Below are 72,089 nucleotides of genomic sequence, written 5' to 3' on the forward strand. Positions count from 1 at the left end.
GCCTTGTGAAAATCTTGATAGAAAAACAATTGAAAGAAAAGAAAGACACATGGGAGCAATTTCTAGTCAGAAATTTCTTTCAAGATCCACAAGAGGCCCCTGAAAGCAGTACATCAAGAAGAAGCAGAAGAAAAAGAACAAGTGATAAAATTCAAAGTGCTCCTACTAACATAGTTGAACAAACTAGTAGAGAAGAAAGACTGTCTAAAAGGAGGAAGGAAAAGACTAAGGGTAAAAAGCCAACAAAATCAAAAGAGAAAAGAAGCATTGAGGTTGTGCATCAAACCCCAGAACCTTCCTTAGAAGAAGACCATCAAGTATTGTCTGAAAGACTAGTTCACCTTCAGGAACAGTCAGCTGTAACCAAAAAGAAAGGAAAAGAAAAACAGAGTAGGGAGGAAAAAGACACTAGTCCACAGCATGTGAGAAGAAGCTCCAGGCTAAAAGGGAAATTAAGGACAGTGCAAACCAAAGGACCCCACTTTATTGACTTGGGAGGGGAAACACCGGAGCAGCCTCCAGCAACCTCTCTTGACTATAGCCCACACCATACTTCCATTCCACAACTGGATTTTGACATGAGTCATTCTCGGCCAGATTTGGAAATTAGTCCTTCTCAAAAGGATTTTGGGGTCAGCCCAAGGAAAACTACACCCGAGATAGACCCGAATAATCAAGAGATGTATGATTATCTAGAATCCTTGGAAAAGGTAGCCACAAGCCCAAGCACTTCATCCACTTAGCCTCACATAGCACAAGAAGCTCTAGTCCAATCACTGAAACAAGAAGTCTTTGAATTGGAGGTTTTAAATAGACATATTAAAAATGAAAATGAAGCATTAAAGGAACAAAGAAAATTGTACAAAATCATTCATGACAACACTATGTTACATCTGGGGCTGTGGCAGAAAAAGAACAGGAAATTGAAGAAGAAATGCAAGAGGTTAAGTAAATCACTTATCAACCTCAAATTCAGATGCTTGATGAGGAAGCCTAGGATGGTAGTAGTACCAAGGAAGAGGAGAAGAGGGCTGGATGTGCTGGCAGAGGTGTCATAGCATATGGATTGAAGAAAGGATGGTCAAAATTTTGGTTGCATGGGGACATGCAACACCTTCACAGTGGGGGTATGTTGAGCCCCAAACTTGCATCTTTCCTATACACTTTCCTAGACTCTTTCCATTCACCTGGACCTCCTAAGCTATCAAAATCATTGCATATTAATCATAAAAGAGAATTTAAAGTGGTTTTTAACTATGTTTTGTGTCTGCTATTTGAATTAGATTTTTGTTCATTGAGCTGCGAAATCCTGTCACTTTCCACAACTGCTTCAACTTTCCACAACCGTTTTTGTTAAAGTCTATAGTGCAGGTGTCTTCAGGAAAATCGAGCCACATAGGCAAGTTTGAACTAACATGGACATGGACCGAGTCCTATTGGCTCAGTCGGATTCATCAGAAGAGGTAGTGGTCAACGATGGTCAAGCGGTGGTCAACAGAAGAGTCCTACGGCAACAGGACTCTGTTTCCCAGCACGTGAAAGATTTTCGTGGCCGGTTCTAGATTTCTGGAGGCACACTGACACATGTAGGATGCACATGATGTAAATCCAACAAGCCGCTTTTATTAGATTGCATCATCTTGGCAGCCATGATGCTAGATCCGTGGACGCTGTTGTTCACGTGTCCTTTGTCAGCACACTTTTTAGGAAAACAGTTATGTAAACTTTTGCTATAAATAATGTGTTTCTATACACATAGTAGTTAGTATTTTGGTAATGTAATTTTGCTGTTAAAAAGCCCACTGTGCCGTGACATTGTTTTGTTGTTATGACTGTGTTCTGAATATATGAGAAGACTCCGTTTCTGAGCATAAGTCTTGACTAATAGCTATTGCCCGAGGTTGTGCAGAGGGCCCCTGCACACGTCGAGGTTTTGTTTCATATTGTTGTACAGTTTCACGCTATGTTTTTATGTTTATTATGCCATAGTTATTCACTTATGTATATTGCATTTCCTATGGTACTAACGTTTCATTTTTTTTCATAATTTTACATGCTTTACATTGTTGTTAATGCTGATCAGTGTGTATGTTCCAGATTATAGTAGGCAGCCTGGGCATTTGCATATAGTTTTCACAATGACTAATGACATGGAATCAGTCTTTCTGCTGACTTACTTTTCTTAGCTTTTAATTTCAGTTCTGTTTTGTTTATTTCAGTTTTATTCATTGGCTTTATTAGTTAGCTTAGATATTAAATTGCTCATATCATTGTCAGTTACCTCTGAAAGCCATAGCGAGACTAATGGTGAGGGATTGAAGTATGAGTGTGTAATTTGATATTAGTTTTATTTTTCTGCAAATTAGATATCGGATTGCTCAAGTTGTTGATGATTACCTCCGAAAGCCATAGCGAGACTAACTGGCGAGGGGTCAGACTATGAATTGATGTGATTTGATTTTAAGTTTACTTTTCTGCAATTAGATATCAGATTGCTCAGGTTGTTGATGATTACCTCCGAAAGCCATAGCGAGACTGTTCAAAATATTAACTGATATAATTTGATTTTAGCTTTACTTTGCTTGCAATTTTTGGATTTCTTTGAGTATAGTAGCTTAACTCATTTCTTTTGTATTTAGACAGCAGCAGGGATAATGGTTTCATGATCAATAGTTCACTGTTTGTTTGATTAGAATAGTGGCACATTTTCATTCTCTTTTAGGAATTAATCTCATCATTGCATGTTCTAAGACCTTCTGAAGTTTGAAGTTTTGGAAATCATTTTAAAGGACATAATTGCCTTGAATATTTATATCCATACTTGTCTTTTAGAATTTCCATTTCTCATTAGGAGATAAACGAAGATAAAAACCCCCAAAACAAATAAAAAAATCAAAAACGACAAAAATTAAGAAATAGGCTATCTTGCACATATAGTGCGCCACACTTCAACAGTTTACAACTCTTGGATGGACAATTAATATAGCAATTTAGGACACTATAAATTGACCAAACACCCGCAAGGGTACCTCTGCACTATTAGGTCAAGCATTCCATCGATCTAACCCTGGGCACGCTGCTACCCAATGGACCGATCTATCGACGCTCTGTTTTGGGAAACAATGAGATCAAGAGGAAAATTCAAGAACTATGACAAAAGGGGCACATCAGGCCAAGCTCATCACCTTGTGGGAGCCTGATTGTATTGGTACAGAAGAAGGATGGGATCTGGAGGCTCTGTATTGACTATCAGGCGCTGAACAATATCACTGTCTGGAATAGGTACCTTCTGGACCAGCTCAAGGGGGCCAAATATTTCAGCAAGATTGACTTGAAGTCAGGTTATCAGTAGGTGCCTATTGAACCCTCCAATGTGTGGAAGACAGACTTCAAATCCAAGGAGGGCCTTTTCGAATGGTTGGTCATGTCGTTTGAATTGACAAATGCCCCCGAAACCTTCATGAGACTAATGGACAACATCTTGCAACCCTTCACTAATGCATTCATAGTTTTGTATTTAGATGACATCTTGATCTTCAGCCAGACTTGGGAAGAGCACCTCCACCATATTCGACAGGTCCTTCAAACCCTGCGCCAACACAAGTTGTGTGCTAACTTGGAGAAATGCACCTTTGGCCTAACCTAGGTTCAATATCTGGGGTACATCATTGATGAGCAGGGTGTACATGTGGACCCATCCAAGATACAATTCATTCGAGATTGGCCAACCCCAACCACTCTAACAGAGCTCCGCAACTTTTTGGGTCTTGCCAATTTCTACCGTAGGTTCGTGTTGGGGTTCTCTCATATCACTTGGCCTTTAATTCAAGTCACCAAGGGCAGAGCAAAAGAAAAGTTTTTTTGGTCTGAAACCCACTAACAAGCGTTCTATGAGTTGAAGAACCGCCTATGTTCTGCACCAGTTCTCACATTACCAGACTTGCAACAAGCATTTGAGATTGAGACAGATGCCTCCAACCATGTTATTGGTGCAGTTCTTACTCAGCACTGGCATCCAATGGCTTACAATAGTGAGACACTTTTAAACACAGTCTAAAAGTACCCCACTTATGACAAAGAAATGTATTCCATTGTGCAGGCATGCCATCAATGGAAGCATTACATTCTGGGGAAGGAAATGGTCATCCACGCAGACCACCGACCTCTAAAATTAATACAGACACAAGGAAAGTTGCAGAATGATCACCATTAGAAATGGTCCAACTATTTTCAAGAGTTCCATTTGAACATTAAGTATTAGAAGGGCAACACCAATAATCTTGTTGATTGCCTAAGTAAACCACCATTCATGGCACTGATCACTGTGCTCGAATCCTGTGGGCACAAGACATCGGGGTGGTTACATCTTTACAAGAGCAATCCAGAATTCAGTAGCATATACCAGACACTCCTGGAAGGGAAGCAAGTTCCAAATTTTCACCTTTAGGATGCACTATTATGTCACTTGGGACACATATGTGTTCCTTCAAGTGAGTGTGCCAAGATGATTTGTGAGGCGCACTACAGGCGGGTCACTAGACATTTTGGAGTAGAGAAAATAGTGGCGGTATTGTAGAAGTATTTTTATTGGCCGAAACTTCGTCAAGATGTTGGGAAGTACATTAGATCTTGCACCACTTGCGCAATTTCCAAACCAACCACCAAGAAGCAAGGTATACTCCTCTACCTACTCCTAGCCAATGTTGGGAATCTATCTCCATGGATTACATGTCAGGCCTTCCTTCTAATAAGCACAACAATGATTGCATTTTCGTGGTCGTTGACAAATTCTCAAAGATGGCCATCATGGTGGCCTGCAATAAGAGTATCACAGCAGAGGCCACTACTAATCTCTTCTTTGAGCGAGTATGGGTACACTTTGGGATCCCACAATCCATTGTCTCAGATTGGGACAGAAGATTCCTGAGTTCACTTTGGTCAAGTCTATGGTCGATTCTGGATACAAAACTCACTAAGTCCATGACTTTCCATCCCCAAACTGATGGCCAAACAAAGGTTGTCAACAGGATGATCGTACGCATTATTTGCATGTAAAACTCGAAGCATCCATGCACATGGGATGAAAGTTTCCCCTATGTCCAACACAGCTGCAACAGATATTTCCATATCTCAACAAGCCACAACCCATTTCAGTTAAGGCTGGGATTTCAACCATTATGCCTCATTGATGTGGCCATACCATTTGCAACCACTCAGGTAGATTCGTCTCACGTTCAATCTGAAGCTGAAAGGGCTAAAAAATTCATTGAAAACAATCAACACATCCACCAGTAGGTCCATGATATATTGGACAGAGCCAATTCTAAGTACAAGCAGTGCCATGATCAGCATCGTGTGCCACACAAGTTCCAGGTGGGCAACAAAGTTTGGCTACATTTGCAAAAGGAGTGCCTTGTTGGACCCCACCGCAAGCTTCGCTCACTCTGATATGGGCCGTACACCATCACCAAGACTGTCAGTGACAATGCCTTCGAGCTCAGCATCCCACTGTTCCTTGGTTTGCACCCAATCTTCAATGTAGATCACCTTCAGCCATACTTTCCACCATTGTTGGACACATATGACATTGCAAAACAGCTCACATCAACATAGCTCAATCCGGATTGTATGGAACAGGCCATAATTGATCAGATCATGGACACATAGATCATTTGAAGTAAATTCTCCTCCATTATCTAATCTCAAGCATTTGACTTTTGAATCGGTTTCATTTTCAACAAGTTCCTTGAATATTCTAAATTTTTCAAAAGCTTCTGAATTCTTTTTAAGAAAACAAACACGGGTCATCCTTTTGTCGTCATCAACAAGTAACATCGTAACAACCTAGTCAAAATTCCATGTAATAAAGGAAAAATAATAACCAAGGTCATGGGACACGTATTCCAAGATGAATGTTGGGCAAAAACATCCTAGTGGGTGTTCATTTGGTTTATTATGGCTAAATGAAATTGACAAAGACATTTGAAAAGGCAAGAGACAATAATTGGTATCTTATTTATGAAAATAATGGAAATTAGGAGAAAAGGAAGGTGGAGGGTCACAGGTTGCATGTGAGGACGAAATTGAAGGAAAATAATAGAAAATGAAGAAAATAGAGGCCTCATTAATAAAAAGTCTTATGAGGATCAGTTCACAACCTTTTTTCAGTTCAGTTTTGGAGATCTCTCTCTATTCTCTCTACTCTCTCATACTCTTGGACACTTAGAGTATTCTTGGAGCACTTTAGAATTGGAGGAAAGAAGGCGAAGGAAGGAATAGAAAGTAAGAGGAAGCAAGGATCAAGCAAGGAAGAGCAAGATTCAAATGGCTATAGTGGAATTACTTGCAGGTTTCGAGTTGCATGTAGGATTTCCTTACTAGTTTTGGCATGCATGGTACATGCATGTGTGTTTTTGTTTCTCTTGTTATTAATGACATGGGTCTTTCCAGGTGTGACAATGGTTTTTAGCCTTGCCTTGTCAATTCTGGATAGCCATGGTGTGATGGGGTTCTATTGTCTTGTTTGAGCTAGATTTTCGGATGGTTTTTCGAAACTGAGTGGGGTCATCTTTGGGGAGAAACACAAGGCCTATGAATCCATAGACTGATGAAGGTTTGATTGTGGTAAAGCTTGATTGTGTATGCCCTTGTTGGGCCAAGGAATCCTCTGTTCATAATGCAACAAGATGATGGAGCTTAGTGGAAAGAAGTCGCCTTCACTAAGTGGGCCCGCAGGCTATGTTTGGCGCAAAGTCTATTTTTAGACTATGTCTATTTTTAGACATATGGATCATGGTCTATGAGTTGCAGTACGTTATTTGTGGATGATTGGTCATGTTGGTAAAAATAGATGGACTTCTATTTTTAGACATATGGGCAGGTTTCTATTTTTAGACTGCCGGGATAAAAATAGAACAGTCGAATATTATTGTCTCATAATAATATTTGGACTATAAACTTTATCTTATCCTCTTGGAGAACTGCAGTTTGAGCTACAGATGTGGTACATGTAGTTGTTAGAAGGAAATACACTTTCTTTGTGGGTCAGTTGAGCTATTGCATGCAAGACTTCAGTTAGAACTCAAGCAGTTGAGTTTGGTGGAGTTGGATGTGGAGTTGATGGAGTTGTGTTCAGTTTGACTTGGTTAAACTAGTTGTACTTAGTCTAACTGCAAATAGACTAGTGATGAGTTGTGTGAATTAATTGTTAAAATAATTCACTAATTATTAACTCATAAAGCAACTAAAGAATACATTAGTTAACTCAATTGCATGTCAGTGCATGTACAGTTCAGTGGAGACAAGTGTTAGAGGTTGAGATTGCTATCAGTTGTGACTATAGTTGTGCATGAGATCTTGCACAATCAATGGGATTGAGTTTTTCCAATGAATACGCCAATATCAAGAAATTATAGCCCATGCTCACGTGATTTTTCACTTGGTATTGTGCAGTGGAGGCAGGCAAAGCAGCGGAGGAGATTTGAACCTGTGACTTGTTCGGATCTAAGCTAGTTTTGTGTGTAACAGGTGGAGATAGTACTGAGTACTTGTGAGGAGTATTTTACTATGTATTGTTACATGTTCTCAATCATTATAATATAAAGATAGTGTGGGGTTTTTAGCTGTATGCTTTCCCCGGGTTACATACTGTGTTAATGTGTGCATGCGATTGATGTTTCATTGTTTTTAATGCTGCTAAATTGATGATCAACATAGAGGAGATTATGTATTGTGCATGTATTCCACAATAGTGTATAATCGGGATAATCTCTGTGAATAAGTGTTTATTATTCAAAATTTATACATGGCATCGGAGTTGTTGATCATCAGATCTATTATTCAGAAAGTGTTTACATTCTATTTCTTCAGGCAGAGTGTGTAATCGGGCTAGGTAGCCTCTGGATTCATCCTTACTTTGGAAGGTGAGATATCTGGTAAAAGGCCATACAGTCAATCTCTATACGAGAAATACTTTGTTCTCACAAATTCTAGATCAGAGGCAGTTGAGTTTGGAGCTGGTGGAATTCGAATTTGCAGCAGTGTTTTCTTGGTATCAACGTGGCGATGTCTTTCAACGGATTGTGATTGGAGTGTGCCCTTGAGGGCAGCTCGAACTATATTGCATGGAAGGACAGGGTGGAGGTAGTGGTAGATGATAATGGGCTGAAGGAGTTCATAGAGGCTGAGGTCCCAAAGCCTACTGATACTGCGCAGGTTGATGCTTGGAAAAAGAAGACAGCAAAGTGTCGAAGGATTCTGTTGGAGGGCGTGAAGGATCACATTATGTCCAGCCTGCATGGAAAGGCTTCTCCATACTTGATGTGGAAAGCGTTGATAGATCTATTCCAAAGCAAGAGTGATCAGAGGAAGCTGGCACTTAAGGATAAACTCAAAAACATCAAATGTGAGAAGGGAGACAGTATGCCAAGTATCTCACGAAGCTCACCCAATGCTGGGATGAGCTGGGAAGTGTGGGGGTGACTGTCAATGATGAGGACTTGGTGAGCTTGGCTCTCCTTGGTCTTCCGAAGAGTTGGCATTCCTATCAGGACTTTGTCAATGGTTGGGAGAAATTGCCAAGATGGGAAAGGCTTTGGTCAGATCTTGTGCAGGAGGAGATCAGGCGAAATACCAGGGACGGATCTTCATCAAAGGGAATTGATGAAGAAAATTGCACTTTGGCTGCCAAAGCAAAGAAGGGGAAGAACAAGAAGGCTTCTCAGTCCGGTGCGAAAGGCAAGAAGCAGGATATGTCCAAGGTGAAGTGCTTTCACTGTCACCAGCATGGACACTATGCCACTAATTGTCTGTAGAAGAAGAAGAACAAGCAAGCTGCTGGATCTACAGTAGGAGAGGCTCTAGCCTCGCAGTTTGAGCTTGATTTTTCATTGATCGCATGCTTGGTTTCAAGTGTGATGGGGTCAGTGTGGTTCTTGGACAGTGGTGCGTCTTTTCACATGACAGGAGATCGAGATTTGTTTTCTGATCTGGAGGACAAAGATCTTGGAGTGCACATCGATATGGGCGATGATGGTAGATACAGTGCGACCAATATCGGTACCATTTCCTTTGAGAGAGAGTCTGGTAAACCCTTCGTATTGAAGGAAGTGATGCATGTTCCAGGATTGAAGAAGAATCTTATCTCTGTGGCGATGTTAGAAGACAAGGGATATGATGTTATTTTCAGCGAGGGAAAGGCTTTCCTGCGCAGTAAGACAACTGGAGAAACCCGAAAGATAGGGGTTCTAGTGAGGAACCTTTATCAGTTGCATGTAGATGGTTGCGCAACAATGGCATGCAAGGTAGAAGGATTGGTGAGCCGGGATGATGGCGAGTTGTGGCACAGGAGATTGGGTCACCTTCACCATGGAGCGTTGAAGATACTACAACAGATCACTACAAGGCTTCCTAAAGGCACTCTTGCACAGTCAGATCAATGCAAGGGGGGTACTTTGGGAAAGTTTTTGAAAGCCACCTTTCACGAGAAGGATAGTCGCGCCATGATTATCCTTGAGAGAATTCACACAGAAGTGTGTGGACCTTTCTTAGTAGCTTCGACAACAAAGCACAGGTATTATGTGATTTTTGTTGATGATTTCTCTCGCAAGTTTTGGATCTTCTTCATGCAGAAGAAGAGCGAGACATACTCAAAGTTCTGTGAGTTCAAAGCACTGGTTGAGAAGGAGTTAGGGAAGAAGGTGAAGGCTCTTAGGAGCGATAACGGTGGTGAATACATCTCTGGCGAGTTCAAGGACTTTTGCAGTGCAGAAGGGATTCGAAGAGAGCTCATAGCTCCCCATAAGCCACAGCAGAACGGGGTTGCTGAGTGGAAGAACAGAACGATCGTGGGTGTTGTACGAGCAATGTTGTATGCTCAGGGCCTACCCCTTCACTTGTGGGAGGAAGCATGCAATACAACGGTATATGTGCAGAATCGTTGTCCTCACAGGATACTTGGCATGAGTACACCCGAGGAGGCTTATTCTGGTAAGAAGCCTTATCTTTCTCATTTGAGGATTTTTGGTGCTAACGTTTACATGCATGTGACAAAGGATGCCAGGAAGAAGTTGGAGCCAACCACAGAGGTTGGGATATTTGTGGGGTACACTGATAGGCCTCACAACTATCGTGTGTATTTGCCAAACAGTGGCAAGACTGTTGTGCGACGGGATATAAAATTTCAAGAGGAGAAAGCCATGAAGTGTTCGCTTGAGAGGGAGCCACACTTGCATGCAAATGAGGAGCTATTAGTTCCTAAAGATGAGCTTCAGGACGTGGATCAGCCATAGGATGAAGTTCAAGGAGTGGAAGAGACCACTCATGCAGCGCCAACCATCAGAGGACGAAAGCGCTTGACAGAAGCTGAGCGGCTGGCTCAAGATGCAGAGAAAGTTGTAGGACCACCTACAGCCCAACGCAGGCAGAGACAGTCACCTGATCGGTACACTGGATACATGGCTATTGTGAGCAAATGTGTTGTGACTGAGCCATCCTCTTTTGAGGAAGCTGTGGAGGATCCCGCATAGGTAGACGCCATGGTGGAAGAGTATGATTCGATTGTCAGAAATAGTGCATGGGAGATTGTTCCCAGACTGGAAGGGAGATCAGTGGTGGGTTCGAGATGGATCTACAAAGTTAAGCAGGCAGCTGACGGGAGTGTGGAGAAGTACAAGGCAAGATTTGTTGCTCGAGGCTTTTCACAGATAGAGGGGATCGATTATGAGGAGACCTTTGCACCTGTCGCAAGGTATTCTTCCATACAGACGATTCTTGCTCTCTCAGTGCAGATGGGATGGCACATTCATCAGATGGATGTGAAGACTGTGTTCCTCAACGGAGTCATTGAGGAGGAGGTGTACATAGAATAGCCCGAAGGTTTCGAGATCTTCAGCAGCGAGTCGCATGTGTGCAGGCTCAAGGGAGCGTTGTATGGGTTGAAACAAGCACCACGTACTTGGTACACTCGGATAGACAGTTATTTCACCGGACTTGGATTCTCCAAGAGTGAGGCAGATCCTAACCTATACCAGATTGTGGTGGAGGGTAAGTTGCTTATCATGGTACTTTATGTAGATGATTTGATTCTAACGGGTGATGAGCTGTTGATACTTTCATGCAAGGATGATCTTGCTAAGGAGTTTGAGATGAAGGACTTGGGCATCCTTCATTATTTCCTGGGATTGGACATTTGGCAGCGCAGTGATGGACTATTTATTTCTCAGGGTAAGTATGCTTGGGAGATACTAGAGAAGTTCAACATGCATGGCTGCAAGCCTGTTGATACTCCTCTTCTTGGAGGTTGGAGGAAGGAGGATGCCACTTCAGCAGAAGAAGTGGATGCCACTGTTTATCGACAGTTGGTGGGGTCGCTTATGTATCTGGTCAATACATGACCCGATATATGCTATGATGTTAACCAGCTTTCACAAGCTATGGTTAATCCAACCAAGCTCTTCTGGAAGGCAGGCAAGCATGTATTGCGTTATTTGAGAGGCACATCGAGATATGGATTGTGGTATAGACAGGAGGATGAGGTGAAGCTATGTGGCTTCACGGATGCAAATTAGGCAGGGAACCCAACGGATAGAAAGAGCACATTAGGAGGGGTCTTCAGTATCAAGTCGACAGCAGTTTCTTGGTACAACAGGGAGCAGAGATCCATGGCACTCAGTTCAGCAGAGGCCGAGTATATGGCAGCAAGTTTGGCTGCATGCGAGGCTATATGGATGAGGAAGATCCTGGTCGGTTTGTTCTGTTCTCACTTGGAGCCTACTGTGATTTACTATGATAATCGGAGTTGCATTAAACTCTCGGCTAATCCTTTATTTCATGATAGATCTAAGCACATTGACATCAGGTACCATCATATCAGAGATTGTGTGCAGCGGAGAATCATGTTACTTTCATACATTCCAATGGAGGATTAGGATGCTGATATCTTGACAAAGGTGCTCACCAGGAGCAAATTCGAATACCACCGAGGCAGGATAGGGGTTGCTGATAATCCATATCTTGTTGAGAGGGAATGTTGAGAATGCAACAAGATGATGGAGCTTAGTGGAAAGAAGTCGCCTTCACTAAGTGGGCCCGCAGGCTATTTTTAGCGCAATGTCTATTTTTAGACTATGTCTATTTTTAGACATATGGATCATGGTCTATGAGTTGTAGTATGTTATTTGTGGATGATTGGTCATGTTGGTAAAAATAGATGGACTTCTATTTTTATACATATGGGCAGGTTTCTATTTTTAGACTGCCAGGCTAAAAATAGAACAGTCAAATATTATTGTCTCATAATAATATTTGGACTATAAACTTTATCTTATCCTCTTGGAGCACTTTAGTTTGAGCTACAGATGTGGCACATGCAACTGTCAGAAGGAAATACGCTTTCTTTGTGGGTCAGTTGAGCTATTGCATGCAGGACTTTAGTTAGAACTCAAGCAGTTGAGTTTGGTGGAGTTGGATGTGGAGTTGATGGAGTTGTGTTCAGTTTGACTTGGTTAAACTAGTTGTACTTAGTCTAACTACAACTAGACTAATGATGAGTTATGTGAGTTAATTGTTAAACTAATTCACTAATTATTAACTCATAAATCAACTAAAGAATACATCAATTAACTCAGTTGCATGTCAGTGCATGTACAGTTCAGTGGAGACAGGTGTTAGAGGTTGAGATTGCTATCAGTTGTGACTATAGTTGTGCATGAGATCTTGCACAATCAATGGGATTGAGTTATGCCAATGAAGACTACGCAGTGTGGGCCAATATCAAGAAATTATAGCCTATGCTCACATGATTTTTCACTTGGTATTGTGCAGATGAGGTAGGCAAAGCAGCGAAGGAGATTTGAACCTGTGACTTGTTCAGATCTGAGCTAGTTTTGTGTGTAACAGGTGGAGATAGTACTGAGTACTTGTGAGGAGTATTGTACTATGTATTGTTACATGTTATCAATCATTATAATATACAGATAGTGTGAGGTTTTCAGCTGTATGCTTTCCTCGGGTTACATACTGTGTTAATGTGTGCATGTGATTGATGTTTCATTGTTTTTAATGCTGCTAAATTGATGATCAACGTAGAGGAGATTATGTATTGTGCATGTATTCCGCAATAGTGTATAATTGGGATAATATTTGTGAATAAGTATTTATTATTCAAAATTTCTACATCCTCAACTGGTGAATGGTGGGATATATGATAAATCCTAAAGGGTGGAGCCTTGTTGGGCCTAGGAATCTTCAACAAGTGAATGCCAGGATTATGGTAAAGCCTAGACATGGAGATGGACAAATTCCTCATGGTTTAAGTGGAGAGATCCAGAGTCACCCATGCTTGCTTAGGGCCTAGTGATCTGGTGGGATTACGGTAAAGCCTGGTTGTATTGATGAGGGTTTCAGACCTAGGAATCCTTTGGTGGATATATGGTAAAGTCTGAGGAAAGCTTAATTGGTTATATTGTGAGTCTTAGATTCATGCTTGGAATATGGCACGGGGGTGATTGGTTGAAAGAAAGATTTGGTTCAGCCCAATATATGGTTGAGTGGTACATGGAAGTCCCTAGCTTGTTTGGCTTTTTCATATGTTAATAAGAGCTCTTTTCCTCGTGTTTTATGTGTAAATGTATTGGTTAATATTTGGTTTTTATGGTTGTTTTACTCTTGTTATTCTGTTGGATATATGTTGGTTATATGCATGATTTAATGACATATCTTAGTCATGGATTTCATCATGTTTGGATTAGTAAAAGAATGAATAATGAATATATTACATAATGGATGATATTGTATCTATTGTGATAAGGCATCAATCCTTCTTGATGATTCTCAGATAAGTATGAGACCCCTATGCTCAGATCTGTGGTAATGACATGTAGATTACATGTTGGTGATATGTTTGACAAAATTCCTTTCATGGCTACTAGGGGTCAAGTCAAGTCCTTATACCAATGTTTGCATTAGTAGCTTCAATTCACTGTTATTTATCATTTCTAGAAGTTTCATGAAGTTATGGGTAGAGGCCTGAGACCTAACCCTGAAAACATGGCATATAATTTGGGGTCGATGACTTAGAACTTCCTGAAGAAGGCCACCTTCACATGCATGGCTTTCTATGGGAGAAAATGGATGGTCTCAGTCGCACGCATGGCTTGCCATGGCAGTGGCTGATGGTTTATATCAACAAAATGACAAGTTATCTAAGGGGTTGGGCACCTTGAAGGGTTGGTTGTCTATTGAAGGTTTTGTAGCTCCTGAGAAAGGTTAGATTCATTTTTTTTTTTTTGGTTACACTTAATTGTACACGAGGAGTTGAATAACATCACAGTAACTCTTCATCACATGTTTACCCCAGTGGATTGGTTAGCTTGGGTAAATGTGGGAGGAGGGTGTTACAGAGTGGTATCAGAGTGGGTTCCATTCTCTTTGGGTGATGTCTAGTTTCCGTTCTGTTTAGGTGATGTCTAGTTTTCGTTCTATTTGGGTCATATTTGATACCACAGAGTGGTATCAAAGCATGGTTCAACACTTGGACTAGATGGGCATAATGTCTTTGTCATGCATGCAAGTAGGATGTATATGTGCTTGTTTTGTATGTATGGTGATGGTCATTGTTACTACCATCAAATAGAAAATTGGTACTACCATAGCAATAGATAAATTTTATTGATCCATACTTGTCTTAAAGTGTAGAAAGTTTATCAAATCTTAGCAATTCTTAAAATGCCAACTTTAACATGTTTGGTGATTTCTTTTTCAAAAATATTTAAATTTCTAAGGATTTTATATATTTTTTGAAAATCTTAGATCTTTTCAATATAACATAATTTCACCTTATAGAATTTTCATGAATCAAAGTTTTAGGCAAAAAAAATAAAATTGGTGCACCTTTCTTATGGAAAATATACGGAAAACTATCCCATTGGCAAATTTTTCCCTATCTAAAATTTTATTTTTAAAGGTTAAAATTACCACTTGTTTGAAACCATAGACTTAGCAACCAATGCCATTGTAACCAAAATATTTTCCCCAACTTGAAAATTGATGTTATCAATATCATCTTTTTTCTTTTGACATTATACAACTTGCTCGAAACCAAGGCCTTGACAACTAGTACCATTGCGATCAAAATGTTAAAATCAACTGGACCAAATCAAAAGTGTTGCTACTAAAAGCACTTAAAAAAAAAAGGATTAAAATCAAAACTTATTTAGAGCTATGACATTGATAACTGATGTAGTTGCAATCAAAATCTTAAAATCAACCCCTAAATCAAAAAGTGGTGCTACCTATGACACCCCTTTTTTTGAGGTTAAAGTTACACTTGTTTTAAAACATAGCCATAATAATCAATATTGTTACAACCTAAACCTTAAAATAAACCTCCAAATTGGAAAGAGGTGCTACCATTAACACGGTGCTTATTTTTTGAATTTTGAACATGAAATCATTTGTATGTAATGAATAACAATACTTCCCATTGTTAGGAAGATAATTTTTTATAATATGTGTTTGATTCTTTGACTAAGATATTAGTTTTGCATGACAACTCAAGCATTCTTCCTACTGAAAAACTTTGGTTGGTCCCCTTTTCTATCTCTATTTTGACCCTATTAATGGCCCTTCCGAACTCAGTTTTTGTGAAGGGGATCCTACCCTCGAACAAGGAGTTGAACTTCCATGCTCTAGTCAACTCAATAGGTAAGGTGGCATCCAAACCTATCTAGATTTGTTAAGAAATGGAATTAATACCAAAATTCATTTTTCCTATTACAACTCTATGACACAAAGCTTTAGCACTAACTAAAATAGGATTGATAGGGAAATTCACTAGTTTATGGCCATCCCCAAACTTAATGTATATTTGGATGTAAAACAACTAGATGGCTCTAATAAAAGAAAATTTATTGTTGACACCTAATCATCAGGATTGGGTGAATAAATATAATCAATGTAAATAAATAATAAGAGATATGAACAGTGATCGGGAGATGAAGTGAACAGTCTCCCTCATGTATATAATAAAGACCAACCTAAAGGAATAATATGAATTGAATTTTGTGGAGTTACTACCTAGCCTGACATGGTATCAGAGCCAACTCCATTTTTGGCATAGTCTTGTAACTCCCTTCTGCTAGTTTCTTGTAGTCTGTCCACTGCCCCCTATGGATTATGTCTACTGTGCTCTCTATCCCCTCCATAGTCACTGCCACTGTCTAAATGCTGCATTATCTGTGTGGCTTCTACCATAATCGTCGTCTACCATCTTCTACACATAATCATCATGGCTTCTAGAATTGAATGTGAGTTTTTCTTGCTACCTAAATTTAGAGACCAATCTGCCCTCCAATGGTTCTTCTTGGTGGTCTCGTTGGAATTTCTGGAAATTTAGTGGTATTTTTACTATCTTGATATCAGAGCGCCTCTTTGTTGCTCGGTCCACTCCGGCCTCCACTTCTTGAAACTAAGCTTCCGTACTAGTTATCACTAGCTTTTCAGACTCTGGTCTTCCAATATCTATATTCATATTCATATTTGCGTCTTCCATATTTCTGATTTAGTGAGCTCACTACTAAAAGACCTGGAGAGTTTTTGTTTCGGTTGTTTTTGATATATTTCACATTTGGATCTCAATAAAGGAAAAAGGATAGCGCTGTATATATTTTCATTGTGATACCTTGCTTGAATGATTGACCTGTAATTTAACGTTGTCTCCATCTCATGGTATGAATTTTATTTGCTTAGTTACATACAATTTCCTTTTGTATCCATGGGTAACTGCAATCCCATTACACCATAGGTATGATTTCCTCTATCAAATGTACCTCTGAACATGCAAAGTGGTTAATGGTGTGGCTGCTGGGATACAAGTCCTCCCATGGTGGTGTATTGGTAAAACACTGCGCTGATTCGAGCCCAGGTCTCCATGGCCACAATGTGGAAATCATCATATTGTAGAGGACTTTGCAGTTAGAGGCAAAGAGCCAAATGATGAAGTGTAGATCTACACATGGAGGGACGCTACACTCCGAGAGCTGACGGATCTGGTAAAAGAGGTCGCACCAGCAGTAAGGAGAAGAGATGCAAAACTATCATTTGCATTTGTGTATCCTAACAAAAAAAAAATGTACCTCTGTTGGAGTGTTGTATATACCTCTATTGAATGCGCTATAAAGTTTTGTATTTACACTGTCCAATTCAGAGCGCTGTCCAGTTGAATGCACTATAAATTTTTGTGTATTTACGTTGTCCAATTCAAAGCGCTATCCAGTTGAATGCACTGTACAGTTTTGTGTATTTACAATCTTGCGTACCTGGGGATAAGAATGATGAATCTGAAGTAAGAAGGACAGGGGGAAAGAGGAAGAAAACAAAACCATTGAAGACGAGGGAGTTTGCAGAGGTGGTCCTGGGGATGGATGTGCAGGTTGAGGATGTGCTTGATGTGGCTGAGGTCACGCTTGTGGGCAGAATTAGAGGACGGCCAGTCTCAGGTAAAGCCCTAAGGCAGTGGGCGGAGAGCCAGTGGTCGGGTACTCCGGCGGCCACATTTAAATCAAATGCGCTTGTTAAAGGTTGGTTCATGGCCAGTTTCGACAGCAAGGAGGCTCTGGAGTGGGTCGAAGGGCGGAACTGGGCATATGGGAACAGGCCGGTTTTTTTCAAGAGATGGACGCCACTTTTCGATGCTGAAACAGAGAAGGTGGACGAGTTTCCGGTTTGGGTAAGAGTACCAAATCTTCCCCCGTATCTATGGGCGGACTCGGTATTCAAGTCGATAGGGAACGTGTTGGGTACATATCTGGATGCAGATAGATCTTATTTGCATACTTTTGAGAAAGGAGTGGCAAGGATTCTGGTAAGACTCAATCCCAAGGAGGGCCTAGCAAAATCTATACCTCTGCGATATAAGGATTACAGAATTGAACAGAAGCTTGATTACGAACAGCTTCTGTTTCGTTGTCACCGCTGTCATGATTATGGGCACTTGGCGAGAGACTGTCCGATGGGAAGGCGGAGGAGGAGGATGCAAAAGGATGCTGAGGGATGGGAAGAGCATATGAGGCAGGATGAGTTCCAGGTAGAGGAGCCTATTCGTGCGGGGGCAAACGTGGAGGAGCACTTCCATCAGACAGCGGCAGAATTTCAAAAGGAGGAGGGAGATCCGGTGCGCCTTGCAGATAGTCAGCCGATGGTGGACACCCCTCCTATGGTGCCGCACGCTGAAGCCACTGGCGATCAATCGGGTATGCCGTCAACTGCTTTAAAGAATTCTACTATTATAACTGATTCTTGTATTGGGGGGCTTTCTGTTTTGAACAACTGTAATGACGTAATGAAAAAAATTGATAATCTATCTATTGAGTCAGACTCCATAAATCTGAGTGGTGAGGATTTCCCCCCTCTGGGGAACGGTGCTGGGCCATCCTCTGTAGCCCGGCACTATAACCTGAGATCATTAAGCAAGAAGCCGGTTGTCCCGAAAGAGATTATGGATCTGGTAGGAGGTTTAGGGATTGAGACCCCTAAATGCTATTCTAAGAAGAGTAGAGGGAGAAAATCAATGTTATCAAAAACACAAGCAAAAGCAATTTTTGATGTTGCTGATGGGAAGCAGATGACAATTACTGGGGCGCTTAGAGCAGCAAAACCCCCTGAGACGGTTATCAAATGATCTGTCTCTCATGGAATTGTAGGGGTTTAGCTAGTAAACCTAAAAAACTAGCTCTTAAAGAACTCATCTCTCGTTGTAACCCAGACATAGTTTTCCTTCAGGAGACTTTAGGCAAAAGTATGGAAATTGAAGCATCTCTCTGTTCCCTTTTCCCGGGATGGGTTTTCATGGCTGTGGATGCCTCAGGACACTCGGGAGGTATAGCTACAGGTTTTAAAAAAGGAAAGTTGAAAGTGTTAACCTCATGGGGACTACCGAATGTGTTGGGAATGGAGGTTGTGTCACCTGATTTTGATATCCCTTTGACAATTGTAAATGTCTACGGGCCGTGTCAGGGAAGGGCTATTTTCTGGAATGAGTTCCTCTCAAAAAGTCTGGTAAATGACAAGAATCTCATCATAGGAGGAGATCTTAACTTCTCTATGGGGACATCTGAAGCCTGGGGACCTCTTGCAAGGGAGGATCCCCTGACTGATTTCTTCTCAAATGCTCTTTTGTCTCATCAGCTGATTGATGTAAACATTATAAAAGCCAAACCAACCTGGAGGAACAGAAGGACTGGGGAGCATAGAATTGCTAAAAGGTTGGATAGGTTTCTCATCAGCGAAAGATTGGCGTCACTGGTTCCGTTGTTCCGGCAGTGGGTTGGGGAAGGTGGGAATTCAGATCATTTTCCCATTCTCCTTGACTTCTCAAAGCCTCCCCCTAAGCCGGCAGCGCCTTTCAAATTCAATGCTCATTGGCTTCAGGAAGACTCTTTCATAAAACTTTTCAATGAAACCTGGAGACATCCGGGGCCTGGGTATGTGGGGAGCAAAGCTGGGCGTTTCATGGAAAACTTAAAAAGACTCAAGAAAGCAACCATTGAATGGGCCTCAGATAGAAGGAAAAAACAAACTGAAGACTTAGTAAGCATTGATGACTCTCTGAAGGTTCTTGAAGACCCTGAATCTGATGCCTATGCATCGTTGGATTCAAAAGAGAAAATCCTGGAGTTGGAAAAGAAAAGGGCGAAGATTTTATTGGATAAAGAAGAAGAGTGGAGATTGAAAAGCAGAGCTATCTGGTTGAAAGCAGGGGATGAAAATACAAATTTTTTTCACAATTATGCAAAAGGGAGGAGGAATGCAAATACTATTTGGAAGTTGAGGGACTCGAAAGGCAGGGAGGCCTCCGCGTTTGAAGATCTGTCTGCTATGGGGAAGAACCACTTTTAGGCCCTTTTTTCTGATCCAGGGGGTATTAATTTACCTGAAATCATCAGAACTGCACAGGCTTTCCCTCGGTTTGTGGAGGAGGAGGAGGCTGAAGACCTCTTTAGAGAAGTGACAAAAGAGGAGGTTGAGAGTGTTATAAAGTCCATGGCAAAAGAAAAAAGCCCAGAACCTGATGGTTGGACCATAGAACTATTCACTCACTTTTTTGAGTCCATTGGGTCATAACTTACTGAAGTGGTGGAGGAGTCTAGAATAAAAGGTGAAATCTTTGGACCGTTTAATGCAACTTTCATTGCCCTTATTCCAAAAAAAGAAGATCCTGAATCCTTCGAAGACTTCAGGCCTATTTCTCTGTGCAATACCATTTACAAGATTATAGCAAAGATCATTGTGGTACACCTGAAACCCATTTTATCTTGCTATATTTCAAAGGAACAATTTGGTTTCCTGAATGGGCAGCAGATTCATGAAGCCATCGGGGTAGCACAAGAAACCATACACAGTCTCAGGCAGGCAAACAAGAAAGGGGCAGTGCTCAAAATAGACCTATCCAAAGCTTATGATAGGGTCAGCTGGACATATCTCAAGATGCTCTTGACTCATCTTGGCTTCCAGGTGGGCTTCATAAGATGGATTATGGGATGCATCTCAAATGTAAATTTTGTTGTCCTGATAAATGGAGCTGCTTCTCAATTTTTCAAGAGTCAAAGAGGACTTCGCCAAGGGTGTCCGCTCTCCCCCCTGCTCTTCCTTCTTGCTGCAGAAGGTTTAAGCAGGCTTATCTCAAAGGCAAAAAGTTCAGGTTTGATCAAAGGTTTGGAAGTTGCTGTTAACCTGTTCATTACCCATCTGCTTTTTGTTGATGACATTCTGTTGTTTTCAAATGGGAATATATCTGAAATATTAGAAATAAAGGCTATTCTTGATCAGTTCTTGAAAGCTACAGGGCTTAAAATAAATGACAGAAAGTCTCAACTAATTTTTGAAGGCTTTAGTAGGCAAGAGGAGATTTCAATTGTTGCCCATCTGCCCTTTGGAACATGTAATATGGAGCAGCCCTTTAAATATCTGGGGTTTTGGCTCAAGCCATCCTCTTACAGGAAGCAGGACTGGAACTGGTTAGTAGCAAAGATTGAACAAAAGATTTCCCATTGGAGCTTCAAGTGGCTGTCTAGGGCAGGAAGGCTAACTTTGGTGAATTCAGTGCTGCAGGCTATTCCAGTTTTCTGGGCAGCTTTGACATGGATACCCAAAGGAATCCTCCACAAAATAAAATAGCTATGCAGCAGATTTCTATGGTCAGGGTCCAAGGAGGAGTCTGTACTCCCTTGGGTGGCGTGGGATAAGATCGCAAGGCCAAAAGACTGGGGAGGATGGGGGCTGAAAAGTCCAGTCGATTTTAGTCAGGCTTTAGCAGCTAAATCAGGATGGCGAATCATTACTATGGAGAATCTTTGGACTAAGGTGGTAAAAAGGAAATACATTGACCCCACACCGCTTGAAGATTGGATAAGAAGGCCAAATAAGAAAGGGAGAAACTGCTCAGTCATCTGGAAAGCCACTTCGGAGGCTTTTAAGGTAATTGAACAAGGGCTGGCATGGCGGGTTGGAAATGGAGAAAGCTTGAGGATTGGCAGAGACCCGTGGGTTGGATGCAGCGAAGGTTTTGCCCTCCCCCCAGGAATGCTCACTCATTTGGATGACATTGGTATAAGGAGTTTAAGTCAGATTGCAAGTACGGAGCAGTCATCTATTTGGGGACAGGCTTGGAAGTCTGAAGATGAGATAGGGCTAAATTTCACCTGGAGGAATGATTGGCAGCGCTTTATACAGGAGTTGAGAAGATCAAATGTTAGATTAAAGGATAGGCCAGATTCTCTAGTTTGGGCACATGCTGAAACAGGGCAATATTCTCCAAAGGATGGATATAACTTCTTGATGAAGAATAAAGGTTGGAATCCTCCTGTTTGGTGGTCAAAGCCATTGTTTAAATTAAAATGCCCTAAAAAATCTAGAATTTTTTTCTGGTGTGCCTTAAACCATAAGATTCCTACCTGGGAAGCTCTACAAGCTCGCTTTAAACAGGGCCCTAGAAGATGCCCTTTGTGTTTTGCGGATGATGAAACCATTTCTCATCTTTTTCTTTCATGTCCGTTCACAAAACAGGTTTGGATAGAAGCGGAAAGGCTCCTAAATGTAAAATTAAGATGGGAAGGGGTCAGTATGACTGCAGCTTGGGAATACTGGTGGAATCATTTTCAGTGGAGGAATCTGAGAAATTTGCCCCCCATCATCTGATGGGGTGTTTGGCTTGCAAGGAATCGCAGCATTTTCAGAGAAAAGTTGACTCCTGTGGCAGCTGTGGCCATTCAAAGTACTGCTATTCTCGACAGCATTCCTTTGGACGAGGAACATGCCAATCATAACCAGAGGAAAGAACCCAGCATTCGGGATGGGATACCGTGGGCTTTTTTTGACGGTGCCGCACAAAACAATAACATGGGTGCTGGGATATGCATTCACATTAGTAACTCACACTCACTCAAGGCTTCGGTAGGAATTGGAATGGGCTCAAATAACTTCGCTGAGCTCTCTGCTTTAAAACTACTGCTCTGTTGGCTCATCCAAAAAAATATCCTCACTGTTCAGATTTATGGAGACTCTATGAATGTTGTAAACTGGGTTATTGGAAAATTCAGATGTCAGAACTATATGTTGATGCCTCTTTTAGAAGAAATTCAATCCTTAAAGCAGCAGTTTAATGTTTTTTCCATTGAACATATATACAGGGAATTCAATGAGGTTGCAGATGGGCTTTCTAAAGCAGGTCTTCAACAAGCTGTGGGCTCGTGGAGAATAACCGAACAGATCCAGGATCAGATCCGTGTGTCGGATCACCCTCCATATTCATAGTGTTTTACTTTTTTTCTATATGCACTAGATGATCTGTCTGTTCATAGGATATCTGGTGGCATATGTTTTTACTATGGGTTACTGTTCACTTTTTATATACTATGATGCTCTGGTTTTTAGAGCGGACTGTGGCTATTATATATCGGTATGGGATCAGCTGGGTCGTTTTCCTCTAGAAAGGAGGCCCAGCTGGACTTCGGATTTCTGATCATGTTTTTCCTTCTGGGTGCGGCTGTCCAGGCCGAGAGTATGTGTTTATTTTTGAGCAGCACAGTGTAGGGGTGCTGATGATCCTCATTAGAGGAGGCTGGCCTTTTTTAGGCAAATCATTTCAGAATGTTAACTCATCTGCTTGTAACTTTTTTACTTCTTATAAAAAAGTTCGCTTTTTTCCTTGGAAAAAAAAAAATTTACAATCTTGCGTATTGACATTTGAATTTGTTGTCCAGTCATATCAGAATTATATTTTTTCCCATTAGGAGTAAAATTTTGCAGCAAAAGTTTTTGTTACAGTATGCATTCAATCATATCCATTGTGGGAATAATTCTCACTGGCAAGGAGAACTATTCTGAGTGGTCCCAGATGATAAAACACACCCTCATTCTCAATGAGTTGTGGAAAGGAGTGTGCATTGGAGACAAAGAAAAACAGCCAGAACAACTTACCTCAAACAAAGAGCTCGCCATTTTGGAAAACAAGAACAACAAATCCTATGCATTAATTGCAGCATCTGTAAGTGAAGAGGTGAGTCGCCATATTACACCATTTTCAACTGCTTTCGAAGCCTTACAAAAGCTGAAAGAACTCTATGAATCACATTCTGCAATTGAAGTTGTTCAACTCATGATTAAACTCTTTACTCTTGAATTGCAAAATAATGATCCTCTTGCTCTTGCATCTGAAGTAAAGTCTATAATGCATGATATCCAAGCCACTAAAATTGATTTGGATATTCCTCTTATCACTTTTATCAAGGAACTTTATCCTACTTACTCCAATTATCTTGAGTCATTGCAAGCAAATGGAAATCTTAAAGACATTACCTTTGACTCTCTTGTGAAAAAAATTGCTGAAAGAGAGAAAGCTTTTGCAAAGAAGAAAGCCCCTGAATCTTCTGAAGAGGCTGTGTGCCTTGCTCATAAAAAAAAGCATCCTGCCCAAGATTCTTCCAGAGGAAGAGGTGGTCAAAGAGGAAGAGGAAGATATTTCAGAGGCAGGGGGGGTAGACACTCTCAAGGAGAAAAGTCAGATTTGCACTGCATACGCTGCAAAAGAAATGGATCACATGATGCCTCTACATGCAAGTTACCATGGGACAAAATTGAGCAGCAAAGAAACCAACAAAAAGGTAAAACTAATGATACAGAGAAAGGTAAAGCACCTGAATCTGATCACTATGTTGTGGCACAATGTAATATTGGAGTAAATGAAGATTTATTTAATGCTTCACTTGCTTCTTGGAAAAATGATTGGTTGCTTGATTCCGGAGCAACCTGCCACATGACTTATAGAAAAGACTTTTTTGAAGAATTTACTAACAATGTTGGTGGAGAAGTATACTTTGTAGACCAATCAAAAATCAAGCCATCAGGGCTTGGCACAATCAGGCTTAAACTGCTTGGTCTTCCAGACTTTCTTCTGCATCATGTTCTATATCTCCCACAACTCAAGAGAAACTTGTTGTCCTTGGTCCACATCTACCTGCGAGATCACTCCATTCATATGTTTGATGGCAAGCTTGAGGTGAGAAAATCATCTGAGCACTCACTTGTCATGAGGGGAATAGAAGAAGAAAGGCTTCTCAAGCTGCAAGGTACTTCTGCTCGTGCACAACATTTCTCATACAATTCTCATTATGAAGAAGGTACACTTCCATCAAGTTTATTATGGCATGCTAGATTTGTACATTTGAACTATGACAGCCTCCGCTTGTTGAAGAAAAATGGTGTTGTTTGTTTGCCTACAATTCCTAGGAAACTTAAGCAATGTGATGCTTGCATTCTAGGAAAGCATAGCAAACAGTCTTTTCATGATTCAAATTCAAGAACACATAGAAAACTTGAAATCATTCATTCAAATTTATGTGGTCCAATGCATGTTCCTTCTACAAATGGAAATAAATATATGATGACATTTATTGATGACTACACCAGAATGTGTTGGGTTTATTTATTGAAGAACAAATCTAATGCTTTTCAAACATTCAAGAACTTTCATAAATGGATTGAAAATAATGAACAATCTCATATTGGGTCTATTCGCACTGATAATGGAAAATAATACACATCAAATGAATTTGAAAACTATCTTCGCCAACATGGGATCAAACATCAAACAACTGTACCTTATAATCCCCAACAGAATGGTGTAGCTGAAACAACGAAAAGGACAATCTTAAATATGGTACGATCCATGCTCTTCTTCAAAAATGTAAAGATAATGTTTTGGGTTGATGTTGTTCTATGTGGTGCATATATAAAGAATAGATGTCCATCTAATGCTATTAGAAACAAGACTCCATATGAAATGTGGTATGGACATGTTCCTTCAATAAAGCATCTCAGGGTCTTTGGTTCCACCTGTTATGCCTTGATACCAAAGGTACATAGAAACAAACTTGGTGAAAGAAGTCATAATTGTATCTTCGTAGGGTATTCAAACACTTCCAAAGCATACCGTCTCTATGATGAAGTCAATAAAAATTTTGTTGTATCTAGAGATGTAATTTTTCTTGAATCATCCAAAACTGACAATGTTGTTGAGTGACAACTTGATCGCTTGGATATATTCACAAATGTAAAATCATTATAAGAATTTGATAATCAGATTCCACATCTTGAAGGGGGGATTCCTATACTAGATTAACATATGGAATCTTCTTCTGAATATCTCTCTCCCCCGCATGAAACTCCAACAATAGATGATGCTTTAAGTGATGTGATTGATAGAATTGGGAGAGTCAATCTTGAATCAGTCCCAACTCAATCAACGGAGAAGCGTGGACCATCTGAGAGAGGTCCCCCAAAGTGGCTGACAAAGACACTTGAAAGTGTTCATCTTGATGAGGTTGGAAAGACAGGAACTAGAAATTCAAACCGGAAAAATGGAGGTGATGTAAATGACTCTAATTCACCTGTTGATATGGATGTTTCTTATGATTGTGAATTGAACTTGTCTACAGATTTTGAACCAACTTCCTTCAAAGAATCTTCTTCTCATGATAAATGGAAAGAAGCGATGCAAAAGGAGTATGATGCCCTCATAAAGAATGGCACTTGGAAGCTGGTTGATCCTCCATTAGGAACCAAACCAATTGGCTGCAAGTGGGTCTACAAGAACAAGTATAAAGCTGATGGCTCACTTGACAAGCACAAAGCTAGGCTTGTGGAAAAAGGTTTTGCACAAAAAGAAGGGGTTGATTATGAGGAGACTTTTACCCCCACAGCAAAATTGGATACCATCCGGACACTCTTTGCCCTAGAAACTCAAAACGGTTGGAAAGTCCATCAAATGGCTGTAAAAACTGCTTTCTTGTATGGAGATCTAAAAGAAAATGTTTTTATGTCCCAGCCTGAAGGATTTGCTGTGAAAGGATATCAACATAAAGTATGCAAACTTGTGAAGGTCCTTGTATGGCCTCAAACAAGCACCACAAGCCTGGTATGAAAAACTAACTGAGCATATTCTGAAACTCAATTTCAAACATTATGATCTTGATGATGCAACTTTATTTGTCAAGAAAGTTGGCAAAACAGTTGTATATCTTGTAGTATATGTAGATGATCTTTTGATGACAGGGAAAAATGAAAGCTACATTACATCCATAAAGAAGGAATTGGGGAAAAGTTTTGAAATGACTGATTTGGGCTATGTTCATTACTATCTTGGCATTGAAGTAACCCAACATCCGAAGTCCATATTTCTTTCTCAAAAGAAATACATTGGAGATCTGTTGAATAGGTTTGGCATGACAGAATGCAATCCTCTTACTACTCCAATGGAGAAAAACTTAAAGCTCACATCTATTGAAGGAAAAGAATTTGAGGATGCAACAAAGTATAGACAACTTGTAGGAAGTCTCAACTACCTAACTACTACCAGACCATACATTTCATTTGTTGTTGGAATCCTCTCCAGGTTTATGAAAAAGCCTTGTGAGGGACATTGATCTGCTGCAAAAAGAGTTCTAAGGTACTTGAAGGGAACTCAAGACTTTGGAATCAATTATACATAGGTGGACGACTTCAGTTTGATTGGATACTCTGATTCAAACTTCGATGGAGACAAAGAAACTTGGGTATCTACTTCAGGATATACTATGAGTCTTGGATCAGGAGCTGTCTCCTGGAGATCACGCAAACAATTAGTTCCGGAAGATTCCACAACACAAGCAGAATACGTGGCAGTAGCTAAAGCAACAAAATAAATTGTGGGGTTCAGGAAAATTCTTGAAGATTTGCAGGTAAAACAAATACAATCAACTCCACTCATGATTGACAATACCTCTGCAATAAAGTTGGCCAAGAACCCAAAGTTCCATGATCGAACGAAGCACATCAATACCAAATATCATTTGATTCGACATCATGTTGAGGCCAAAACAATCCATCTCCGTCATTGTTCCACTAATGAGCAAATTGCCGACATCTTCACCAAAGCACAAGGAAGAGAAAATCTTTAACGATTTAGAATGATGCTTGGACTCACCAACATCCCTTCAGATTAAGGGGGGGAATGTTGACACCTAAGCATCAGGATTGGGTGAATAAATATAATCAATGTAAATAAATAATAAGAGATATGAACAGTCATCGGGAGATGAAGTGAACAGTCTCCCTCATGTATATAATAAAGACCAACCTAAAGGAATAATATGAATTAAATTTTGTGGAGTTACTCCCTGGCCTAACATTTATCATATTACCTTTTTGTTTGAGGGTTTTACACTTTCCTCTTTGAGCTTGACAAGAATCACAACTTGATCTTTAGGAAAAACCCTTACTTCATGGATACAAGAGGAATGTACTTCACTAAATGAACCCTTGATTTTAATCCAAGTATTAATTTTCCTTCAACAATGCCAATTTAGGTCTACCTTCCTCACCTTCCCTTATATTGTTGAAACAATGATTATCTCGTATCCATAGGAATTACTCTTAGAAATTATGTTGATAAATAAGAGCTAAAGACTAACATGTATTCCTATCCTCCAATATTGGTGGAAATTGATTTGGAAAAAAAGATACTTGAAGTGATCAATCTTTCCTTAGATCACTAGAGTCATGTTCAAAAATGAGAATATAACATTAGGGGGATTTTTTGAGGTAAAAAATGGGTCTCAAAATGAAAAATGTACTAACAAAGTCAAATTTAAGAGAACTAATAGGATTCAAGATGATAATATCATCCCTAGGGGATATTTTTTTTGGAGGGAAAAGAAGAAAACTACTTTTTAGTCATATGTTTGACTTATCTCCTTGTATGTTTACTCAAATTACAAGTCTGTACACTCAATGGGTGCAAAATTAGATTTCACATCCAATGAGTATTCTCAGTGTGTATCTACTCAAAAGTATGTAGAGTGGGTACTCGTTGGATGCGAAATCTAATTATGCATCCAATGAGTGTATACATTTGTAATTTGAGTAAACCTACAAGGAGATACGTCAAAAATACAATAAAAAATGTAGTTTTCTAAACGATCATAATTCTTATTTTATTTTTTTACTATTATTTTATTATTTTCCTTAGCAAGCCCATTATGTTAGAAATCATATCACTACATAGAGGGGGGTGAATTAGTGGTGCTAGGTGATGGGCCTCCAAATTAGACATAAATTAAGGCCCATATAACCATCCTTCAGCACATTAAACCTCTCTTTTTTGCATTAGATGGCATATTTTTAGCTTTAATATGTTCATTAGGAAGGTTTAGAGATAATTGCATATTTGTGCCTAATATTATTTATTTTTGTAGAATATTGTTAGAATATTGGGCAGATTATAAAGATTTGGAGGAGGAGATAATCTAGGAACTTGCTCCCTGCTACAAGAGGATCAAGCTTGGACAACAAATCAACAAGATATTATGAAATTATTGTACAAATTTTAGAGATCCATTGATTGAGAAAATCTAGGAATGTGCTTCTTGTTATTTAATGTAGAGTCCTAGTGTTGGGAACCAGATCCACTATTTGAGGGATTTTGGAGAAAGCTTGTATTTTTGCAGCTCCACTTTCATTTCTAACAGGGATGTACTTGGATTGATTCAAATAATAAAGTTTGGTGCCATTTTTAGCTTCTAAAGCTTGGTCCCTTTCATAGGAATCTGAGTATCCTTGTGCTTTGCCACCCCGAGAGGCTCAGTGTCCTTTTGTATAATTTGATTTTCTTCTTTTCACTTCTTATTCACATGCATTTCTTATTCTTGTTTTTCTTATTTCTGCATTCAGTATTGATGCTTCTTTTGTTGCAAGATTGGGTTAAATGATTGAAGTAAGCTATTTTGTGGGTTATTCACAGAGTCTCAAGCATGATTCATCCTTAGAAAAACTTTGAAAAATCATCTTCATCATTGAGCTACTTGGATTGGTTTTCTAGTTCACAAATCTAGAATTACTGGATGTCCCTTGTAGCAAAATACTAGTAATTTTATGTTGTTTTTTAGAACGTGTTAATGATATTTATTTGAGTTTATTCCACTTGTATTAGGTTATAAAAAAATTCAAGTTAATAACAAAATTTGCCCCAATACATTTTCACTTGATTAGGTGAGGCATTTGATAGGTTAACTAGCTCACTAGTTCTTGAATTTCTAGTTTTTAGAGTAGTAATTTTATGCTATTTTTTAACACATGTTAACAGAGGTATTTTGGATTGAATTCACTTTGAATGGAGACCTAAGACATCATAATTAATAAAAAAGGTTTTTCCATCCCATTTTAATTTGATTTACTTGGCCATTTATCAAGATTCTCGTTCCTGTAGCATTACAAGCCTCCTATAGCAAACTTGTAGCATCACCTCCCTTGACCATCTTTGATCCCCACTGGAAATTTGACTTATTCTATATGAATAATGACCCCTATGATCTAAATACATTATTAGGAAGACCTAAGGACCACTTTAGACCCCTCCTTCCTCCAATGTAATAACAAAACAACAAATAGAGTTAGGAAGCAATTTTCACATTTGAAACTCTTCAATGCAAGTGAAGTAGTCTTAGTTTTTGAATTTCCTAGTTATCTGTTGTAGATTAACTTTCTTATTTCCAAGAAATTTGCAATTATATTAATGATTTGATTTGTTTTGAATTAGAGTAGCATGGTTTATTTCTGGAACTAGTTTAGGTTGGATTTTATGACATTCACTTCATTAGATCAATGAAAGAAGGACACATTGCATGCTACACATATAATGTCAGCACCTCTTAAGTTTGTACGAACCTCTGGTTGATAATTTAAGTTATTAGCCTTGTGAGTTACATCATTCTTGTTGCAACATTGGGGCTAATCACTTTTTGGCTTTGTTGCGAGGAGGTGTACAAGTATTTATTGTTTTCTTCCCTGGTTGACTCATTTCTTTTACTTTCTGCAAAAACAAAAAATATTTGCATTAGGCATACTTCATTTCAAAAATAAAAATTTGCATTTCATTAGGATTCTTATTCAAATATATATATATATATATATATATATATATATATATATATATATATATATATATATATATATATATATATATATATATATATATATATATATATATATATATATATATATATATATACTTCTCTAACACCAACCGCCCCATTTGATCACGTGGTGCAGTAAGAACCACATCACCATCCACTTTTGCAGCTAGAAGAAGAAGAAGTGGCAGAGAAGATAGAAGAAATGGATGGAGATGATACCAATGAAGAGTATCTTCCTAGATTTCACATTCAAGATACTGATGTCAATGTTCATATGAAGAAAATCCCTCCATATTTCCTTCCCAACTTCCATTTTATATGGTCAGAGGATCTAGAAACCTTTCTCTTTGAATTTGAAATTGATTGTAGATCTTATGGTTACTTATTAAACACTAAAAAATTGGGATTGTTTCTAGATACATTGAAAGAGAGAGCTCTTAAATGGTTCATGAGTTTAAGGACTAATTCAATAAGATCATGGAATTATATGCAAAAGATATTTCTAGAAAATATAAAAACCATGATCTTAAAGAAGAAATCTTTAGAATGATTCAAAAATAAGATGAGAGCCTTGAGTATCTAATAGAGAGGTTCATGCATAATGTTAAGAGGGAAAAATTACATCATTTAGGATCTGACACACTAAAAGCCCTCTTACTTAGAACAATTAAAGATGAGTGAATTGATCTCCTTGATATCATGAGTAGAGGTGATGTATACTAATTATCATTTGAAGAAATTTGTGAAACATGCAAAAACATATCAAGAGGAAGGGAAAGAGTAAGTAAATGAACAACAAGATCGGTAAGTCAAGCAAATCTTGGAAATTTGTTTGATGACTTTAAAACAAAATTTGTTATCAATCTAAGCGAACAAGTAGAATTGATAAGAATGCAAGATGAGAAAAAAGAAGATGTTGATATTTATGTTGTCCATTAGAAGAAATTTCAGCCTAAAAATGGCCTCCTATGAAAAAATAATAAAATAAGAGTTGTGATTTTTGGAGGGAAAAGGAGAAAACTAATTTTTTGAATTGTATTTTTGTCTTGTATCCTTATAGGTTTGCTCAAATTTCAAGTGTAGACACTCATTGAATGTTGAATTAAATTCCACATTCAACAAGTACCTATTATGCATACTTTTGAGAAGACTTGCATTGATAAAAATTGAAGATACATTAAAAAGTGTGTTATACACGCTTTTTGAATGTATCTTCATTTTTATCAATGTGGTCTTCTCAAAAGTATGCATAATGGGTAGTTGTTGGATGTGGAATTTATATCCGCATCCAACGAGTGTCTAAACTTGAAATTTTAGTAAACATATAAGGAGCTAAGCTCATAATACAATTAAAAAAAGTAGTTTTTATTTTTCTCCCTCCAAAATACTTACATGTGCCCGTTTTTAAATTTAAAGTATTTTGATTGGTTTACATATTATGACACAGAAATTGCATGAAAAATTCATGGGAATTTTTAGGCTGAAATTTCCTCTAATGCAGGCAGAATCACACATTGTTAAAGATTTCCCATCATTACCAAGGTTGAAGGAAGTTTACCAAGAGGATAATGGAACAAGTCAATCACCAAAGCAGATATGTTATGTAGCTCTAAGAGCACAATGGCAGCCTAGTCAACCTAGTATAATGTAAGAACCTATTTTAGAATTTCAAGGTTATGCACATTTATCTCAAAGTAATTGGAAAACACCCTTTCTTTGGAAGTCTTGGCCATCTCAACCCCAAAACCAATCTTGGCAACAAGGTTGGCAAGAAAAGTATGGGATAAATCCACAATATCCTCAATATTTTCCGCAATATCTTCCACACCTAACTCCATGTTATCCATACAATCCACCTCCACGACAACCATAACCCCAACCACATCTATCTCAATATCCACTCCCACTCAACTACATGTACCACCATTTCCAAACCCACACAAGGAAGTAGCTCAACCCACTTACAATGCTGAGGTACAACACTTCCTAAAATGTCCTCTATCTCAATGGTATTCATCGTAGCTCTGGATGAGTATTGTAAAAAATAGATTCTCTTGATGTCATTGAAGGACAACACTCAGAAAAAGAAGATTCAAATGAGAAGATGAAAGAATCATGGGTTGCACTTGATAAAAAGTATAAATCAAAATCATAGATTGAGAAAGTCCCCTCGTGTTTACAATCAGATCCTCCATGTGTTCAAGAGAATAATCAGCAAAAAGAGGAATATTTGAATGTCATGGTAGAAGAATACATGAGGAATGATCCAGATAAGAAAGAGAACCAAGGTAATCAAAGTTATATTGAGGTTTGGTTCCAGAAAATCATCAAGATGGAGCATCACTCTCTTCTTCAACAATGCTTGATATTGTCAAAGTCAAAGCATTTGGTCTCTAAAACCCAGGTACATGTCAAAGCATACATTTCGAGCCTACACATGAGTTTATCTATCATATTGATGTCCACATGGCTCAGTTGGAAGTATTCCTATACTTGAAATAGATTTTGTTTTTCAAGCAGAGTAGGATAGAAAAGGAAATGAAAAATGAAAAATAAGAGGAAAAAAAAAATCTTAGGTGAAACCTCCTTTGAGGCACCTGAGATTGGCTCATTGATTGAAAAACTCCATGAGACAGTCAATGGATTGGAAAAAAATATAAAACAAATAATATCCTAGGTGAAAACCTCTTCTGAGGCACCTAAGCAGACCTACTAGTTGAAAACCTCATTGAGGCAACTAGTAGGCCTAAAGAAAAAAAAAAGAAGGAAAAATGATGAAATATATATATATAATCAATTTGCATATAATTACTTGCATGCAGGTACTCCTTAACCTATGTAAGGAAAAGAAATAGGTCAGTAAAACAAAAAGAGAAAAAGAAAGAAATGAGTAATGAGACAAGAAAAAAGTCAAAAAAATCGACCTTGGGCTTCTTACCTTCTGTGAAAACTGCTCAATAAGGACCAAGGACATGTCAATCCATCACCCTCAACCATTTCCATGACATTTCCCATCATTCCCAAGCCTTTCTCATGCATTTTCCTCGTTGTCCTAAAATGCTACAAAAGGGTTCTGTTTTGCTACAAGAGGCCAAAATACACAGAGCAGAAAATTGTTTTTATCATATCTTGAAAACTGTGCATCCATTTTCCAAGTTGTTTCATGGGGAGATTCATATGGATGATGGTAACATTCTTAAGAAATTTCAGCAAATTCTAATGCACACTTTTTGAGAAATCAACCTTCATCACCTATAACCATTTTTTATTTTTCTTGCGATTTTGGCATCCATTGGCCAAGAGATTTTATGGGGAGGTGCATAAGGCTGATGAAAACACGCTTAAATTTTTTAGGTCAATCTTGTCTACCATTTGATATATATGGATAAAACAATTCTACTATAAGAGACTACCCTGAAATGCTACAAGAGGCAAATCTGATTAGAGGAAGGGGTCAAAAGGTCATGTATTCTTTAGGGAAGGTTGACATAGGTCCTCAAAACCAATTTCATCACCCATCCACTCCATCTAGCTAAAATTTATCTTCAAATTCCACTCTTCCATACATAAAAAAACACAGAAAAAGCTTTGCTTTCAATGTTTCCACCACCTACATCACCTCTTGATGATTTTAGTCTTCCCCTTATACCTTTTATGACTTTCCCTCAGTTCCACATGTAATATAAGGTCTTAAAGAAGAATTAAGTGACTGCTACATGGGGAAATTCCTCCTGTAGCAGCCTGTATAGTCACATCAAAATCCCATAATTATTTTTTTCCACCCACAAAGTAAAAGATCCAACCACCTTGAGCTTAATGAAGCCATTTCTAAAGTGAGATGGGGCACACCAGTAGATAATCCATGCACTCCTATTGCAACATATTAAACATTGGGAAGAAGACTGGACACAAAAAATTTATCAGTCAAAGAATCATCACGCTATGAATAATTGTACATAAGAAAACAAATGTAATCAACACCTTTAATCCATCATGATATGAATCCTAGCAGCAACATGCATGCATCTCCAGCAACCATCACGTAGGTTTAGGTATGAAATAATATTCATCTCTTCTCTTGAGCATATAATGGTTAGAATTGTTTTGTCAATGCATGAGAGATGAGGTTTTATAAGCTAAGGATGGGTCAGGAGTCTCGACCACCCTCAACTAGTTAATTACAGCTAACTCCCTCACTCATGCAATGTGGAAAAGTTAAATTAAGAAGGGTGATGATTATGAGGAGTGGAGACAACAGTTAAAAGAGGAAATTTGTGTAAAGGAAAATTCAATGAAGTGCTTTGAGCCATTACCAAAAAAGGGAATAAAAGAAAGAGGCTAAAATTCACTTGCACAATTACTCATTCCCAAGAAACAGTTGGAGAAACCCATCAAGGTACAAAAGGAAGAGTTATATGCTACTAGGGGCTGTTGGACACAGATTGTCATTGATGTCAATAGGGCAATAGTCGAGGAGCAGACGGAACAGAGTCAAGAGGAGAAGATGAAGCCAAAGAGGAACAGCAGAACAGAGCCATCGTAGCAAATGGAGAGCGTCTGTCGCAGAGGTTCTATTATTGCAGAGGTTTTTTTATCGTGGTGAGGCTGTGTTGCACGGTTTTTACTCTCGCAGAAGCTATGGTGTGCAGAGGAGTAGGAGGAAAAACCATGGCGGTCGTTTTACCACAACCTAAAGTGAAGATTTTCAATCACTGGATGTTTGAGGATGTAGAGATGGATGGTAGATACAGCACGATGGGCTTATCTGACGGCTACCAGGTGATAAAGATGTGCAGAGGTCGTGAGCTGTTAGATCTCCACGTGGAAAATCCAACGGCCATCATGTAGGAAAGCCACGCAGAGGTTAATAGTCGGGGGACAGGTGGTTTTGCGGGCGGGTGGTATTCCCCGCACCGCCTTTGGGCCCAAGGCGGTTTCCGTATATGGCCATGTGATCTAGTTAATGTGCAACATGTGGCTTAAGGGAAGGGTGTGAAACCGCCGCGATCGTGTGTTAACACGTGAGCACTTAAAAAAGGCGGGAGGCGCGATCATCGTCAAATCAAGCGGTGAGTGTAATCAAACGGTGAGGAGCTGCACGAGGTTTAATGTGCAAGCAAAAGGCTGTAGCATCGCAGGAACAGTTGGATGAGGGTGATCAACAGCTGTGATTATGAATGCAGCAGAGGCTAATATGGGCACTATTACGTGTTTTTTTTGGAATAAAACAAAAACAAAAGGAAATTGTAGCTCATTGCATTTGATTGTGAGGTAATACTTACATCTTAGAGGTAAACGTTTGCGACAGGTTTTCTGGTTTCATCAGACTTGTACAATTTAAAGGTCCGGCTTGGTTCTGGGAAAAATGGATTGCACTCTGTTTAATATGTACATGCTTGCAACTTCTTCTACCTGTTCGACTTCAATATCTGGTATAAATGAATCTTTGTTTCCCTATGAAAAGCGAATGTGGTTCAAGGTGGGGTTCTGGTGATCAAAGGAGGTCATAGTGATCGAGGAGGGAAGCTGAAAGATCAAGCGAGTCAGAGGAAACGACAGTCACTAAGGAGGAATCCTAAGAGACGGTGTAAGAGGAAACGAATGGACAAAGGCATGGGAATGTATAAAACAGTAGAAACATAGTACTGTTGGTGCTGTTATGGTGGTGAAGAACCCAAGGGTGAGATAGTAGAAGCAGTAGAGGAAAAAGAGGCAGAAAAAGTAGCGGAGCCTGTAGAGGCAGCAAAAGCAACAGAGGCAAGAGAGCAGGAGTGAGACAATCTTAGCTGAATAGAGTGCAGCAGCATACCTGTTTATACCAAGGTTGGGTTGGAGCCCAAGAGGTTGGAGCCTCAGAACTAAACAAGACTGAAGTCATTGGGGTAGGTGCTCCTAAGTGCAAAACCACTGCAAAATAGAGTTGGTGCTCTGGAGGTTGGAGCCTCACTGAAGTCCAAGTTGGAGCTTGGCAACTATTCACAATCAGATTTATACTTATATTGTATTTATTTCTTTGCACTGTCTTGAGTTTTAATAAAAACATTAAATTCAGCTGTATATTTCTGTGTTCTGTGTATACATATACATATCTATATAGGTTGTTGGCAATCACTAGAACAATTAAAAAATAAATAGTAAGAAATACTGATTCACCCCCCAGTATTTCCAAAAATTGGTACCAGAGCAGGCTTCTTCATACTAGCCTAACAGCATGAAGAAGGATCCACAGCCATGACGAGAAACCACAAAGCATCAGGAAGACCTCCTTTGTTCGATGGCACTAACTTTGGTTTCTGGAAGAAAAGAAAGACCTACTACTTAATGTCCATTGGACCTGAAGTCTGGCATTTTGTTCAAAATGAATACAAAACTACTTCCACTCTTCCAACAGACCACGACGAGAGGAAAGCCTACATCACAAATGCAAAGGCCATGAACTCCATCACTAGTGGAATCACTGATTCCGAGTTTACAAAAATCATGCACTGTACCTCGGCCAAAGAAATGTGGGAGAAGCTAGTTGGCCTGTACGATGGAGACTCAAAAGTCAAAAAGGAAAAGCTTCAAACTCACAGAAGACAATTTGAATGTTTGAGGATGGAAGATGAAGAAGATATTGCAACATACCTCCTTCGAGTAGCTGAAGTGGTAAATTCCCTAAAAGGATTGGACGAAAAAGTTGAAGAAAGTACCATTGTTCAAAAGGTAATAAGGTCTCTTCCAGACAGGTTTGACTCCAAAATATGCGCTATAGAAGAAGAAAAGGATCTAGATACCCTCAAAATGGATGAACTCCATGGAATTATCACTGCTTATGAAATGAGGAAAGGTGGTCCAAGCTCCAAAGATGCAGCATTCAAGGCCTCAAGGTCAAAGAAGGGGAAATAAAGGAATGACTGTAGTGATGAGTCAGATGTGGAATCCGAATTGGCTCAATTTGTACGAAATATGAAGAAAGGATTGAAGCTTAAAGGTAAGTATCCTCTTATCTATTTTAAATGTGGTAAAATAGGTCATTATGCAGCAAAATGTCCTCATAAACATGACAGTGATGATGAAGGAAATTCTAAAAGAATGGCACATAAAAAGAAAGGGTTCAGTAAGAAAAACTTCTTCTCCAAGCATGATGAGTCTGATGAGGATGCGTTTATGGTCATCAAAAGGAAATCAGATGAAGAAAGTGATCATGATGAAATCCAAGAAGCATTGTTCATGGCACTCGCAGATGATGATGACTCAGGGCTAGAAGGAAATGTAGATGAACTGTTAATAAGTGCCATTGAAGAAAATGAGAAACTATGGAAAAAAATCATTTCTCTCAAAGTGGAAAACGAGGAAATAAGAAGGAGAGAAGATCTCTTGGAAGCAAAGCTTAAAGAAAAGGAAGATACTTGTGAAGAATGCGAGAACGAAATAGTGTCTCTGAGAAAGAAGTTGGAGCAAATTAAGAAGGGCTGTAAAAGCTCTCAAATACTTGAGACTATTCTGAAAAATTAAAAACCTCAACATGACAAGTCTAGAATAGGTTTCAAAGGAGAATCCTCAAGCACTAAGAATAATGCGAAAAGCTATGTTGATGCACTTTTCTGCAATCCAAAAGATAAAAAGTGCACCCCAGATCCCAAGAATGAAGAGAGAATTACTCCAAAGAAGAATGTGGAGTCGAATCATGGACACTACAGAAAATACAAACCTATACTCCACCAAGGGCCTATCACAAATCCGAAGAACGAGGGAGGAGTAATTCCCAGGATGGAAATCGACTCAAATCATGATTACTTCAACAAGTACAAAACCATCTTTCTTGGACACTGCTTTCACTGTAAAAACTTCAGTCATCAAGCCAGATATTGTATGGCTCACATAAGTGAAAAGACAAATCTAAAGGATCGAATAATCAACTCATATGCCCCAAAAAGGCAGGGACAAATCAAAACCTTCAATTCATTTGATCCCTTGACCAAATTTGATCTGATTTGCTCTTTCTACTACAATAATGGACACTATGAACAAGACTGCCCACTCAGAGAAAGAAAGACGAGTAGCAAGAACTCCAGCATGGACAAGTGTGGCCTGGCTCTATATGCTCAAAATAATGAAAACCAGTGGTTTGTAGATAGTGGGTGCTCTAGACACATGACAGGAGATAGAAGGAAGTTTGTCTCACTGAGCAAAAAGGAAGGGAATGTGTCCTTTGGAAGCGGATCAGGCAGAATTGCAGGAAAAGGAACAGTTACTCTGATCAATGGAAAAGGAAAAGCTCAAGATGCTCTGCTAGTTGACGGGCTCAAACACAACCTCCTGAGTGTCAGCCAAATCTGTGATCAAGGACATAAGGTTGTTTTCAGCACCAAAGATTGTGAAATAAGGAACTCTGCCTCAGGGAAACTTGTGGCAAAAGGGGTGAGAACACCAGACAACATTTAAATTCTGAACAAGATTCAAGAAAATAAATGCTACCTGAGTCAGACAGATGAGAGTTGGCTGTGGCACAAGTGACTTGGACATACAAGCTTCGAAAATCTGATCAATATCAGCAAGATCAAAGTTGTATGAGACATCCCAAGGATGCTCAAACCAAATAAAGCAGTATGTGAACCATGTCAACATGGAAAGCAGACCAGAATCAACCACAAGACAAAGGAGCTCTATACATCAAAGCCCTTGTAGATCATCCATGCGGATGTGTGTGGGCCAACTAGAAATCAAGCACTCCAAGGAGAAAGGTACTTTATGTAATTTGTTGATGACTATACTAGAATGATGTGGATATATTTCATCAAGTATAAATCTGAAACTTTTGAGTGTTTTAAGAATCTAAAAGCCCTTGTAGAAAATGAAAAAGATTCAAAAATTAAGTGCCTCAAAACAGACAGAGGAGGAGAATTCACATCAAATGAGTTTAGTGAGTTATGTAATCTTCATGGAATTAAAATGGAATTCTCAGCTGCCAGAACACCTCAGCAAAATGGGGTAGTTGAAAGAAGAAATCGAATAGTCCAAGAAATGGCAAGAACAATGTTATTAGCAGCAGACTTACAGCCTAGATTCTGGAGAGAAGCAGTAGGGACAGCTGTCTATACATTAAATCGAACTCAATTAAGACCAAATTGTGGAAAAAATCCTTATGAGCTATGGAAAGGAAGACCTGCTTCGGTGAAGTACTTCAAGATCTTTGGAAGCAAGTGCTTCATAAAAATAAATGATGGCTCACCTGGAAAGTTTGATTCTCGGGTTGATGAAGGGATATTTCTTGGATACTCTACACGGAGCAAGGCTTATAAGTGCTACAATTATCAACTGAAGAAAATAGTGGAAAGCATTGATGTAAAGGTTGATGAAGATCTTCTAGAAAGGGAAATTGAAGAACATGAAGATGACTCTCTCATTGAAGAAGAAGAACCTAAAGAAGAAGTAATAGATGAAGAAGAAGAAGAAGAAGAGGGAAGAGAACCACCTAATACCCCTTCAAAGATGAAGTATGTCCAAATAAATCATCCAGAAGAGCAGATCATTGGCGATAGAGATGAAGGTGTGCAGACCCGAAGAAGGATATCAATCACACCCAAGAGAAAAGTCATTGCCCTCCTATCTATGATAGAACCAAAAACATTTGCAGAAGCAAGTAAGTATCCTCATTGGGTAAAAGCTATGGAACAAGAAATGTCCCAAATTGAGAAGAACAAGGCATGGGAGCTGGTACCTCGTCCAAAGGACAAAAACATAATAGGAACCAAATGGGTGTTCAAAAATAAAATGAATGAGGAAGGACAGGTTATCAGAAACAAGGCAAGACTTGTCTGCAAAGGCTATTCACAAATTGAAGGAATTGAATTTGAAGAGACATTTGCACCATTGGCCCGTATTGAAGCTATCAAGATGTTCTTGGCATTTGCTTGCTCAAAAGGATTTAAAATCTATCAAATGGAAGTGAAATCAGCATTTCTAAATGGGGAACTCAAGGAGGAAGTCTACATGGAGCAGCTAGAAGGTTTTGATCTAACAGCAGGAAAGGACTTAGTTAAAAAAGGCTTTATATGGGTTGAAACAAGCTCTTAGAGCTTGGTATGGAAGACTGGATCACTATCTACAACAACAAGGCTTTAAAAAGGGAGTGGTTGGAAGCAATCTATACATAAAGACAGATCAAGGTAAGTTACTAGTTGCTCTTGTTTATGTCGATGATCTGATTTTTGCTAGTAATAATGAGGAAATGAGCCATGAATTTTCTCAAAACATGTCAAAAGAGTTTGAGATGTCAATGATAGGAGAGCTGTCCCACTTCCTTGGACTTCAAATATCTCAAACCAGAGCAGGATTGTGTATATCTCAAACCAAATATCTAAAAGACATGCTCAAAAAATATGGAATGGAGGACTGTGCACCCATGAGCACACCTATGACCACAAACTGCAAACTGAGCAAGGATGATGACTCCCCTCTAGTAGATACAACTCATTACAGGTCAATGATTTGATCCCTTCTATACTTAACAGCTACACGACCAGACATAATGCAAGCAGTAGGAATGGTGGGAAGATTTCAATCTGCTCCCAAACAATCCCATTTATCCGCTGTAAAACGAATTCTAAGATATCTGAAGGGAACTTCTGATTTTGGTCTTTAGTACCCAAACAACTCAACACTGACTATAACTGCATTCACTGACACTAATTGGGCTGGAAGTATAGATGATCGGAAAAGTACTAGTGGAAATGCATTCTTCCTAGGAGACTATTTGGTATCCTGGTTCATCAAAAAATAGTCATCCATATCATTATCCACAGCCGAAGCCGAGTATATTGCTGCAGCAGACTGTTGTTCTCACATACTATGGATGAAGGAAGCTCTAAAAGATCTCGACATATGTACAAATCAACCAATTACCGTTTATTGTGACAACACAAGTGCTATCAGTATCAGCAAAAATCTAGTGATGCACTCAAGAACCAAACACATACCAATCAAGTATCATTTCATCCGTGAGCAAGTAACTGAACAAAACATCGTCCTAGAATATATCAGTACAAAGGAGCAGATAGCTGATATTTTCACAAAACCTCTTCCTCGAGAAGCATTCGAACATCTGCGTCAAAAGATGGGGATTATTTCTTTATCATCACTCAAGTTCATTCATAAAGATGCAGCAAGATAGGGGGAGCAGTTTGACAGGGGGGTCCATATGCATTCCTTTGCCATTGATGTCAAAGGGGGAGAGAGCAGAAGAATATTGCCATCAATACCAAAGGGGGAGATTGTTGGACACAGATTGTCATTGATGTCAATAGGGTAATAGTTGAGGAGCAAATGGAACGGAGTCAAGAGGAGTAGACGAAGCCAAAGAGGAACAGTAGAACAGAGCCATCGGAGCAAATGGAGAGCGTTTGTCACAGAGGTTTTATTATCGCAGAGGTTTTGTTATCGTGGTGAGGCTGTGTTGCACGGTTTTTACTCTCGCAGAAGCTATGGTGTGCAGAGGAGTAGGAGGAGAAACCATGGCGGTCGTTTTACCACAGCCCGAAGTGAAGCTTTTCAATCACTGGACGTTTGAGGATGTAGAGATGGATGGCAGATACAGCACGACGGGCGGATCCAAGAACTACCGGGTGATAAAGATGTGTGGAGGTCGTGAGCCATTAGATCCCCACGTGGCAAATCCAACGGCTATCGCGTAGGAAAGTCGTGCGGAGGTTAACGGTCAGGGGACAGGTGGTTTCGCGGGCGGGCGGTATTCCCTGCACCGCCTTTAGGCCCAAGGTGGTTTCTGTATATGGTCACACGATCCAGTTAATGCGTGACACATGGCTGAAGTGACGGGTGCAAAACCGCCGCGATCGCGGGTTAACGAGTGAGCACTTAACAAAGTCGGGAGGCACAATCACCGTTAGATCAAGCGGTGAATGTAATCAATGGTGAGGAGCTGCACGAGATTTAATGTGCAAGCAAAAGGTCGTAGCAATGTGGGAACCATTGGATGAGGGTGATCAACGGCTGCGATTGCGAATGCGGTAGAGGCTAATATGGGCACGATTACGTGTTTTTTTTAGGAATAAAACAGAAACAAAAGGAAATTGTAGCTCATTGCATTTGATTGTTAGGTAATACTTACATCTTAGAGGTAAACGTTTGCGACAGGTTTTTTGGTTTCGTCAGACTTGTAGAATTTAAAGGTCTGGCTTGGTTCTGTGAAAAATGGTTTGCACTCTGTTTATTATGTACATGCCTGCAACTTCTTCTACCTATTCGACTTCAATATCTGGCAGAAATGAATCTTTGTTTCCCTATGAAAAGTGAATGTGGTTCAAGGTGGGGTTCTGGTGATCAAAGGAGGTCACAGTGATTGAGGAGGGAAGCTGAAAGATCAAGTGAGTCAGAGGAAATGACAACGACTGAGGAAGAAGCCTAAGAGATGGTGTAAGCGGAAACGAATGGACAAAGGCATGGGAATGTATAAAATAGTAGAAACAGAGAACTGTTGGTCCTGTAATGGTGGTGAAGAACTCGAGAGTGAGATAGTAGAAGCAGCAAAGGAAAAAGAGGCAGAAAAAGCAGCAGAGGTTGTAGAGGCAGCAAAAGCAGCAGAGGCAAGAGAGCAAAGTGAGACAATCTCAGCTGAATAGAGTGCAGCAACATACCTGTTTATACCAAGGTTGGGTTGGAGCCCAAGAGGTTGGAGCCTCAGAACTAAACAGAACTGAAGTCATTGGGGTAGGTGCTCCTAAGTGCAGAACCACTGCAAAATAGAGTTGGTGCTCTGGAGGTTGGAGCCTCACTGAAGTCCAAGTTGGAGCTTGGCAACTATTCACAATCAGATTTATACTTATATTGTATTTATTTCTTTGCATTGTCTTGAGTTTTAATGAAAGCATTAAATTCAGCTGTTGATTTCTGTGTTTTGTGTATACATATACATATCTATATAGGTTGTTGGCAATCACTAGAAAAATTAAAAAATAAATAGTAAGAAATATTGATTCACCCCCCCCCCCCCAGTATTTCCAACAGGGGCTGCCTAGTGTGCTATAGAAGAGATACACGGTTGATTTGCAGGTGCCATATTATAAATCATAACTTCTATAGGAGAAACAAGGCTGCTATAGGAGAAACAGGGTTACTACAAAAGAGACATACTGTGCGCTAGAAGAGAAACAGATTTGCTACAAGAAAAGAGAAAATTTCTACAGGGAAGTCCAGAGAGTTGCAAAAAGGCTAAAACCCTATATTTGAAGAGGGATGCCTAATAGAAGGGTAAGTACACATTTTCTCTACCCTCCGTGGGCAAGAAACCTGCAAAAACTCTCATTCCTTCAACAATGCATCTTGTAAGAAAATTATGATAACAGTTTGAGAATAAAAAAGTTGAATGAGAATGTTTCTTTTGAGTTAAGAAATATAAGAAAATAAATGGAATTTTTTTTGAGTTGAGTCTGAATTTTTCCTTCCTCTAACCGGTATGGATAAAATTTCTCTTTTACCCTTGTAGCACATTGAGAGTATTGGTTTGTAAAACTTTGGAAAATCATAGTGACAATCATGGGGGGTGGTTTCAATTAAAGACAGTCCACAGACTCATCAAGGATTCTAATTATCACATAGGCTATGGAGAATGTTCAAAAACTTGTATCATCGGAAAACAGTGTGGACATTAACAGGGAAAATTTTCTTAAGACACAATCACAAGCCTAATTAGAAATTGGAGAAAAGGATGGATCTACATAAGAAGGAGTTGGAGAAGAATATGAAGAGAATGGAGCAAGAGAAGATGTGCCAAAATTCCTTCTAAGGTAGCTTGCGATGTTAAGGAGGCCACCAGGGCCATGAATGAGGCACAATTAGGTCACTAAGTTGATCAGAGGATGAGCAACACTTTCAGCAGGGGTACAATGGGCCTCCAAATTAGACATAAATTAAGGCCCATCTGACCATCCTTCAGCACATTAAACCTCTGCTTTTTTCATTAGATGACATATTTTTAGCTTTAATATGTTCATTAGGGAGATTTAGAGATAATTGCATATTTGTGCCTAATATTATTTATTTTTGTATAATATTGTGAGCATATTGACCAAATTATGAAGATTTGGAGGAGGAGATAATCTAGGGACTTTCTCCCTACTACAGGAGGATCAAGATTGGATAATAAATCAACAGGATATTATGAAATTATTTCACAAATTCTGGAGCTCCAATGATTGAGAAAATCTAGAAATGTGTTCTTTGTTATTTATTGCAGATTCCTAGTGTTGGAAACCAGATCCACTATTCGAGGGATTTTGGAGGGGAAATATTCCTACTTTGAAAAATAATTATTCCTCATCTTTTGGTATAAGTACCAATTCGAATTTTCCTCTAGAGGGATGTATTTCTTAGTCTTCTTGTGGAGAAAACGTTATTTTTTGCATTTCCACTTTCATTTCAAACAGGGATGTACTTAGATTGATTCAAATAATGAAGTTTGGCACCATTTTTAGCTTCTAAATCTTGGTATCCTTCATAGGAATCTGATTATCCTTGGGATTGGCCATCCTAGGAGCCTCAGAGCCCTTTTGTATAATTTTCTTTTCTTCTTTTCACTTCTTATTCACATGCATCTATTATTCTTGTTTTTCCTATTTTTTCATTTAGTATTGATGCTTCTTTTGCTATAGGATTGGGTTAAATGATTGAAGTAAGTTATTTTTCAGGTTATTTACATAGTCACAAGCATAATTCATCTTTAGGAAAAAAATTAAGTCGTCTTCATCATTGAGCTACTTAGATTGGTTTACTAGTTCACAAATCTAGAATTTCTAGAAGTCCCTTGTAGCAAAATAGTAGTAATTTTATGCTATTGTTTAGAACGTGTTAATGAGCTTCATTTGAGTTGATTCTACTTGGATTAGGTCATAAAAACATTCAAGTTAATAAAAAAATTACCCCAATGCATTTTCACTTGATTAGGTTAGGTATTTGATAAGTTAACTAGCTCACTAGTTCTTGAATTTCTAGTTTTTATAGTAATTTTATGATATTTTTTATCATGTGTTAACAGGGGTATTTTGGAGTGATTCCACTTGTAATGGAGACCTAAGAAATCCTAATTAATAAAAAAAAAATTATCATTGAATTTTATTTATGTGTTCATTTAACAACATTCTCACTCCTGTAGCATTATAGGCCTCTTGTAGCAAACGCCTGTAGCAAACCTGTAACATCACTTCCCTTCACCAGTTTTGATCCCCACTGCAACTTTGACTTAGTATAGATGAATAATGATCCCTAGGCTCTAAATCCATTATTAGGGAGACCTAAGGACCACTCTAGACCCCTCCTTTCTTTAATGCAAGCACAAAACAACAAATAGAGTTAGGAAACAATTTTCACATTTGAAACTCTTCAATGCAAGTGAAGTAGACTTAGTTTATGAATTTCCTAGTTATGTGTGGTAGATTAAATTTTTTCTTTCCAATAAATTTGCAATTATATTAATGATTTCCATTTTGCAAGTAGAATAATTGATTTGATTTGTTTGTAATTAGTGTAGCATGGTTTATTTTTGCAACTAGTTTAGGTTAGATTTTATGACATTCACTTCATTAGATCAACAAAACAAGGACACATTGTAGGTTGCACATATAGTGTTGATACCTCTTAAGTATGTACGAACCCAGGGATGATAATTTAAGTTGGTAGCCTTGGGAGTTGTAGCATTCTTGTTACAATATTGGAGCTTATCAGTAGGGTTTAAATTTTTTCTTCAAAATGCTAAACAATTAGTAAACCAACATAATACAACAAATCTGAATATGTAAACTCAACATAAATTTAACACATAAACGCCATAATAGATATCAATAAAATCATGCACAAAGAAACATAGTTTTTTGGTGAAAACCCTCAAGGGGAGAAAAACCACCCTATTTCTATTGTGCTACTCTCATTTTATATTACTATTCAAGCAAACCTTTACATAGATCAGCTAGCCACTACCAGCAAGGACATACGACCCCAACTACATTTTGTCGGCCACCCCGCTAGAAAGCTCCAAATTTCTACCAATTTTTTGTTGGCCACTACCAACAAGAAGCCATACTCCTATCTTTGCAAGCCACCACTTTTCGGAGGCCCCAACCTCCTCAACCTCTATGCATACTGTTACCCACCATTTTGTGGGTGATATCCCTAGGAGAAAATTTTTCTCCAAGATGGTTCTCAGCTGGCAGCCAATAGCCCCTTATAGCCACCAATTAGCTCGTTGTGCCATTTCTCTACCACTTGAGCCATCCATGTGGCCTCTCACCCATATTTCATGATCATATGTTTGAAGTTGGGAGTCCCAAACCTAAAGGTATGCCTTATAATTTGGTAATTGAGTGTTGTAGTTTTCTTATCATGGATACTTCTGGGCATGGATTAATGGGGGGATTCAGTGGAAAGAGTGGGCTATGCCCATTCTCTTGTCCTCCATACCTCTTTTGGATGTTAACCTTGGACCCTAGTACCGTGGGATCTCTTTACTCACCTGTGGGTTTTAGGGATGGTACTACATGGGATACCCATATTTTGGTTGTGTGATCCTACTCCCTCATCCACATATATCACTCCCCTTCCACTCATTATAACCTCATTCATTGTTTCTCCCACCTGGGTCCACATCCCTCCACTGGGTCCACATAGGGTTAGCCTTCCCCCTCCCCTTTCCCGCACCTTGGGTCAGGCTTGGAATGATTCCTTGAAGGTTGATGCAACTGAAAAGAAAAGTAAAAGCATAATTGGCCACATTCAACAAGAAAATATCTCTTGACTAGTTGTCTTAGTCAAAGATGGCCTTTTTTCCCAAAACATTACAGAATTAAAAGCCTCATTGAAAGGAGGCATGTTATAGTATAGAAACTAAATAAACACAAGATGTAAAATATACAAAGATCTCCTTTCCCATCCTGTGATCATCTCTGTTGCAGGAGACGTTCTACTTAAGGTATGGCTTCCTACAATACTTCACCCACCTCTTTCATTTCTTCCTTTAATTAATTCGACACTGGCTCCCGGACCCGTGTCACAGTGAGATTCTTCTGGATTAGCCCATCCCGTGCTTTGAATGCACCACCTGTTCCTCTTAAAACCATAGTTTCTAACCCATCATGCCATTTAAACCTATGTCCTACACTATTGGTGCCTTGATGTGGTGGGTGATATGCATTACAGTCTAACAACGTAGTCTCTCAGGTGCGGGCCTCTTTTTCCTCTAAAACAGGCGAAACAGGCACTTTTGATTTCCCCATTAACCCCCCTTTATTATAGCCCCTCATGTGGCTTTACTCATATGACTGAGGGCTGGAACCAAGGGCTTAGCCCTCAGGAACTAAGGCCATCAAGCACGTGTCTGGGAGACTTTTCCTTTGTATCTCAAAATCTTGCATGGCGCTTTACCACGCTTTTGCCTTAAGCTTCTTCCCCAAACACTTGTGATCGTCGATCTGTGGGATCGGGCCCACTTAAGACATCGCAACTACACTGTAGGAGAGGGGGACCCTTTACATTTTTGCATAGCGTAGGACAACAATCTAGATGCGAGATCCTTATAGATCATGCCATAATAACTTTTCGCATACGGGGGGACCTTTTTCCTTTGTTACTTGGAATCCCGCATCTCGACGCTTGATAGCCTTTTACCTTTAGCTTTTCCCCTTAACAATTGTGATCATTGATCTGTAGGGTGATGTCATCACTGCCATGTTTCACCCTATGAGTGGTGACATGTGGCACCCATAAATGGCCCCATTTCACCGCTAAAAACATTGAAACTGGGTGACACGTGTCATTTTCCATGTCATCATCCGTACTTCGACATCACTTATGACATCAGCAACCATGTCTGCTCTGAGGACCCATCTGTTATCAGGAAAACTAGTGTCTATGCAGAGCTGCAAGTCCCACTAAGTCTGGTAGCTACCTTAGAAACAAACAAACTAAAAACTACTTTCGTTTTCCTTTATGAGAAATAGATAAGAGAGGAATAAGGAGACCAACCTCTGTCTTGCGCTTGGTTCCTTGCTCGATTCCTCTCCCTTCTGATAGGTCTTCGCCACTTGCTTCCTCGTCTACCTAGCTTCAAAGAGCACCTGTAGAATCAAAGCATCATAACACTATCCAAGAACATAGATCTATTATCATAAACAATATAGGACCAGATATATATTGACCACACAAATGCATATAACATCAATCATACGATAATGTGGAGGAAAACTTGAATAGTTTTATTGATAATCAAGAAAGAGCAAAGAAGATTACAACCAATTTTTCTGACCCAACGTCATCCTCTCAGCAAGAAAGCCCTTCTTCACCTCATGAAAAGCTTAGATCACCCAACACTATGATATTGCACCAAGAAACCAACAACACTTCCTTACAAGATACAAAATTCCAGCCTCTGGATCTATGGGATGAGGGATCCATATATATATGTTTGCAAGGGGAACGAGTCAGCTTTTGAGATTTGATTAGTGTCCTCTCTCTGATAGTTCTTGATTCCACTTGGAGATTGATGATCTCTTACTCATCCCTGGTCAAATGCGAAGAGGCAAGTGTCACAGGAGAAGTTTCTGGAAGATTCCATGCTCCTCCACCTTGCGGATTGACCCTGCCATTTGTCCACTCTCGCCCATCGCACCCCATAGAAGGGCTTTTTAACATGCATCGCACCTACTGTGTGTATTCAGGTGGGATGCAACGCACTTTGACCATGGAGCAGGTGAAATGGTCCAGTTTTGACCAGTTCCGAGTAGTTTTTCATGGAGAACGTCTGGGAGATGCTGTAATCAGTTGACCTTGTTATTTTAGGGGTTGTAACAACGCCTTTAGGGACTTAGGAACCCTTGGTTTATGGAAATTTATGATTGTGTTGCAGTGCCCAAAAATGTCTATAACCGTTGCCCCCTAAAGCATGTCATTAATCTTTTGATGTCGGGTGAAATGCTTTATCATGAGGATCCGAAGTTTTTTCAAGCTGGAAGGCGACCTGTAATAAGATACAATACAACACATTATCTTCATAATATTTTCATGATCTAGCTGTGGCGGGCATTCCCATGCTCAGCTTTATAAATTCATTTTCATGTACATGAGACAGACAATCGTCTGAGTGTAGACTGATGATTCTGGTAGAGCTATCATCCCTTAGATTGGATGATTATCTGTGCAGCAGTGATGTACATTTGATGTTTTTATTTTCCTGAATATATATCGCAGCCCAGATGGATGAAACTAGATTCGAGGTCTTCAATATCGTTTGATCTTCACTCAAAGTACAAGTCGATCCATGTGAGAGATGTTCTAGAGTCGAACATGGAAAGAGATCGCCTGATTACCAGCCAATGATGTAAGTTGTTAACAGGCGCAAGAGGAATCACTGATAATGATGATGACCCTCAAGGTACTACAGTACAATTCACATGGTGTGAATAAGGGACTTGGCGTCGAAAACCATGCAAAATATTTCGGTCGAAGGCCATTGATGTAAACCTGTCGCCGGAAGTGAGAAACTTGCCATTGAGGCATGCAAGCTTCAAAGTACTGAAAGGGTTGTTCCTAGATCGACTTCTTGGATAATGAGATGATGTCGACAAGAAGCGATCCGTCATAGGAGGGCCTTAGTGAATCCCACATCAATGACACAGAACGGAGCAAATGATTTTAATGGAGGTGAAAACGATCTGGTGATATAAGGTTCAGGGTGGCGGTCATGAAAGAATGGAGCATAAATGTATTGCAGTGGGTGAGACACAGGTGAATTCTCTGAGCGACTTCTCTTGAACATATCAGTGACACTGACATGATGGGTTGGTAGCATTAACCCCAAATGTGGATGGTGTGAAGGAACCATGGTGATGTGACCAGTGAATGGAACAACCCAAGCCGACTCGGATGCGGAGCGAAAGTGTCATGTTCAAGAGCGACTTGCTACCAGCAAAGTTTCTTCAAGTTTTCTTCCCAATTTTTCCCCAGTCATTGCTGACCAGTACCTCTTTATTTTTTTCAAGCTTGAGGAGGATAACATATGCTTGTTCTATAATTTTCCCTTCGGGCAAACCCATCGCTATGTTTTAATGAGCCTAGCGATAGTGAAACTCGTTCTTGTCTGTTATGGACAAGTTTGTCACTATTCCGTTTTAATGTGTTTAACGACAAAGATAACTCGATCCTTTTCAATTTTAGAGAGTCTGAAAAGGGACGTAAAGGAAACTCCAAAAATCCTTTTTCGTCATCTAATCCCTTAAGTCTGAAAAAGTATAAAATAATACAAAAGGGATGAATTTTCGGTAATTTTAACAAGCCGAACAAAACAAGCGCTCGATCTTTTTGTGTAATAATTCCTCAGGTCCAAAAAGATTAAAATCTAAATGAGGGATAGCACTTCCAGTCACTTTAACGAGCTGGAGAGGCCAATGGCTCGGAAATCTTTTCATATTTTATGAGTCAGTTGAAAAGAGCTTAAAGGAGACTCGTTTTTTGAGGAACGAGTGATAGATTCAGGTAGCAGCTGATTCCAGGTAAGGTTTGGAATTCTCCAATCACGGCAGTATCACAAGGATGGCTAACAGGATCACTCTTCGCAGCTGTTCCTCAAAAGGGGTAAACAATCAAGTGGAGGTGAATGATCGACCAATACATAGTGGAGGTGATGATGAGAACATGACCAAGGTTTCAAAAGGCTGATGATAATGCATTCATGATGGTTATTTACCAGAAAATGGTTCATTTTTTAATGAGATTAAATGCTGGGGAAAACACTTGCTCATTGCTTATGTTTATTTTTTAACGAGCTTGAATTCCGCGTTAAAACTGCTCGATATAATGGTCATTGATTTTCTTTATTTTACCATTAATAACTTAGTTCCTTCAAAGATTGTACTGCCTGTTCAATTGCTTCATCAAACTAGTTAGAAATGAACAATATATGTTTGAAAAATGAGTTAAGACACTAATATCTTACTTGAATTACGTAAAAAGCAATTTAAAAGTGCTTTTACCCCTCATTTTACCATTTCATTTGAACTTTGTTTTGTTGGAGCTTTGGAGGTGCTTTCCCCCTTGATTTTCACCAGCTGATTCTGGGAGATTCTGTGGACGATTTTCGGCGCCATCTGGACCAGGTAGGAGCTAAACCTGAGCTCTTTCATTTCATCCTTTCCATTTTGCATTCTGAGCATGTTTTCTGGTTTTTCTGAGCCTCAGGGGTTTGAAAAACTCGCCCTGGATCCATCGCACCCTTTCTATATCGAAAGGTGCGTTGCATGTTGGCCTGACCATTGGCCAGTTAGCATGCAACACACCCAGAACACTGCTGGGGGTGCGATGGGCGCAAGGAGGGAAATTTGTGCACAGTTTTCCATGGAAATTTTTGCCTGTTTTTCACCAAATCAGGATCTAACTCTTCTCTTGTTTGTTTTCAGAGATTCATTGGAGCAAAATGCCTGTTACATGGCGAGAACGTGAGCATGAAGAAGAGGACATGCTTGCTTTACATGATCCGGTTACGGTAAATGCACTGCGAAACTGTGGCCTGTTCAAGTTTTTCCGCATCTCTAGCATGAGGCAACAAATCAACTTGTTGCAGTATTTGCTCGATGCCTAGGATCCTACCAGCCAGGTGTTCCAGATTAGGGGAAAATCTATCCCTTTGACTGTCGTGGACATCTATTTTTTGACCGGCTTATCGAGGCGGGGTGCCCCTATCTCATTATCAGGTTCGGCCCGTGGGGGTGAATCTGTGAGAGATTACATTCGCAGGTATTGCAGAGAGGGATCTCAGCCGAGTAAGGACGGCAAGATAAACATCCGAGATGTCACTGACAGGCCCTTGAGGACCATTCTGTTCACTTTTGCTAGGATGGCTGGTAGTGCAGCTCTTCATGTGGCCAACCGATCTTATATGCAGTACGCCTTAGAATGCCTTGAACCAAAGGTGTTCAACTAGTGTGATGCGGTACTCTTTGTGATGAAAGAACAATTGACCAAGGTGAAAAATGGAAGATTGAAGAACTTTGGATATGGTTCTATTTTGACTGCCTTTGCCTTGGAAAAGATCCCGCTGATGCAACCGCAGTATATTTCACTTGGTTTACCTCCACCGACTGAGCCACGGATGCAGAGATGGGTCGACCATATGTCCAAACATTCTGGTCAATCTCAAGTTTCCTTTTCTGATACCTTCTTCGGGTGGTTCGATCATCAGGAGATGGTTTTTTCCGAGTATCCATATACTGGTATGGATTTCTGGGGTGACCCGGATTTGGTACTGCCGGCTGGCGAGCAGTGGGGTGCCATTGGTAAATTCTTTGACCATATTTTTGTTTATCATTTCTCTTTATAATGTCCTTGTGCTTTATTCTATCAAGACTAATCAGAACTCATGTGCTCATGTAGATGTTGGACTAGTTCGGCCAGTAGTACGCCTGAGAGTGCCAGCTGCCGCTCCAGCAGGAGAGGCTGTGGGAAGGGCTATCCTTCGCGACCTCGATGTGGCCGAGACTCTTTGAGCATTATAGGATCATATCGAGGGCCTCACTCTTGGTATTCCAGATGTGAGGACTGACGAGCTGCCTCTAAGGTTGCAGCGACATACTACTGGCATGCCAAGTCGATGGACTAGGCTTTTACGCATGATTGCACAAGCGGTGACTTGTTATCACCAGCATCATTAGACTAGGGTGCCCCCTAGCGTTTTGAGTTTTGGGTCATTTGACTAATTTTGTCTTGGTTACAGAACATTATGTGTAAATCATAAACAGTTATATATATATTTTTTATTTTCAGAGCTTTATTTTGGTTAAGTTACATGATCCTGGTGCAAATATTGATGAAATGCTTCCTTTTATAAATGTTGCAAATGTCTATCTAACACATAATTTGCCAATGAGTCCGTTAATGTGTTTAAGTTTCTGGAAATATGTTGATATTGAATTGAATCAAATTGCCTTTCCAAAATCTTGTTCCTTAGGAACATGCGATAGATAGTTGGATTTCAGACGGAGTAGATACCAGTGAGTTGTAGTATGATGAGTTGTGAGTCTAGCCTGACGACAAGTCGGCGTATGCCATGGGTGATGGCATTAGAGAGGAGTTCCTAATAGTTTTATTGATAATCAAGAAAGAGCAAAGAGGATTACAACCAATTTTTCTGACCCAGCATCATCCTCTCAGCAAGAAAGCCCTTCTTCACCTCATGAAAAGCTTAGATCACCCAACACTATGATATTGCACCAAGAAACCAACAGCACTTCCTTACAAGATACAAAATTCCAGCCTCTGGATCTCTGGGATGAGGAATCCATATATAGATGTTTGCAAGGGGAATGAGTCAGCTTTTGAGATTTGATTAGTGTCCTCTCTCTGATAGTTCTTAATTCCACTTGGAGATTGATGATCTCTTACTCATCCTTGGTCAAATGCAGAGAGGCAAGTGTCACAAGAGAAGTTTCTGGAAGATTCCATGCTCCTCCACCTTGCGGATTGACCCTGCCATTTGTCCACTCTCGCCCATCTCACCCCATAGAAGGGATTTTTAACATGCATCGCACCTAATGTGTGTATTCAGGTGGGATGCAACGCACTTTGACCATGGAGCAGGTGAAATGGTCCAATTTTGACTAGTTCTGAGTAGTTTTTCATGGAGAACTTTTGGGAGATGTTGTAATCAGTTGACCTTGTTCTTTTAGGGGTTGGAACAACACCTTTAGGGACTCAGGAACCCTTGCTTTATGGACATTTATGATTGGGGTTGCAGTTCCCAAAAATGTCTATAACACCATCAGAGGCTGCCATGTGGCCCCTTGGAGGAGAGAGAAAAAGGCATGCCAAGCCCTATTTTTGCAAGCATTTCCTTTTTAATGAATTTCGGTCATCCCTGAGGATTTTGCACTAAATCACAATATCACAATCCCGCAAGGTTATTAGGGAGGGAGCCCGTTTGTTCTTGTAGTTGTCGATAATACAAGATTGAGGGATGCAGGATACCACCACATGGAGGAGAGAGAAAGGAATGACCCAACCTTTATTTTGTCAAGCACTTCCTTTGTTAATGGTTTTCAGCCCTCCCCTGGAACTTTTACACTGTACCGCATAATCGGCTGCCACACAGTCTTTTAAGTTTGGAACCCTCTGATATGCCTATCTTGTGAGACTGTGGGATGCAGGCTATGGGATTCATTGTATTCTGCCATGTAGAGGAGAGAGAAGGGGGGCCGCTCGCCCCTATTTTTCATACATTTCCTTTATATTTAGTTTTCACCCCTCCCCGGTGATGTCACACCATATCGCAAGATTGGCCCCCCCGCACGGTCTTTTAAGTTTAGAACCTAACAATCTGTGGGAGCGCCAAGATGCGGGATGCGGGGTGTTGTGGGATCTATGGGACTGTGGAAACCTGCGAGACTATGGGAACCTGTGGGACTGCAGGAACTGTGGAGTCACTAGGACTATGGTAACCTGCGGGACTGTGGGAACCTGCGGGAACTGTGGGGTCGTCGGGACTATGTGAACCTATGAACCTGCAGGACTACATGAACTATGGGGTTATCGGGATGCGGGACTGTGGGATCAACGGGATGCGGGACACTACCATGTGGAGGAGAGAGAAAGGGGTAGCCCTAACTTGGTTTTGTTCCGCATTTCCTTTGTTAAACTTTTTTGACCTCCCTTGACGATTTCACACTATATCACAAGATCGGCCCCCACAAGTTTTGGATTTTACTGTGACTGTGGGAATGCTATGACAACCAATTTATGGGATGTGGGATTGCGGGATTCCCTCATACTTAGCCATTTTTTGGGTTTTCTGAGCTTTCCAAAGGAAATCTTCAACAGACCCTAAATTTTGATCTAGGAATATTTTTTTGGACTTCTATATACCATTGGAAAGATTTTTCTTAGCACTAGGCAATGGAGAGGGTATGATTAAGCTCTGAGATCTTCTGTGGCATAGGAGAGTGGCTGCAAAATTCACTGCTCCTAGTCAACCTTGACCAATTGAAACCCACAATGTAGTGAGTGACAACACCCCGAGCAGTTAATCAAAGAAAAATCATAGAAGGAAAAAGGCATATAAAGAAGGGTGGAAAAATCAAGGCTGGGGCACCTCATGCACCATAATGGCTCCATCCCATACATTATATACCCAAGTGTAGGCTTCCTTTTATTAGATACCCTTGTACCCCAGAATGTGGCCCATGGTTGCCCCTTTCATTCCCTACTACAATCATCCCTTTATCACATGCTGCCACCCTTTGAAGGATATACCTTCGTCATGCTATCCCCTTTAAAGGTAGAAACCACCTAATAGGATACTTGGTTAGCCCCATTTGGAACTTGGATACATTAGCACATTCCAAAGCCCGCTATGGAAGGGAATGTCATTATGAAGTTTCGACCTGTTTTCCATGGTTTGTAAGCTCTTTGTTTCAATTTCATCTAATGACTTGTTGTACTATAAGGAGAGAGGATGCATTGAATCTTATGCAGGATTGCAGATTGTATCCATTTTTTATTTGGTCTCCCTATACGAGGTCCTAACCCTCCATATGGATACATTTAGGGTGTTTTTTGAGAGACATGGGCCTCCACAGCAGTAGACAACACTCTATGGATCCCTAGATATGTTCATCGATTGCTTGAGATTCACCTATTGGACGAGGAAGATGCACCTGGTTTACCACTCCCAACTGGCCCCACAGTTGTACCATGCACTTAGAAGATGACCTAGGACTTATATGTTGATATGGAATCACTTACACAATCATATGAGCCCTTACAGATGGTCTATAGACATCTTCGACCCACATGGAGACCCGTGAGGTTACTTGTGTGCCCTCACACCCATTCGGAGCACCATTGGTTTATCATTTGGAGAACAAGGGGCCAACCCCTTGTCCAATACTTTTGGGAGTAATATTCATCATTGTGGCACCTATGGACTTCATAAATCTTCTTAGAAGGCCCAACAAAATGTATTATTGATCACGCGAACTCTTACGAGGCTTATTCTTTTGTTTATGAGCTAGTTTGGTGGGCTTGTCACCAAAAGTTAGTTGTTTTGCACATTATTTTATTTTAGGTGTTAATGTAGGCTCAATGAGCTAAACCAAACTCATTAGAAGTGTATAAATACAAGTGATGAGGATTCATTTTATCATCGTCACATGGATTTGGAACTAGTATCTCTTTAGATATTTTCACTATCCTTCTTGGAGGATGAAATTTTGGAGCCTAGAATGAATTTTGATTTTTGGATCATTTTCATGTCTTGAAGCTTCTTGATGGAAATTTTTTTGGATGCTTGGATATATTCTTATACATGTAAGTACATTTTAATGCTATTCTTTCTTTATAATTTTGTCACATACATTATTTTTGGGATTTCACTATACTAGGGCTTATTTGTTGCATCTCTTATGTGAAGTTGTGGAAATTTTGTTTCTGGATAGTGAATGCTTCCTGTGGGACATGTATAATGAATGAATTTTCATAGGGATGTTTCATTATTCATCTTGATAGGCCATTTATCTTGCAAAACGAAGTATAAAGTCTTCAAATCTTCTTTTGTTGTTTCCCTAGTGCCAAGCGAAGTTGTCTTTAAGGCCTCCATGACCTAGAAAATTCAAAGGTCCATAGTCATAATTCTACCTGACTCCATTTCTCCCCAAAGGATTAGGAACTAGTCAACCCAAAGGTGATCATCCTAGACCTTTCTCATCCAACTCCCTCACCTTTTATGGGCCTATCCCATTAGGTCTCCTAGGGCATCATTTATCTTGAAAACCACCCATCAAAAAAGTTCAATCTCTCAGCCCCTGTTGCACTGGTGTGTCTCCTAGGTGCCCTATAATTTTGAAGAGATTCTTACTGTGGGATTTTGACATATCTCAAGCCCTTGCCTCGAGATTGAATCTTTCCCTTGGTTTCCTTAGGCTAGAAGCCTCACTGGGACCCTCACATTTTGTTGCATTAAAAATTCTTTCATTGGTCCCTTTTCCCCCCCGAAAAGGTCAATCATATCATTGGTTGCTAAATCCTATCCCCTTGACATACCCCTGGGTCCACTTGGTCTTGTGTGGTCCCATACTCTATTAAGGGTAGTTCTTCAAGGATCAATTTGAACCCAATCTTTCACAAGAATTTCATGGCCGAGGAACCTCCATTATAAGATACATACCTTAAACCTAAGCCGTGAAATTCCCCTTAAGCCCTTCCTTAAAGCTTTAAACCTTGCCTCCAAAGAAAGAAAGCCATATATTTGATCCTCTCTTGTGAATAGGATTCTAGGTTCACCCCTCACACTATCATTGGTTTATCCCTTTAGCGATCCTCATCATAATGGGTCTCCTCCCATCGTTGAAAGTCTTTAAAGAGCAGGGAGCCTTAGCCAAGCTGACAGTGGGTTATTGCTCCATATTTTTCCCTTAGCCTAGTAGTAGCCCTCCAAGGATCCCCTTTTAGGACCCTTGCTAGTTTGAGCAGTAAAATTTTGGTGTCATTGTCGGGGACATGAAACATGTGTTTTGTTCCCCATACAACATATTGACATAACATTATTGGTGACTCCATTGGAAGAACGAAGCCCTAGTTCTTCATTGAACTTTAAGGTAGATTCTTGTAGGGTGAAGCAAGAATTTTTCTAGGCATCTTTAAATTCACCTTGGCGACTCCTACATATTTTTCATGTATATCTCAAATAGGTTGTCTTTCTTTGATAAATTTCCTGCTTTGAACATTGCTAGTATCCCTAGGCACCCTAATCATGTCACAAGAAGGATGGTACTAGGGTGCTCGTGTTTGATGGTGATCCACTCTCCACAATTGACCACGTAGAAAGATTTAATGCATGTACTTCAAGAGAGGAGGTTTTTCACCATGATGTCTTTATGTTGTTGTTCATGGGATATCTCAATGGTCATAACTCATGGTTGCATGATCATGAACCTAAGAGAATCTCATCTATTGAGGAGTTCGTTGATGGCTTTATTGAAATTTTCAAGTATGCCCCACATTAAGAATCCAATAGGAAGCCTTCATTGACCATCATCAATACATTGGGAATCTTAGTAATGAGCAGGAAGATGAATCCTCCTCTAGTCCACATGATGAAAAGGATGCTTTTGAGAACACGTGTTGGGAAGGATGGAGTTGAGAACAACCTTACCTTTCTCGAGGATATTACTCCTGATGGCTCTCCTTTTGAGAAACTTGAGGAAGGTGATCCCATTTTACCCTTAGAAGATGACATTAAGGATTACTTCCATATTGAAAAGGAGAAATGGGAAATCATTGGTCCTCAATTTGATTGTGCTCCCATTTATGACATTGACAAGGAAGATGAGGTTGAGAGTGGTCTCCCCTTTCTCTTAGACATTATTTATGATGACATATCCATCGGTACAAAATTATTATTTTCCCTTGAATGAAGAGTGATAGTTGGAAGTAATTGATTCTCCTTTTAGGGAAGACTCAATCTTTGATGCTAATAATGAGGAAATCGATAAGGCTCCTACCTATTCTCCTTATGATTCTATATTCAAATTACTTGAAGAAGAAAGGCCTACTAAATATGACACTTCACCCTCCCCCTTGCTTCTTCCTCTTGTTCATTATTTTGAGCCTTCCTCAAGTGATTCCCTCACCCCTTGTCATATGATCCCAAGTGACCATGAGCCCTTCCCCCATTTGAGTATAGTGTCAAGAACAAGCCCATTATTGACTACACTTTATCTCCTTGGATACACCCTCAGGGTTTTGATCACTCCATGACCTCCCCTCTCTAATGTAACCATTACCTTAAGAAACCTATTTATTTCACCCCTTCTTTCCCTTTCCCTTTGTTCCCCTCTCATCACAACCTTGTGGCATCTACAAAGAAAGATATTATAAAAAATGATTATGATATGGAGTTGTTGAGAGGGATCTTTCATTCCACCATTACATACTTAGACGAAATCCCTACACCTCTAGGTTGGATTATTCTCTTCTCCTAGGGCTTCCTTTTGCCTATAATGATCTTATTTTCCCACCCCCCATTAGCTTCATCGTCCATACAAATCTATCTGCATTCCCTTTAGGACTTTCTACATGAGTAGTCATACTAGAAGGCATATTATATTGGTATGATGATATGTTGGTTGCAATGGGTTTATGATTACACTTAGCATTAGAATTATTATATTTATTTTAGAGTAGGATTCATTGCATGCTAATTTTGCATTTGAACTAATATCATATGATATTTCTCATGATAGATTAGTTGCATCTAGATTTAAAAGACTGTATTTGAAAGTTTATTTTTATGAGTTGATTTTATGGGTCTAATCCAAACATGTGTGATCATGATACGTCATGATAGCATGTTGCCCCATGTTTTTCATCTATTATATGTCCAGGTAACAAGTCTACAGTAACCAAGATATTGTTGGAATTATCGTGATCTCTTGTTCGAGTAGCTTTGTCCACTTTTTTCAAGAGATCACGTCCAAGTTGCAGCTAGATGTTACCCACGATTTTGTGGGTGATGTACCTAGGAGAAATGTTTTCTCCAAGATGGTCCTCAACTGGCAGCCAACAAACCCTTGCATCCGCCAACTAGCTCGTTGTACCATTTCTCCACCACCTAATCCATCCATGTGGTCCCTCACCCATCTGTCATGATCGTATGTTTGAAGGTAGGCATCCCACACCTAAAGCTATGCCTTGTCATTTGGTAATTGAGTATTGTATTTTTCCTATCATGGATACTTTTGGGTATGGATTAATGGGGGGATTCAGTGGAAAGAGTGGGCTAGGTTTGTTCTCTTATCTGTTAGACCTATTTTGGATGTTAACCTTGGACCCTAGTCCCTTGGTATCTCTTTACTAACTTGTGGGATTTAGGGACAAAACTACATTGGAAACCTAGATTTTGGTTGTGTGGTCCTGCTCCCTCATCCACATATATCACTCCCATTCCACTCATTATAACCCCATTCATAATTTCTCCCACCTAGGTCCACATCCCTCCACTGCGTCCACATAGGGTTAGCCTTCCCCCTCCCCTTGCCCACACCTTGGGTTGAGCTTGGTATGATTCCCCAAAGGTTGATGCAGCTGAAAATAAAAGTAAAAGCATAATTAACCAAATTCAATAGGAAAATGCACCAAAAAATGCAAAAGATGGTCGGGACAAACACATTTATCATGAGGAAAAAATCCAATGCATGAGCTCTATCCCATTCTCTTGGCCATCACCTAAGTTCCTATAGGCCCTAGATGAGCCTCCTTTATCATTCAAGAACCCATGATTGTCCCAACCCCTGGTGGGAAATGAACCACCCCACCTTAAATGGGATATCCACTACTATACCTTACACATCATGCTCTTATCCCTTGAGCCCTAAGCACTTAATCAAAGAAAAATAATAAAAGGAAAAATGCATATAATGTAGGGTGGAAAAATCAAGGCTGGGGCACCTCATGCACCACGATGGCTCCCTCCTATACATTATATACCCAAGTCTAGGCTTCCCTTTTATTAGCTACCCTTGTACCCCAGCATGTGGCCCAAGGCTTCCCCTTTCATTCCCTACTCCATTCATTCATTTATCACATGCCACCACCCTTTGAAGGATCTACCTTCGACATACTATCCCCTTTAAAGGTAGAAACCACCTAATATGATACGTGGTTAACAACATTTGGAGCTTGGAGACATTAGCACATGCCAAAGCCCACTATGGAATGGAATGCCATTATGAAGTGCCCCCTTATTTTCCATGGTTTTTAAACCCTTTAACTTGATTTCCTCTGATGACTTGTTGTATTGGAAGGCTAGGGGATGCATTGGATCTTATGCAAGATTGCAAATGGCCTCCATTTTTGGTTTGGTCTCCCTATATGGGGTCCGAACCCTCCAAAGGTCTACATTGGCATGTGTAGGATGTGTGTTGATATCCATGGACCTCCACAATAGTATAAAACACTCCATGGATCCCTAGAGATGTTCATAGATTGCTTGAGATTCACCTATTAGACGAGGAAGATGCACCTGGTTCACCATGCCCCACCGACCCCACAATTGTACCATGCATTTGGAAGATGAACCAGGACTTGCATGTTGATGTGGCGTCACTTAAACCATCATCTAAACCCTTACAGATGGTCTACATACATCTTCGACCTACTTGAATACGCATGAGGTTACTTGTGTTCCCTCACACCCATTGGGAGCACCACAAGTTTATCATTTGGAGAAGGGGCCAACCCCTTTTCCACTACCTTTGGGAGTCCTCTTCATCATTGTGGCACATATGGAATTCATCAGGCTTCCTAGAAGGCCCAACGACATGTATTATTGATCATTTAACCTCTTGAGAGACATATTCTTTGTTTATGAGCTAGTTTGGCAGGCTTGTCACCAAAAGTTAATTGTTTTGCACATTATTTTATTTTAGGGGCTAATGTAGGCCCAAGTAGATAAATCAAACTCATTAGAAGTGTATAAATAGAAGTTGTGGGGATTCATTTTATCATCATCACTTGGATTTGGAAGTTGTATCTCTTTAGATATTTTCACTATCCTTCTTGCGGATGAAATTTTGAAGTATGGAATGAATTTTGATGTTTCAATAATTTTCATATGTCTTGGAGCTTCTTGATGGATTTTTTTGGATGTTTGGATATATTCTTATACATGTAAGTACATTTTAATTCTTTTATTTCTTTCTAATTTTGTCATATACATTGTTGTTGGGATTTCACTATACTGGGCTTATTTGCTACATCTCTTATGCAAAGTTGTGGAAAAAAAAATTGGATAGTGAATGCTTCATGTATGGTCCATTTATAATGAATAGATGTTCCTAGGAATGTTTCATTATTCATCTTGATAAGCCATTTATCTTGCAAAATGAAGTATAAATTATTTGAAGCTACTTTTAATGTTCCCCTAGTGCCAAGTGAAGTTGTCTTTAAGGCCTTCTTGACCTAGAAATTTTGAAGGTACATAATCATAATTATACCTAACTCCATTTATCTCCACGCTATTAGGCACTAGTCCACCCAAATTTTATCATCTTAAACCTTTCTCATCCAAATCCCTTGCCTTTTCTAGGCCTATCCCATTAGGTCTACTAGGGCATCGTTTATCTTGCAAACCACCCATCAAAAAGGTTCAATCTCGTGGCTCCTACTACGCTAATGTGTCTCCTAGGTGACCTGAAAGTTTGAATAGATTCAGATGGTGGGATTTTGAGATATCTTAAGCCCTATCCTCGAGATTTAATCTTTCCCTTGGTTTCCTTAAACTAAAATCCTCATTGGGACCCTCACATTGTCTTTCATTAACAATTATTTCGTTGATCCCTTTCCCCCTGCAGAAAAGGTAAATCATATCATTGGATGCTTACCCTACCCCCTTGACCTACCCCCAAGTCCACTTTGTCCTTTGTAGTCCCATACTCTATTGGTAATTCTTCAAGGATCATTGGGAACCCAAGATTTCACAATAATTTCATGGCCTAGGAACCTCCATTATAAGATAAATACCCTAAATTTAAGCCTTGAAATTCCCCTTAAGCCATTCTTTGAGAGCTTTAAACCTTGCCTCCAAAGCAAGCAAGCCATATGTTTGAGCCTCTCTTGTGAATAGGCTTCTAGGACCACACTTCACCCTATCATTGGTTTATCCGTTTAGTGATCCTCATTATAACTGGTTTCCTCCCATCGGTGAGATTCGGTAAAGAGAAGGGAGAATTATCCCAGGTGGCAGTGGGATATTACTCCATTTTTCCCCTTAGCCTAGTAGTAGCCCTCCAAGGATCCCCTTTTAGGAACCCTGCTAGTTTGAGCGGTAACACAGACCTTGTTTCAAAATTTTCAAATTGGGCACAATATGATCTGCTCAACATGCATGTAACAATGAGTGCTTCACTCAAAGAACCTCTGACATATCATGTGCATTCGTGGCATACTAAACAATACCCTTAACTTGACTACATATTGTAAAATACTTCTAAAAATCACATTATTTAACCCCCTACCAATACGAACCCAATACACCTTCCCAATTTAAAAAACCCCCTACTTTCACTAGATATTGTAGGTATCCATTTTTTCATTAAGATTTTTTATAACCCTTTATATTTTTTCATTAACTTTGAGCTCCATTTTTTATAACGGCCAATATAAAGACCTATTATCCCCTATTATATGCTCAATATATTATGACATTTTTTTCTCAATATATATCCTGATATGAATGCACATGGTATGGTATTACTCCCCCAGTGAAGTCCCCCTCCTATGCATGCAACAACAATATCTCACGTTTACAAAATAATCTGTGAAAAACGCTATTGATCAATGCTACAAGTATACAAAAAGCATCATTATGCATTGTATCTCTCTCTCACTCACTCACACATCATCCAACACTATCATAATACATTTATAATATTCTTCTCAACCCAATGGACCAAATCAAAGCATTAATTACCTTCCATATCTCATAATGACCATATCAAATAAAATAAAATTAATTAACCATTAAGATCTCACACCAAATAACATGGGAAACCATTAAGCTCTCGTACCAAACACCATGGGAAAAATCCTTGGTAATTTTAGCCCAACACTTGAAAACAATTGAACACGCAACATTGCATAGCCAAACACCTGTAACTAATCAATCACATGCTAACACCTGTAACCAAACAATCACATGCTACAAGGTTGAAATTAATTCCAAACAAACACTGTCGGTGCTAACAAGCTCCCCCTTTAGCATTGATGTCAACTGATAATCACACCAAACTCAAATGGTTGTGTCACTCTCCACATTTGACATCAATGGCAAAGGGTTATGGATAAAAATATGATATAAAGTAAATGGTGCCAACAATATAAAGATGATCAATGTCATCCACATATCACATAGATGATAAATATGTGCAATAAACTCCCCCTTGACAAATGTTAACTCTTAAAAATATGACATGGCCAACATTTTTCATCCATAACATACACAACAATATATTCCCAATACACACATGGCAGTAAGTAATACTTGGTCCATTAAGTGGCAAAAACAAACTCCAAGGTATCAGCGACATATACATGCCATCAACATAGCAATGCTCCAATCATAGCTACAACAACACATATGTGTCACGAGCAGCAACAACATCATTGACTCAACCATATAACAACTCTACTCATCATAGCAAATAGGCCTCTAGCAATACAACTTTAACAACATAGACCAACACCAATAATCTAACCCATATTCTCTTATCAATAGCTCCATATGCAAGCAGTCCTCTATTATTAAAATAATAATGTTGTTATAGCATACAGTAAGACTATGAACCCAAAAGAGCAGCGTTCATCTTTCCCTACATGAGAAATCCAAACCTTGACAAAAACATATGAATAATCACTATGTCAAGCATTAGTGGACACATAAACAAACCTTCCTCACAAAACTCATGACCAACACCTTTGCTAAATACATCAAGTCTAAAAAGCTCTAGCAACTATAATATGCCATTATATGACAACTCGGATCAACAACCTTTCTCCGTAGCCATTAGAGAAATTTTGAGGTCTAAAATGGGCCTCAAAGCAAAAATGTACAACCAAAATCAATTTTGTAAGAACCAATAGGATTCAAGCTGATGATGTAAACCATGGTGGACGATTCACCATTTTTGGAGTAAAAGAGTAAAAAGATTAAAAAATAAAGAATAAAAAAAACTACTTTTTCAACTCGTATTTTCAACTTATCTCCCTACAGTTTTATTCAAATTTCGAGTGGGAGTACTCGTTGGATTTGGAATTTAATTCATCGTCCAAGGAGTACCCATGTTACATACTTTCGATGGACCCTATTGTTGTCACTCATTGCTAAATTTGTTTTCAGTTGCCCAAAGTGAAAATTTGAATCCATCTTCAAAGCCACATAAGCTCTCAAAGTTAAATCATACCCTCTTCATTGGATAGTGCTCAGAATAATATTTCTAACGCTATGTGGAAGTCCAAAAATGAGCTTCTGGATCAGAAGTTAGAGAAGATTGAAGTTTCCCTTCAAAAGCCAGAAAACAAAGAGAAAACGACCAAGGGTAAGCTCTCGACATATCGGAGGTCTCGGATCATCGAAAATCGCAATCGAAATTTTCCGAAAGTAGCCACAAGGGAGAGAAGAGGACAACAAAGATCAACGATCACCGATTATTGGAGATTGGAGGTCTGATAGCATATCACAAATCACAGATCGGGGGTTCCAGCGATCCCGCAAATCAGCGATCGCAAATGACAGTTGTCCAAGGTACAGGAGCATAATTGCATAATGCAAATATTAGGATCATGCAACATGGCATATCGAAGGTTCCAACGACATCGAATATCGGTGCATCGCAATTGGCAATTAAACAAATGGTACCCTTCTAAAGTTCTAATTGCAATTAAAGGTGTCGGGATTTAAGCCAATAGTGTATTCACTGGGAAAGGGCAGAAAACATTTAGCAAAGGAAATCAACGTAAAAACCAAGGACAGGTAGGCCTTTTTCTCTCTCCTCCAGGGGGGTCACATGATAGGGTATTATTGGATCTGGTAAAGACATAGTGGCACTGAAGTCAGCATGATCTGTTAGTACAGCGGATATGTGGCATGAAAATTTAATGTCTTGAGGGGTCATAAGGGGCCAAAACAAGGTGACACGTGTCACCACTCACAAGGTGAGGCATGGCAGTGGAGAACATCACATTGAAGATCACAAATCAGTGTTTGCAGGTTGAGACATTTTACATAAAGTTAAAACCCCGATTGTAATCCACCAAGAAAGGGGCTAGCACGTGGCACAAAAAGAGCTAAAAGAACCAGGAGATAAGCATGGAGGGTGATCGGCGATCGCCGATCAAAAGTTGTGGTGTGTTGTGCATAGAAAAGGAATCATTGATTGTGAACCCCAGATTGGGAGACTCCAATAAGGGGGCTGGCCCACGATCACATAAAGGGTTGAGGAACCAAGGGCCGAGTGCTAAAGGGCTATCATAATCAGAGGTCGCAAACATGTTGTGGCTCCAATGTAAAATTTCCGAATGGAAACCCCGATTGTGATCCGCCGAGTAAAGATGCTCTGATAAAGGGCGCACGATCATGAAGACTTAAGGAAACCAAGCGCAAAGCACTTATAAAGAGAAAAAGGCCCCCAAACAAGAGTCTAAATGCTCTAATGCCTTGATGACAAGCCCCAGGTCATAACCCTCGGTCATATAATGAATAAATACTGAAAGGGGCTAAACCAAAGGGGGCCAAAGAGAATCGAAACTCGTTGTTGGTAACATCCTCTAAAATAAAAGTCTTGATATGGAAATGTTTCGATAACACGATATAGAGTTTTAAAGGAGGATGGGTCAGAAACTAAGACTTTGAATAGAGGCATGGAGCAGTTACAAACTAATACGGGCTGATCTTGTGGAAGCCTCTGCAACAAGAAACCTAGGACAACAATTGCCTCATAAATGAATTTGATTGCTTCGCTGCACGTCTTGGGAGAGTAAATGGAGGTATGGGACTCAAGAAGACATAATGGCTCGACATGGGGCTCCACTCAGATATGCAATGAAGGACTGTTAGGATATTCTCCACTTCTACTCTGTAATAGGAAAATCATAGTCGATCCACTCCCAACTCTGGAGAACGAGCGATTCACGAAGTTAAGGTGAAAGTGATAGAAATTGGCCAAGCAACAGGAGGCACACATTGTGGTAGAGACGTGGCTTGATTAGTGGCCTTCACAGGAACCATAGGATGATAATTTCCTCCGTCATCATTAAGTTTCCTCTTTTCTATTTTTTTGTAATTTCTTTTATTCTGTAATTTCTATATTTCCAAGAACGGAATCAAGTCAAAGGAAGTCAATTCAGGCAGCAGAGCTATCGCAAGCCTAGGCAGCTAGTCAATTTGATAGCTAGCCCTGGGCTGAGATATTTTGTAAATGTTGATTCAAAGCCCCCATTTTTTCTGTATAAATAAGGGGGAGAAACACTTAATAGAGGTTCCAGAATTCTGCACCCGCAGTGGTCCAAATTCTTTGTTTCCATTTTGGTTCTAAATGCTTGTTCGTGAGGGACTTGAGCTGTAGATTGTTGAATGTAAATGGACTGGTGAATGGGACTCATTTTGAATATTAATGAAACTCTTTGGTGATTCCACTCATGGCAGTGCACAGTATGTTTCCTCTTTTGTTTATCACTTCATGTTGTTTTTCTCCCTTTGAAATAGTATAATCAAGCTATCAGTTTCTCCCTTGTTCATGATTTTATATTTGTTACTAACTAGCAACAATACATGTGTTAGCTACAACTTTACTTAAGTACCTGTAATGTGCACAGAATTTCTTATTCTTTTAGTGACAAATGTGCCCATGAGGTATATTGCCTGAAACCTTCATTTGCGCTCCACTGTTTCTACCCTTCCACCTCTTCAATCTTCCATACCTCTGTTAGAACATTGTTGCTTAGGATTTTGTTACAACCCTATACATCGAATCCCCTCCTTTCTCTCCTCCCCTTCACCTTTACTACAACTACGATATTAATTTTCTTGTTGTTGTGTGCCGACCACCAAAACCAGACATTTTTCTTTGAGGTTGGCCCAATTTGGCCCCTGAAATTTTGAATCCATGTATTGGCTTGAGTTTACCTTCATGAATGCTGATTGAACCAACCCCCTTTTATTCTCTTTTTTCAAATTTCGTGACAATTCGAGTGCAACTAACCCCTCAGATCATCTCAAATGCACTCCTCTATCTAAGATGTTCTAGGCACTGGTCTACAATCAACCCAGAGGTTGTATCTAGAAATATTTATATGTCTCCTAAAGCACTTGTGCTATAGGTGCCAGAAAAAGCGACAACATCTTTCTAGCATCATTTCCAGGGATTTGGATTAGAATATTTTTCCCTGGGTACGAATTTTTTTTACATTCCCTCTATTATGTGAGCAAGGGAAGTGTGGGTTGATGATCTATCACCTTGGCAACTCCACTATTTCAATTTTATGGTAAACATCCTAGTGACTCTACTGTCCATATCTCTATTTGATCATCCTTGCTTTCAAGTAGCATCATACTCACTTTGATGCTAAATCAACCGAAAATTTTCCCTTGATGCTAAATCAAGTTTTTCGGTTGAATATTTTTTTATGGTGCATGCTTGTTTTGATTTTCAAATTTCAGCAGCATGGAGGCATTGAACTCACTTAGGTGAATTGAGCTATGAACATAAGTAGGATTTGTACATAAATAAGCTCACTAGCTGATCCGAATTGGATCCATGAAAATTATCAGAGTTCTATAATTATTTCAAATCATGACAGACTTCAAAATCTTGTAGACAACGAGCTATCAGAAATAACCTCTGTATAATGGAAAATTGCAGCTAGCACAGAGCAACGAGGACCTTCAGTCAAAGCGTGCTGACCGCTGGCCCATGGGGACTGTGCATGGAACAAAAATGACAGTTGGGAGGCTAAAACCCAAAAACGGAGGCTGTTTCTAATGCGCGATTAGTGCATTCGCTAGGAAAAATCCCTTGAGAAGGAAAATCCCTGAGCACACGGTCACAAGGGAAGCCAAGAAACCGTGGGAAAAGTGCTAAAACAGAAAGCGGGTCCCGTGCTCCAAAACCAGCGGAATATCGGAGGCATTTCGGGCAGTAAGTAGATTTGTTAGAGGACCAAGCGATTCCATACACCGAGTGACGTGTGTCCGGCGAATGAGGGAGAAAACCGCTCTCATCACGGGCTAACGGTCGAGCAAGTCAACTGCGCGATAAGAGCAATAATCGTAGGATCTGGAGGCCCTGGATCTAATGACGGAGATTGCACCCGATGGGAAACTGGATTTGGAGGGGGGAATAAAATACAATGCATAGAAGTTTGAAGTCTGATTTGACCACTGAGCTGGCGGATGAATCATTTCACAAAGTAACTGAAATAACGAACTGTTCGAGGAAGAGCTGGCGCTCAGTTCGTGAGAGGACAAGTGGCCACCTCTTGTGAAATGTTACACAGTGGCGATGACATAGAAGCAGGGAATTCCAAGCAAACAGAGGCAGGCGAACTGAAGGGACAAAAGAGGAAGCGAACAGTCAAGGGACAGATTGGCTTTAAGCCATGAACAAACAAAGAAAAGGGACAGGGAAGACAGTGAGACAGAAGAGACAGAACAAAGAGTGAAGCAAGAAGCAGAGAACAGAAGCCGAGCTAACCTACAGAGCTAAGGCAGCATTGAGCAGACAAAACCGAGAAGGCTTGAGAGGTTCGAGAAAATCCCTGTGATGATATCAGTTGGGAACTGAGTACCAAATTGGACTCATCCCATTAAGACCAGTTGAGGTCGAGACTTGGTAAGGGGGAGTCTGTGTACTCTAGTCGCTTGTGGAATCCAAGTACCACCCTACTAAGCATCATTTGCTACAGGAGACTCACATGAGCTCCTCATTGTAAAAACTCTGCTTAAAGACACAATAAAAGAAGGCCACCATTGAAAGCTGGACCAGGAGACGTAGCCTAGGAGGATTGGGTGAACTCCTTATTAAATTGTTGTGTTTTGTATTTGCTTGCTATGTTTCTCTTACTGTTCTCCACTGTCTATTTATATTGCAATCTTAACAATCCATTGCCTAAGATAATAGACACACACACTAGCACATGAGTCTGTAATACCTACATTAATTAACTGAGATCACTCACAAGTGATTTTCAGATCAAGTGGTATCAGAGCTATAGGTTGTTAAGGTTAGACAAGTTTGTGCTAGATTTAGCTGTTGAATGTTAACTAGATCAAAGCTCAAATTGGGAGAAGGAGAGTTGGTCAAAACTAATCCTGAGATTGGAAGAGTCTATCCTCAGAACAAAATGTCAGAGGTAGGTTCTGTGGGGCCAAACCCTCAATTTATAGATAGTTTCCTGGCCATAAGGTCCATGGTAGAGGAAATGTATAAGGAATTTAGAAAACATAAATATGAAGATGCGTCAAGCTCCAAACAAGATAAAGGAGAAGAAGAGTCTCTCCTCCATGACCACTCAAAAGGAAAGGGGAAAGAAGAAATCTTTCTCACACCTCCTAATAGCCCTGAACATAAAAAGAATACATCTTTGATTAAACTAGATGTTAAATTTGATTTACCAATATATGATGGAGAGTTGAATGCAAAAAAGCTGGACAATTGGATTAGACAAATTAATGTTTATTGTAGAGTGCAGAGTATCGATTCAGATAAGAGAAAGATTCAGTTGGCTAGCCTATGCCTTGGAGGCACTGCCTTGGTTTGGTGGGAAGGCAGGACCCAAGCTGACATGAAGAGACATGGTAAGACTCTTTCTGTCTGGAGTGAATTTGTTTCTGCAATCAAAAAGAATTTCTATCCATTGGCATACATGTAGTAAGCCATGATGAGCTGGAAAAATCTTCGACAGTTGAAAAGGCAAAGTGTACAAGGTTACACCCAAGAATTTAGGAAGAGAGCATTGATTCTAGGAATCTCATTAGAATCACTCAAGACTCTATTGAAGTACATCGGTGGTCTACACAGCTACATGAGGCACACTATCCTCATGTTTAATCCCACTAGTATAGATGAGGTATCTGTTCAAGCTACGCATCTAGAAGCTAGAGGAAAGAATGGAAATCCAGAAGTTGGGGGATTGTCCCAACCCACTGCAAGCAAGAATAAGGAGAAAAGAAAACAAAAATGGAAAGAAAGGAAGGCCAATACTGCACAAAAATCAAGTCTTCATACACTCACTGTAAGAAGGATGGGCATGATGATGAGCACTATTGGATTATGCATCCGGAGCTGAGACCTAAGAAGTTCGAGGGCAAGAAGAAGAAGACTTCTGCAGCTATTCAGAAAGATTTGGGGTCAAATGCAGGAGTTGAAACAACCATTGCAGCCATAGGTATAAAAGGTAAGAATTCTGAAGCATCTACTAGTAATTCTGCACAATCTACTATTGATGAAGAAAATGAGAGAAAAAGGCATGGGCTTTTCCATATTCAAGTTATTTCCAAAAATCAAAAGATTGATACTTTGTTTGATAGTTGCTCACAAATAAATTTAATTTCTAAAGCAATTGTAAAGAAGTTGGGATTACTGACTACACCTCACAAGAAACCATACCCATTAGGATGGTTAAGTGATAAAGCACAACTACAAGTGACTAGACAATGCAAACTCAAGTTTTCTTTTGGGTCAGCATTTGTAGATGAGGTTGAGTTAGACATAATTCCTTTGGATATATGTGGAATTATTTTAGGAAGTCCTTACTTGTATGATAGAAAAGCTATTTTCTATAGAGCTGAGAACAAGTATCTACTCGTTAAAGATGGAATCGAATACTTTGTAAGAGCTCATAAGCTCAAGAATAATTACACTCTCATAAACTCAGGGCAGATGAAACGAATGATAAATTCATGCAAACAATTTTTACTGATGGTTGTAAAGGAAAATAAACCTGATAAAACCAATGTATTTGAGGGCTATGATGCTAAACAGCAAGCTGATTTAGGAAAAGTTGTTTCAGAGT

General features: G+C 39.7%; 1 protein-coding gene across 1 annotated transcript; it reads left to right on the top strand.

Moving 5' to 3' along the window:
• The first annotated feature begins 18,795 nt into the window (after positions 1–18,795).
• LOC149233343 (uncharacterized) lies at positions 18,796–35,348 on the top strand. Its single transcript, XM_089382160.1, has 8 exons — positions 18,796–19,715; positions 19,941–20,068; positions 20,129–20,935; positions 21,197–21,844; positions 22,060–22,267; positions 22,593–22,720; positions 22,854–22,951; positions 34,962–35,348. The coding sequence occupies exons 1-8, from the start codon at positions 18,796–18,798 to the stop codon at positions 35,346–35,348; spliced, it is 3,324 nt and encodes a 1,107-aa protein (XP_089238286.1).
• The last annotated feature ends 36,741 nt before the right edge of the window (positions 35,349–72,089 follow it).

The sequence above is a fragment of the Pinus tabuliformis genome, chromosome J (assembly GCF_031772625.1).
Source record: "Pinus tabuliformis cultivar Carrire ecotype Pingquan chromosome J, CPIR1, whole genome shotgun sequence".
Taxonomy (NCBI): Eukaryota; Viridiplantae; Streptophyta; class Pinopsida; order Pinales; family Pinaceae; genus Pinus; species Pinus tabuliformis.

Excerpts from the sequence above, each read along its gene's own strand:
- LOC149233343 (XM_089382160.1), top strand. The coding sequence starts at position 18,796 with ATGGAAATTGAAGCATCTCTCTGTTCCCTTTTCCCGGGATGGGTTTTC. Across the intron at positions 20,069-20,128 it reads AAAAAGCCCAGAACCTGATG|TGGTGGAGGAGTCTAGAATA; the intron begins GTTGGACCATAG and ends AACTTACTGAAG. Across the intron at positions 21,845-22,059 it reads CTTCTTGATGAAGAATAAAG|GTTTGGATAGAAGCGGAAAG; the intron begins GTTGGAATCCTC and ends TTCACAAAACAG.